Genomic DNA, 65,889 nt, shown 5'->3' on the forward strand with positions numbered 1-65,889 from the left:
TTGGTTTCAAAACAACCGACGTAGTGCCTGCTGAGAAAAAACAACTAAATGTTCATTGTAAATTTTGCTTCCCCACCCTGTACATACATACATACATACAAACATACATACATATATATCAGCCACTAAAGCGCAACGCATTAATTTTTTTGTCCGCCCCCCCAACATTTTCTTTGCCCTCCAGTTGCCCCCCCACTTTTAAAATCCTGGTGCCGCCACTGCACTTCAGATCAGAAAAACATGTGAAATGTGAACTTAAAGCTCCTGCAGGTGCAGTACTGACACCGTCCCACCAGATGGCGGTAGTGAGCACTAAGGCCATTCTGAGCTGGTAGAAAAAAAAAACACAAACAACCACAAGAAAACCACAAAACCAAGATGGCGGTGCAAGAGACAGCATCTCAACTGTCCATGGCTCTTAAAGTCCAAGAATATCCCACCCTGAAGGTAAACGAAAGTACAAACTAACATATAATGATAGTCTGTTGATCTGCGTGCTGTTGTAAGGCATGATGCATCCGAGGCTTTTAGAAAACGGGGAATATTTGTTCATCAGAAAGCGACATCAGCGAACTTTACAGGGAGGCTAACGTTAGCTCGACTAGCTTAGCTAGGTAGTTACGGTTTATTAACTGCGTGTCGTTTTAAAACCACAACAAAGATAGTCGAGTGGGTCGGTTAGCAGTGACTAGTGGATATTTTTCTGCCGGTTTAGGTCTTTCTGTGATCTTGTTATCGACGTTAGGCAGGGCTGAGGGCCTCCAGGCTGGCTGGTTGTTCTGCTAAAATGGGTTATTTATACAGGTGAAATGTGAGTTTACGTTTGGCGTTTGTGTTGTCTGAAGTTGGATGAAGATAACTGACAAGCTGGATGACAAAAGGTAGTGTGTTGATTAGAAAGAATTCAACGGCCACGATAATCTGATCAGCATCCGTGTGATAGTTGAATTCAGTTAAAGGCTCATGATAACGTGGTAATAAATAGGAGCATGGGCAGAACATTAACTAACGTGGTCGCTCATTGTTTCATCAAACAGGCGTCAATAAATGTCATGCAGACGCGATTAGCTTGTTAGCTAGCTGGGTCGCTTTGATAAGACCAGCATTAGCTATTCTCGGGCACGAAAAAGACTGAACACAACCGACCCGATACGCATAATCGAGCATGTAAAACGAATGTGGCTGTTTGATGGATGAGTAGAAAGCACAGGGTAGAGGCCCCCCAGTCCTTCGAGTTAACGCAGTGTCATCAGATTGCTGCTGCCTCTCTGCACTTCAAAATGGCCAGCGAGAGAAATCACAGCCCGTTGCCGCACACACGCACTGTTCCTCCATTCCACATAACGTTACTGCGACACCACTGTTAAAAGACGAGCTGAAACAAGTCCGGGCTGCTTCCTGTGTTCACAGAGAAAAGGCAGCGTCGTCATACAAAGCACGGCTGTGAGTAGCAATGGGATTGACAGCTTTTGTGTGCTAACTAATGCTGTGATGTTGTCATGGTGCATAACGTGGCATTTCGGGTTGCTGGCTTTTGTTAACGTGTCTGTATGCTCAGAAAGTCTGGCTGTGGTTTAGGGATGTGTCTGTCTTTGGTCTGATGCTGCAGTGAGGATCGTAGTACATGATGGGCACCATTTTAAGACAGGCCAGATGGTTATAATTACATGTTGGGAATGTAGACAGGATTTCTAATTACAGCTGAGGGGAAATAATGTATATTTAATCTGGTGTTATATTTGTCAAAATTGTTCTCTCTCTCAAAAAAAAAAAAAAAAAAAAAAGCCTGGTTCAGACACTGAGAAAGATGTTAATCTGCATTGGTAGCATGTATATTATGTGTTGGGTACGTTGTCCTTGAGGGCATTTACAACCAGCATGTACCCTTACATTATTATTCACTCACTGACATGTTGCTTGCATGATAAAAGAGCTCAGTCTTTCCATTGTCAGTGGGTGGCTTATATTATCACCATATGGCTGGAAATACTACATGAGAGAAAATAAATGCTGCTACTAATAATACAATTACATATTTAAATAATGAGCCTGTAGTCAAGACAAGTCAATATGTACTTTGAGAGTTGCTAAAATTACCTGAGCAAGTCATGCTGTCATCATTCTAATTATTCTTGTCATTCTTAATATACACTGTTTGTTGCAGGCCTCTTGATTTAGTCTGGTGTCTGCTTTTTAACACAGAGCCACCTCCCAACAAATAATGAAAGACAGTCTCTCACACAGTATCAGTGTCTGAAATGTGTTCTTAACATATCCGCTGTTACATAAGGTGGTATAAAACCTCTTAACTGTAATAGTTTTTACATTCAGTGAGTCATGGAAATCATTAGAGAAATTTAGGTTTTTTTCCAATTTGAAACAAGCAGATTTGGTAGTAATTACTTTAGATAATCGAGTTTTTAGCGTTTTGTAGGGGATATGAAACTTTGAATATTAATCTTTTGCATGTTATGGTTTTCTGTTGCCAATTTGATTATAGATGAGGACATCTGTTGCCTCTCTTTCTCCCGTTACAGTATTTTATTGTATGGACAAAAGGCTGAAATCATTTCAAACTAGGTACAGTAAATTAAGGATGCACCGTTATTATAATATTATTAGCCAGAGATCGGTATTAGCTGTTATCTGCGTCAGTGACCGTTATCCCGGTAATTTAATCCTTAATCCTGATAAGTTAATTATTAGCGAGTCTGATTCATAAATTCCTGTATTTGAATTTGTGTTCCTTCACATATGATTAGCTGAAGGGGTGGATTTTTCTCTCTGGCTCAAAACAGGGAATAAATAACAACAGAAATGAACAAAAAAGCATCAATAAAATCATTATTGTAAACATTGATATCAGCCAAGAAGTGTCCAAGGTTGCATCTACCATTATGACTTTAGCTATATTGTACAGATACAGATTTGGCTAATGCAGTGACGTACATACCTATATTTTCATTCCATAAGCAAATACAAGGAAAGATACTAAAAGAAATAGGAAGAATGATTGAAGCCAACAGTTTCCAGTCGACATAATGAGGTCTCGAGTGTCCAACCACACACCTTGACTGGGCGTGACTTAATTCTGTTCTTCTACATCTTGATATAATCATCGTGACGTCTCTGGCTGGTGAACCTGCACTTCTTTACCGATGAGTTGACCTGCAGCCAAGTGTGTCATCAGAAATCAATATTTGTTGGTCAGACACTGAGCCCTGGAATGTGTCTGTGGCGAATTCTAATCTGGATATAAATGTGAGGCAAGAACATGGACACTGATGTTATAGCCTTTTTCTATTCTTATCACATTCATATTTATGAAGACTTGCTGCTGCACATGACACCGGACACTGTTTTGATGTGGAATCAGATCTAATATGCAGCATCTCAAAATAGTAACTGCATTCTCCAACTTCCAACAAGTAACAATGTCCTCTGTTCTATCGTGTTTTTTTTTTTTTTTCATAGTTCTCATCTCCAGCTGCAGTTATGTTTTAGAAGAATGTGCTCTAACTGAAAAGAAAAGGAGGCTTCAGGATATTTTATTCAACATCTCAGAAACTGAATCATAATCACAAAAGGAATCATAAAGTTCCTAGTTATATGCAAAGTCATTATGTTAATGCTGTAGTTGAGAAGAAAAGGACCACAGTTTTTTAAATTTTGCATAGATAATAGCCTAGTCCTTATACTTGGTGAAGTCTTAGGATGTAGCCTAATATATTTCATGATCTGGGAGTCAGTAATGAGGCCCAAAATTAAATCGCAATTTAGACACATGACAAATAAAAGGGTGTCATTGACTATTGTGCTGAAGTTGAAAGTTTACTCTTGTATTGCACATATTGGAGTTTGTACTGCAGCGTTGTAAACACAGTACTGTGTGATGTTAAATGTAGCTACAACTGGGTGTTGTAGATAATGGCCAGAAGAAAGAAATTTTTGTCACACCGCCTGTTTCAACTCTGCTTCATAAAAAAAATCCAATTCAGAGTCATCTAAGGGTGAATTACATAAGTAAAACATCCTCTTCCCTCACAGGGTTTCACTCAAATGCCTGTTCTTTGTTAAACTTGAATGTCTGATGCACTGTGGGTAATGTCCTGTGGAATTGTCTCCTCAGGTCCCGTATGAGACTCTGAACAAACGTTTCAGAGCGGCTCAGAAAAACATCGACCGGGAGACAAGTCACGTGACCATGGTGGTTGCAGAGCTGGAGAAGACACTGAGCAGCTTCCCAGTGGTGGACTCTGTGGTGTCACTGCTGGACGGCGTGGTGGAGAAACTCAGTGCCCTGAAGAGGAAGGTAAGGACCAATATGCACTGTAGGTCTGGGTACGTTTTCACCTTCACATATCAAACCAGCACAATCCAGTTTACAGTCAGTTGTAGCTATAAATTATTAGCAGAGCCCTGGACATTTTTATTGCCATTTATGCATCTCCTCATATTATTATCAGTAATACAAACCAGCCATTTTGGAGAGATGCATCACAGTTTTATTTTATGAATCTTATTGAAAGCCTATACACCTACTAAATGCTTAATAAATGAGACCAATTCTATGAATTTAAGCAGAGTCAATAAAATAAGCGAGAATCTAAGCCAGTCACAATTAACAATATGAGTATTCAGTTCAAATGATGTTTTTGGGTTTTTTTTAATAAATAAAATCTCCTCAAAACTACCTTGGGGTCTGAACCTTTAGGACTTCATGAACAGGTGTTGTAGGTTTAAAAACTTTCAAAGTGTTTGCATGTATTAGACACAGTTTGTCGTATTCCACGAGCTACAATACTTGGTTACTAGCATAAAGAAAAGGGAGCACAGAATAATACAAATTTATATGATTTTATTTCCCTCAAACTGGCCGCTGTGTTTTCCACATATTAGATTCAGATTTTACATTGACCGTGCTCACACCAGTGTAGATTAATTTGAATGTGAATTTGTTTCCATGATCATTTGAAGCTTATCTGATACTAAGATGCAAAACCAAACCTGAAACCTATTTACATTGATGGAACATCATTCATCACTACTAGCACAGTTGTCGTTCAGTGTTCCAGTTTGAGTTATCCCTTTCTCTCATTACTGTTTTCAGAAAGATGTTGTGATATAAATAGTGATCACAGAGATCATCGGAGTTAACAGAACACTGGTATTACTTCGAACTACTGCTGTGAGTGTCAGGTTTGTCAAAGGAATAGTTGAGTCGATGTTTTCAAGGTCTTTTTTTTTTTACTTGGTTGATGCTGATAATCAAGGTCTGAACACGTTTCACAAAGACGGTACAATATGTCGGAAATCCTCAGTGTCACCTTCTCTTTAGCAGTGAAAAGTTAAAGGCGCGCTGATGTTTCCCAAAGGTACCTGTAGACGCCACCAGTAGCTTTTCATCTACAAACCAGATCTGCTTTGGTTGGAGCCAACTCTTAAAAGCCTCATTACTCACCTCTGTACAAAAGCACTGTACTGTGGCTGTGTTTTCTTTAATGGTAAAGCTGTGGCCTTGGTCAACTGTTGGAATGCTGCCTGGCTGGTTCTTGAATCAACCATGAGCTGAAACAGTAGAAAACAAATAGAGAGAAAAACACTTTATTTTAAAGGCCTGAAAATCATCCAGAGGTTGATGTAAAAAGGCTGTTAGTGTGTAGCGCATACTTGTTTTCAAGATTTTTAAGATTCAAGATCTTTATTTGTCCACCCCTGTGCAAACTGCATAGTTTTAGAAGATAAAATATAATATAAAATGTACATATGAATATACAGTGTAAATGGCGGTAATATGTGCAATATGTTACAAAATGTGCAATATGTGTGATTTGATTGTTTGTGTGTGTTTGGGGGGAGCTGAGTGTTATGTTGGGGGTTTGTAAGTGAAATAACTCACAATATATGATGATTATATGTGGATAAAGTGACTGTGTAGTTTTTGATACAGATACAGTCCATCATGCTGTCTTTACAACTGACTGACAAATACACCTAAAGAAACCAAAAGCAGGAACTCTGCATGTATTCACTGCACCGTGGTTTCAGTTTTACATCATTTAAAAACTCAGAATAATGTACAAAAAATGTGCATAGAGACTAAGCTTATTACCCCTTAAACACACACTTATAGTTTTCAATGCATTTACAGCATTTTCCCTTTGTTTATCAAAGGCTTAGATGCATAAATGGGGCAAGAAAATGTAAAGTATAGTTGAATAAAAAATTTGTGCAAAAAATGGAAAAGCAATGAGATATTAAAAATTCAGAATTTAGTCATTTCTGATTCTCCACATTGATTTCACATCCATTTGGGTTAGATGTTAGATGGGCGCTGCTAAGCCTTGTTGTGTGTGATATTTGGTCACAGTTTATCAGTAACATATTGCTGCAGGAAGTAATGTGAAATATTTCCATTGTGGAATTTTGTCTCTCCCTGTACGTTAATCATTGCTTGCTGTGATAGTAACATATTTCTGAAGTTGCGTGTAATCACTGACACAGGAAGAATATTTAGTCAGGAGATTTGCCAATATTTACAGTGTAATGCAGCCGTATTACTTATGCATATGAATCAAATACTCATTAAAGTCAGTGTTAAAGTTGTTTGATTATTTCCTCTGTGTGTCGCAAAGGCGGCCGAGTCCATCCAGGCGGAGGATGAGAGCGCCAAGCTGTGCAAGCGTCGCATCGAGCATTTGAAGGAGCACAGCAGCGACCAGCCGGCCTCCGTCAACCTGTGGAAGAAGAAACGCATGGACCGCATGATGGTGGAGCATCTGCTGCGCTGCGGATACTACAACACCGCCGTTAAACTGGCCAGACAGAGCGGTATAGAGGTAATCATCCGTTTGGGAAGCATCCGTGTTGTCTCAAGGTGGTTCAGAGGACTCAGGAGTTAGAGGTCATGTAAATAAATACACATGTGTAAAGAAACTCAACTGCACACAGTGTTTTCTATGTGAAAACACACATAAGGAAATAGTTTGTTGTTGTACTGGCCCGTTTTAACTTCTTTATTGTTGCTGTTGGGCGGAAATCTCGTAAGGTTTGTTTTTTGGGGGTTTCTTTTTGTCATAAAATGATTCTATTGGTCAGTCCTCATGTTGGCCTGACAGTCTTAGAACTATTTAACCAATGAAAGTGTTGAAATCGGCCTGTGACTGCATCTCTTAACTCCATTCATTTATTTAGAATATACATTATTTTTCCAGTTTAGTGAAAAATAACCTTTTTGGACATAAGTAGGTAAGTAAGTAAGTAAATTTTATTTATAGAGCACTTTTCACAGACAGTCACAAAGTGCTTTATCAATTCAAATCAGAATCAAATCAAGTTTACAGAGACCCAACAGAATCCTTCAGGAGCAAACACTTGTGATTGGTGACAGTGGCGAGGAAAAACTTCCCTTTAACAGCAGAAACCTCGAGCAGACCCAGACTCCTGAAGGATGGCCGTCTACCTTGACCAGTTGGGGTTAAAGAGAGAAAGGAGAAGAAAAGAGAGAGCGATAGAGATATAGAGAGACTGGGGGAGGGGGGGGGGACACATGGAGTACTTTATGATGAATTATGATGAATACATAAAGTGTAATCAGTTTGTGGTGGTCCTGGGTCAGGTGGGAGACTAAAAAGCCTTTTTGAACAGGAGGGTTTTGAGGTGTTTTTTAAAGCTCTCTACAGAGTCCATGGACCGTAGGTGTAGAGGCAGGTCATTCCATAGACGTGGTGCCACAGCTTTAAAAGACCTGTCACCGCGTGTGCTAAAACAGGTGCGTGGAACCATCAGCAGGTGCTGTCCTGAAGACCTCAAGCTATGAGTCGAGCTGTAGGGCTGGATCAGGGAAGCAATGTATGCAGGGGCCTGGCCATGTAGAGCCCAGAAAGTTAGCACCAGAATTTTGAAATGAAAACATAAGAGGTTTCCGCCCGACAACGACGAAATGTGCGTTTCAACAGTAGTGAGTGCATTTGACAGGTCTTTAAATTCCACACATCTGTCTGTTTCTTTAGGATCTGGTGAACATTGAGATGTTTCTCACAGCTAAAGAGGTGGAAGAATCTCTGGAGAGACAGGAGACGGCTACCTGCTTAGCCTGGTGCCACGACAATAAGTCCCGTCTGCGCAAGATGAAGGTCTTTATTCTTTTTTTTTTTTTTTTTTTTTTTTTTTCCATATGTCAAAAAAATTAATGCAAAAACACAAATATTTGTAATGTATTGACTGTTTTAAGCAGCCATGTCAAGCCACCAAGGGAGAGTACATGTATAAGTACCCACTGGTTTTGTATATCCCAGGTTTTCTGCAACAGGAAACTGCAATTTAACATTATTGCCCTTAAACAGACATGTCAAGATTTAATTATTCTTTCAGCGTGCTCTGGCAGTAGCTGCAAGTTAACGTCTTAATCCTCAGATTAACCTACTAAACCAGAAAGTGCTCAGGAGACTCCGGTCAAGATGCGTGTCATTCACATTCAACCTTTTACTGAGTAGAGACGGACAAAATACAAATATCTGATTAACAGTTACAGGACATTGTTCTGTTGAGAATGTTTGAAATTTTTTGATAATGTGGAATAAAAGGTTTTGTTTGGTCACAGCACATTAGGAAAGGCTTTCCAGATATTTTCAAGTTTAGGTGATAATTGTTCTTTCTGTAAATGCAACCTGCTACAGTCATAAGATTTTGTTTTTGTTTTATTTACACCATTTCCAATATGTATTCCAGGGTTTTCCTTTGGTTTGTAAAGGGCTTAGATTGCTGTTATGATTTCTTTATTGTTGAGTGAAAACTGTATTATTTATGCATGCATAATTTTAGATAAATGTCAAAATATTCTTTAGAAAATAGCAGAAATACTCAAAACACATCTGCTCACAGGTGAAGTTGCACAGTTGTAATTTAGCTAAAACTCGTAACTAGCATTATAAAGCCTATTTCCACAAAAATACCGTCTGTGCAGGAGAATGTAGTGTCCTTGCTTTCCAGGGAGGTATAGGTTGTGTTAGATGTGTTAATTTATTTCTTCGGGTGCATTTCTTATAATGATAGAAAAACTATTCATTACACGAGGCTTTAAACTCCATCAGCACTGCAGCAGTTTTATAAAACAGATTTGTTTCTTTCCTGCTCTGTCCCAGGTCAGTGAAGGGCGACATTGGAAGACAGTGTTTTTTGGGTGTTTTTTTGACACTTCAGCTGATTAAAGTGAATTACATCCTTTTTGTTTCTTTTTCCAGAGTTGTCTGGAGTTCAGTCTGAGAATCCAGGAGTTCATTGAGCTCATCAGACAAAACAAACGCATGGATGCAGTCAGGTACAACCACAGCACGCCGTTCGGTTCAGAAACACGAACAATACAGATAAACCTGTTAAAGCTTTAACTTTTATCATCACCTGACTCTGACTGAACCATTTCCACGGCTCTTATGTGAATGTGTCTCTGTGTGAATATCAGACATGCAAGAAAACACTTCAGCCAAGCAGAGGGAGGGCAGCTGGATGAGGTTCGGCAGGTGATGGGTATGCTGGCCTTCCCATCCGACACACACATCTCTCCATACAAGGTAACACACTCTGTTCCATTGTACATGTGTACGCCATCGTGTTTTATATGGTCAGACACCTGTTTATATACAAGTAGTAATAATAATAATATACAATTTTACTTTTTACATTTCACACATGAAAATTGAAGGATAAATGCAATTGAATTCATTGGTGTGATCTTAGACCACGAAATCTGCTCAAAACTGCACATTATGACTTTCATCACCAATTTTTCATCAAATCTGTAAAATATGAGTCATAGCCGAAGTGTCTCGAATCCGTAAGTCTTTCCGTGATTGTGCACCTGAATCTCTTCCCTCACAGTGAACAATTCCGATGTGTACTCCTCTATATACAGTCCATTTGTTTACAAACAGAGCTGGTAGGTCACTCAGGTATTTTCAGAAATTTGTCGCAACATGCATTGTGGGAAGCGGAGCTCCATGCAGCCGCATTATGGCCGCAGGGGCAACAAACACAAAAATGGCTTCATTGTCTCCTGCTACTGCTAAGATTACAAGCTCTAAAATTTCCAGATTTGATTCAGTTTAAAACAGCACAACTACTATTTAAAGCAAGACATAAAGTTACTTTCAAATAAAATACAGAAATTATTCTCAGAGAGAGAAGGGGGATCTAATCTAAATCTGAATTTGAAGATGCATTTTGTCAAAACAACTGTAGAAAGGATATGTGTTTCAATCATAGTCTATGGAACAGTCTAACAGATGAATTAAAGCAAAGCAAAAACATAAATCAGTTTAAAAGAAAATATAAAATACAATTTTTAAATAAATTTAAGTGTGAGGAAAAGCAGTTTAATCCAGGATGGTAAGAAAGAAATTTAGCTGTATTGTTTTGTGCTGTTCTGTTAATTTAAACAGATTAATTTGAGTTGTGGGTAATGGGAAGGGGGAAGGAACAGATAAGTTTAAACTTATACCTACCCCTTTTCAAATATGGCAAGAAAAGCAAATGTCAACGTGCCATGTAAGAACTGCAAATGTTTAACATGTTTGAAATAAAAAATCTGTCTAAAATCAAAGTATTGTAGATCAGCCTTATCACACTAATGTTCCTCTCAATAAATACACTCTGTAGTTAAATGAATCGTATATTTTAGAGGTGGCTAGTGTGAGGAACAACATGATTGAATCGTAGAAATGGTTACCTGCTCACTGGCTGAAATCCTTTCTAATATTTGATTCAAATACTCAGAAGAGTAATGTTAGACATGAATGACTTCATCGAGAAGCCCTGAGAAAATATCACAGCTGCAGACCTGCCACTAGATGGCGACTCTTGCCTCTTTACAGTGCATTCCCTCATGTCCTTTCCCAGTCCTCTCCTTATGTACCTGCTTTTAGTTGAGGTTTAGTCGCAGTGGATGAGAATTCACTTATGTGGCATCAGTGTCTTTCCAGAGCTGTAAAAATATGAGTCACAGTGGCTTTGACCTCCTGAGGGTTACACTTAAATAAGGAGGATCAAACTCCCAACTGTGACCTCAATTAGACAGTGCAGGTAATTTACACTTGATCTGTGCCTTTGAGAAACAGAAACAGGCCTATTTACACCTGCCGCTGTGTTTGGAAAGCAACGAGCTGTTAATCACAGTTTGGTGAAAACAAACGCGTCATTGGAAAGCAAGTTAATGTGCAAAAACAGATGCACCTAAGCAGAACTCTCAATACACAGACTGAAAACTGGGCTTGTGTCTGGATTTGTTGATAATCATCACTACCATCATGGCGGTGTTTCCATTTTCCACCACAGAAAAATGTGGATAAACTTCTTTAGGGCAACACACTGTTTCCGTGTAATGTAGTGAAGGTCGTCTCCCATGTCTTCACTACTGTTCACTGTATTTTATGCTGTCAAACATGTAAAAATAATACATTATAGAATATGTGTGTCTGTTTCTGTTTTTCTGAATGATTCTGTATCTAATATAGAATAATATATTTCATTTAGAAATTCTCAGTCTGTGCTGAAATAGATGTTGACGTCCCAGTCAGTTCTTTTCTTTTTTTTCTTTTTGTTAACTTCTTTTCTCTTTTCTTCTGTCCTTGTTCCATCAGGACCTTCTGGATCCAGCTCGCTGGAAGATGCTGATTCAGCAGTTCCGCTACGACAACTACAGACTGCACCAACTGGGAAACAACTCCGTGTTCACTATCACCTTACAGGCTGGATTGTCTGCCATTAAGACACCGTATCCTGACACTTATCAGCTTTCAGTAGTCCTTTATCTTCTCAGTTACACACCGCTTCAGTTTAGATCTATGGGATGAAAGTTTAGCTCGTATAAAGTTTACAGATGAAATAATGAGGCTGAGTTATTTTAGCTCATCATGTGTTTACCCTGAGGCTGCAAAGTGAAGTTTATTGAATGGGCTTTTTGCCTCTTCTGCAATTTTCAGTTCTTCTCTTTACTGTTTTTTTTACAGTTGAATTTGGGCATCATAGGTAAAAACAATGAAAGTGGTCTTTAGGGCTGTGTGATAGGATGATAGATATAAATGTAGCTCATTATCTTACTTTTTATGTCCACCTTTTACATCATATGGATGCTGCTTTAGGTTCTTTGACATAACACGTATTCAGCCAGTGTGTTGTGTTTTATATTTTCTATGTCTACACTGTCTTAGTTTGCCGCTATAGTTATAATTAAAATGTTATATACACTATTATGAAAAACATACGACTTCAGTACTGTGCAAACGTCTTAGGCCACATTCATCTTTGTTGCCTTTTCAGGGTTGAAATGATCATACGGATTTATTTCTTGTTCTTCTTTTCTGGTACATCTAAAGGTACATTTGTTTGGACAAATAACAGCAAAAATAGCTCATAGTAGTTTAATTTCAGAGCTGATATCTATCCATTTTCCATGTTTTCTTGATAATAACCAATATCACTTCAGTTCTTACATCAATATCTATGACATTGTACTGACAAAAACAGTGCTTTTAGGCATTCCATGTTTTCTTTTCTGTCTGTTTTAGTCACATGATACACACAGGAGTTAGGACTTGATTGCATAACCATTGTTTTTGATGACTTTTGATGGTTTAATATTTTTTTCCACGACCGTATATTAGACTGGATCTAAATACAGAGACAGATGTGTATGTGTGGTCATTAGCACTTTACTCAACCAACAAATCTAGAACTTTTGCACAGTACTGTAGATCATGACTTAAATATACTGTTTGGATATGAATTATTATTTGTCAGATATCAGATTTTGGTTAAATTGCACAGACATTTTATCTATTCCATTGATGCTTTCTGGTATGAGTTCAGTTTTAAAAAATGATCTTAAATGACAAATGAAAGAAATTTCCCCCTTAACTTGTTGCCACAGTCAGTGCTACAAGGAGGACGGTACCTCGAAGAACCCAGACTGCCCTGTGTGCAGTAAATCCTTAAACAAGTTGGCTCAACCTCTACCCATGGCTCACTGTGCCAACTCCAGACTAGTCTGTAAGATCTCTGGAGAGGTGATGAATGAAAACAACCCTCCGATGATGCTGCCGAATGGATACGTCTACGGCTACAATGTGAGTACCCTCCGCACCAAAACACAGACATAATACTGCGGTCTGTGCGTCTATGACTAAAGCTGGACACACACTTGACGACTGTGAGCTGGACCGAACCGTAACTGTTCTTGTGTGTTCATAGTCAACAGGTTAATTATACACAAACACAGGTGTTGAGTGTTTACAACAAGATTCTGACATTCTCAGAAGTTTGAAACATGTTTAATATGATTGAACCAGACGATGTCAGAGACTGAAAGTGCCTAAGAGAAATGACAAGTCAGAATCAGAATACCGTTACTGTCATTTTACCAAGTACAACGAAATTGAGGTAGAGCTTTCAGGTTCAGTACAGACAATTAAAAGACAAACAACAAATACCAGTAAAACACACAGTATAGTTCAGTAATTTACTTTTTTTTTTTTTTTTTTAAATTGCAAACTAAGAGTATTTGTAAAAAAAAAAAAAAAAAAAAAAAAAGAATAGAATTTAAATAGTGCAAATAACATGAGAAATAGTGCAACTGATGAGGAGATGAGTAGGCAAAGATAAATAGTGTGAAAATAAATAATTGCCTGTAGTACTGCCATATAGCAGCCAATAATGCAATAACAGCTAATAACATAATACCCTGCCATTAATATAATACATTGTTTGTTATTGCAACCATAATTAAGGAGAGAGTGCTGCATCGTACATATCCTTAATGAATAAATATGATAGCTGTGCCATCCACTGTACCTATTTTTGAGGAGCAAACTGCAAAATATCTTTTATTTGTTAGAAATGCAGATGTATTTATGTATTGTTACTTTATCAGCCGCAGTTATTACATTTTGAAAGGATTTTTTAAACGGCAGGTCAATAACTTATTAAGCTTTTGGTTGATGGATTTATCCTTTTTATCTATATTATGAAATTATACTTATGTTGCTTTATTGCACCCATTTTATGTACAGCCCTTTGTGATTTTTATCTGTGAGAAGCGCTTTATAAATAAACTTTACTTACTTATTACATTATTGTTAACTTATTACATTTAAAATGGCCTAAATCATTATGTTATCGTTTGCTATATGCCATAATATTGCAATAATTTGTATGGGAGTTAATCGTCCGATAAAATTCCATTATTGTGTCGGCACTAATAGTGGACTCCTGTGTTGAACGTTGACTTAAATCTGCTCCAGTCGGTTCAGTCTTTGTGTCCAGTCCCTCATCTTGTTGTTAAGTGTGTGTCCATCTTAAACACTGTACGGAAATGAGAAAAGTCAAACGTGATTCCCTTCTTAATTTATCGTTTTCTCCTCTTCGTCCCTTCTAGTCCCTTCTGTCTATTCGCCAAGACGACAAAGTGGTGTGTCCCAGAACCAAAGAAGTCTTCAACTTCTCTCAGGCTGAGAAGGTCTACATCATGTGATCGCACAGATGAGCGGTCTGAGTGACCACGTACGGCCCTTCGTCCATCACCTGTGACTTGGCCCACTCAGAGAGCCACCTGTGGAGCTGTGATCCAGTGCCCTTTCCCCCCCTCCCCCACTCAGAGACACACCGACCCCCCTCCTCTCCAAACCATGATTGTCTCCAGTCAGCCGATTCTACAACCCTTCTCTTCCCCGTCCCCTTCTATCCCACAGAAACTGGGCTCTTCTCCCTTCAGACTCTTAGATGTGGCTAGAAAACAGTTTGTTTGATCTGTTCAAGCACATGGACTATCAACATTGTCATTATATTACAGGCCTTCACTCTGACCAGTAGAGACTAGAGAAAAGGACTGAGGGTGGAAAATCCGCTAGGTAGATGTTTGATTTTACGACAACAAATAAAAACTTGTTGAGGTTACTTTGATGTTTATTTTCTTTCCCTAGTGGTGTTCTTTTGTAACTTGAATAACATGTTGCAGGACTTTATTAACTCCGTATCACAATACTTACAGATTATTAACACATGAGACTTCGAACATGACTGATCACGTGGCTGCATCGTATCCTGTGATGCATGCTGTGCTGTGTTTGTGGTGGATTTTCAGGGAGACATTGATAATATTGATGATGATGATAACTGTCTCTGTTGAACTGCCTACTTTTTGCATTTCATTCCCCCTCTCGACTGTGAAACTGGAGCCTGGTTTGGGCTCCTTTTCAAATGTAAATATTAGGTAGGGATTGAGAATCCTCATGTAAATTCAGGGGGTGTCGGGACAGGTAACAACAACAATCATTTACCTTCTAAGAAGATTGCTGTGTGAACAAAAAGATAAGTCTTATTTGTTGTAAACCTGGTATAACCCACTGTCCCCACATTGAGTGTAAACCTAGTGCTTCTTATGAACTTAGTTACATGCATTATGGTATATGTCCTGCCATAATGAAATTCACGCAATATCCAAACAGGGAGAACATTTTTGTTTTTTAATGAACATTGTCTTCCTTTGATGTGTGCGAGGTTTGGTCGTCTGGGTTCTCTACTTTATTTCAGCAAAAACAAAGACCTAATTTTAGTAAAATTTGGATTTGATCTGTAGATTTTTAAGTCAAGCAATTAATTGCCTACATCTTTTATTTTAATTTCACAAATATTTCTTTCAGCAATGAATCAAGAAGGACTATGGAGATACTCTTCACTCTTAAGATTCAGTTGTAAATTCTGCAGGGTTTATGTAGCATTGAAAATACACCAACCTCTTTAGTATCACATGGCTTCATGCACCATGTCTGCCTTTTTTGCCACATGCACTGAGGTAAATCTCAGCTAGGCTGCTGGTTTTAAATATCCTGCCTTTTCTTAGGAACTCAGAAGGAAAACCCGCCTTTGGTCATCAAAACAACATGCTTCATCCTCATCTTTTATGACTTAGGAAAACACTGTTGATGATAAATGGGCTGGGAATATGATCAGACCAAAGGTACAAATATGGATTAATAGGGAAAGAAAGTTGACTTACCTGAAAACAAATGCACAAATACCCCTGAAATTGTGAAAATACAACCTTCAACGCCCTTATGAAGCAGTCTGCTTCTTTATGTTGAACATGTTCAGTCTTGTGCTCAGTCATTTCTTCCATCTATTGTTTATTGGCAAACCCAAAGTTGCCTCATTTGTGACCATTACTGATTTTGGAACTGTAACTGTAAGGACACAGCCTGTCCTGTGTGTTTGTGTTGGTAGATTAGATCAAGGGATTGTTTCATGAGCAATATGTCTCATAAAGATTTCAAAGAAATTGGATTTCAGTGTTTCTTTCTTTTCAACGCCCGTTCTGCTCTTTATTCAGTCTGACCATTAACAAAGGCTCCAGTAGGTGTGAGGATGTTGATGGAAAAGGTTCACACCTCATCTGTTGACATGGAAATGAAACCATTGTGTCTTTCACCCAAAACTGCGACTTGAAGAAGATCAGCCACTGAGGGTCTGCGGGTGAAAAGCTTCCATGCAGATGCTAATATAGTGTTGATCACTCGCCTTCGGAGTTGCAAAATCATTTAAATGATGAAAGAATTGTAACCACAAATTTGTCAAGATCTGATCTTGCTTGGCTCTGTCCAAAAACAAACTAAAACTTGATTTGGTTTATTTACAAAGTCAACACCGAGGCTTTTATATGTGGTTTAATATGACAGTGGACGATTCTTTTCACCACTGAAGATGATTTTGTTGGAATTTTGTTTACACATTTATTCAATCTAGAAAATATTTGACTATAGTGTAAATACAAGTTTTCAGGGCCTATGGTAACAACTTCAGCTTCACTAGTTTTATTAAACATACAGCCAATAAACCACATACATAAAAAATCCAAAACTTGAGACAGTTCACCAGTTTCTGCTCAACAGTTTTTGATCAATTATGAAATTGTCAACAATCTGCTATTAAACATTCCAGCTATTGTATCAATTCAAGATTTTATTTTTAACAGTAAGAGATGTAAGTTGTTTTAAACAGGCTCTTCTTTAGATTTTTGTAAATATAATAACCATTTATATCATTTAAGATCAGGTTACTGAATAGTGTCCTTTTGTAAATCCGTACTGGGGATGGAGAGGTTACAATATAAAAACAGCAATAGCAAGTTTACTCCAGAAGTCACATTTTACTCCTTATGAGAGTAAATATAAATCATTTAAAGAAAAGAATTTGGGTGGCTATAACAAAAAAATATCCTATCATTAACCTATCAAACTGCGAGTTCCCACAAGTAGATGTGGGTTTCAGGCCTTAAATGGGACCACAAGAAAAGTTAGTAAATGCTGTGTCAAAACAAACACATTTGTCTCAGATTTTGTGATTTTAGTACCTACTTTGACAATTTTCTACATTTTCAGAGGCTTTCACCATATAAAATTAAAACAAGATCAATCTGAGACTATTCAACAAAGATGTTTTATGTTTAGAAGATTTGTGGTTTTGAACTCCTTCAGTCAAAACATGAACATTTCAGAAATCTAGATACAACAATGAAAACAGCTATAAAATCTTAAATTGTGAACATCAGACTTTGCTGAAGTAAGAGAATGTAAAAACACTGAAACAGTTTGTGTTTATTTAAGTGTGTTAGATAATGATGTGAGGATAATTATTTAGGAATTACATCATGATAATTATTATGTTATTACCCAGCTCTACCCACGATGGCCCTGTCTGCTTTAATGTAAAAAAAACAAAAACAAAAAAAAACCAGAAAAAAAAAAACGATTTTCTGATAAACACTGAAACAGTTTGTGTTTATTTAAGTGTGTTAGATAATGATGTGAGGATAATTATTTAGGAATTACATCATGATAATTATTATGTTATTACCCAGCTCTACCCACTATGGCCCTGTCTGCTTTAATGTAAAAAAAAAAAAAAAAAAAAAAAAAAAAAACGATTTTCTGAAAAACACTGAAACCGTTTGTGTTTATTTAAGTGTGTTAGATAATGATGTGAGGATAATTATTTAGGAATTACATCATGATAATTATTATGTTATTACCCAGCTCTACCCACGATGGCCCTGTCTGCTTTAATGTAAAAAAAAAAACAACAAAAAAAAAAACGATTTTCTGAAAAACACTGAAACCGTTTGTGTTTATTTAAGTGTGTTAGATAATGATGTGAGGATAATTGTTTAGGAATTACATCATGATAATTATTATTACCCAGCTCTACCCACTATGGCCCTGTCTGCTTTAATGTAAAAAAAAAACAAACAAAACGATTTTCTGTCAGATGTGTGATTGTTTATTTGTAATAACATTTATTTAATGGAGGAGACGCAGCTTTGAACCGGAAAAGGCGGGGCCTCTTAATAATTATACTGACGTCACGCTCACAATATAAAATCCGCTGCATCCCTACCCGGCCTCCATCTTGAGACCTCATCTTTGTTCCAGTCGTTCAATCTAAACCACCTCTCCCGTTCCAAGATGAGTGACCAGCTCTGCAAACTGTTCGTCGGCGGCTTGAACGTCGACACTGACGACGATGGCCTCCGTAAGCACTTCGAGCAGTACGGTAAGCTAACCGACTGCGTGGTGGTGGTGAACAAGCAAGTGCAGCGGTCCCGTTGTTTCGGCTTCGTGACCTACTCTAGCCCGGAGGAGGCCGACGCAGCAATGGCGGCTAGGCCCCACACCGTCGACGGCAACACGGTCGAGCTGAAGCGGGCCGTGGCCAGAGAGGACGCCAACAAGCCGGAGGCCCTCGCTAAGGTTAAGAAAATCTTCGTCGGAGGCCTGAAGGATGACATCGAGGAGGAACATCTGACCGATTATTTCTCCCAGTACGGGCAGATCGAGAAGGCCGAGGTAATCTCGGAGAAGGAGACCGGGAAGAAGAGAGGCTTCGGCTTTGTGTACTTCACCGACCACGACGCTGCCGATAAGGCGGTTGTGGTGAAATTCCACACCGTGAATGGACACAAAGTCGAGGTGAAGAAAGCCCTGACGAAGCAGGAGATGCAGGCGGCGAACAGGAACTCCATGGCGCCGAGAGGCCGACCGGGCCGTGGCATGAGGGGGAATCAAAATGGCTACGGTGGCAGAGACTACGGCGGAAACTACAACTACGGAAATGGCGGAGGCTACAACTGTGGCGGCTATGGAGGGTACGGAGGACCCTATGGGGGTGGCTACGGAGACCAGGGAAGTGGGTACGGCGGCGGAAACGGCTACAACGAGTTCGGCAGCGGCTATGGCCAGCATTCCTCTGGTTATGGCCCGATGAAAGGGCCGTCCTACAGCGGGCCCAGGAGCTCCGCACCCTACGCCAGAGGCGGCGGTGGAGGCTACCCGAGGGGGGGCTACGGCGGTGGCTATTAAGTGAGAGACAATGGAAAATCGACCACCCCACCCCCTACCATATGTTACCTCCAGTCAGGATTTGGACGTCAAAACTCAAATTCAGTAACGGGGCTTCTGCCGTGAAACCCACCCATGGCAGAAATGGACACAGAGCCCTAAACATAATGAAGACCTCAAACCAAACAGGTAGGAAGGTCACTTCCCAGAAAAACCTGATATAAACGAGCAGCCGTTGTTGCCGTCAACTAGGACACATTGACGTAAAGAATAAAACTTACTCTGATCCCTTTTTACTATGTACTCACGCTGTTCTGCGTGTAGGTGTCGTCTATAGTTCTTTTTTTTTTTTTTATTTGCGGTCACCAGTTGTTTTTGAAATTTCGATGTAGGATTGTTTTGCTGGCAAGTTCTTCATTATTTTAATATTTGCATTTTAAGCAAGTAGATTAGATTTTGTTTTCTGCAGTAAATTTTAGTGTGGTTTCAATGTATGAGGATGAGTCAAGCATGTTTTGTGAATTTCATTATCACACTGTCTGAATTACTTTATTTTCATTTAATGAAGAAAGCGGGAGCGTCATACTGCAGGATCCAGTTTCCTTGTTTCCTTCCCCACATACTGTGTTCTTTACCAAACTCTCCTCACGCATAGTAATAGTTTCAGTCAAAATATTGTTCATTTTCCATTTACCTGTAGCAATATCCAATGTATATTGTATACTTTATGTCTGAAGAACAAAACTTACTGTTAAAATCCTTTGGTATGCATATGTATGTTCATTTTAAATAAAACATTATACCACTTAGCTTAGTTATTTTACTTATTTAACCAGGCTTCCTTAAGTTGTTCCACAGGTTGTATAAGTGACTTCATCTTGTTGTTGTTAAATTATATGGCATCTTTTCCCACTTACATTCAGGTGGGTGAAATGGTGAACCAGTTGTAGTCTACCCACAGCCAATGCATGTAGGCTTTGTAGGGTTTTACGTTGTCTTTTTAAAATAATGTGGTTTAAACATTGCTAACTTTATTTTTCTTTCTACATATTTAATACATATCTTTATGTGAACTTGAGGGCTCTGATATTTACCTTTGATTATTCCTACATTTAGGTGTTCTTACTCGTATTCCAGTAGGCTATCCCAGCCAAAATAGCCGTAGCAGTTTGTTTGTAGGCTACATCAGGACCCTGTTGATTACCTGGGGTCGATTGTGATAGGAGTCTGAAATATCTCTTTAGGATATCCACATCCAGCAACCTAGGTATGTAAATCAACCTGTCTTCACTCTGTGTTGGTCAACCATGTATGGATTATCTTTGAGATGGTGCACAAGTGTGCCATTTTATTTTATCACATAAACAATTTAATCAGCTTTAATTGCGTCTCATATATAGCTAATCTTAAAATAGAAACAAAGGGGGGTGGGGGTTTATTTTATTTTCTCTTTAATGACCTGGGGTGGGCAGAAGGGGACCTAAACAAATTCCACCATTAAACTACATAATGGAACAAGTAAATTGGTGTCTCCTCCTGAAAATTTTAATCTGTTCAGTTTCTCACTACGTTTCTTTCCATCTCCTCCAGGTTGCTACGGTAACCTGGACACGAGGACATCACCCCGTCAATGATGGGGTGTGTGTCTCCATGCTGACGGGGGAACCGGAGAGTGGTTGTGCCTTCTCCCCCTCAGGTGAAGTCAGTTTTCACAAAGGATTCTACAGTGTGGCCAAATGCATCTTGGTTTTATTCTGGAAACGAGTTACTGACTTATTTTTATAACATGGTGCCTTGGCGCCACCATCTTTTCCCTAACAGCAGCATGAATTGTCTTATTTCAAAGCTTTTTTTTAAGCTGTTAAATGTTAACTTCTGAGTCTTAACAAATGGTCATTTTATTGTATTACTTCTAAACATGCTGATGAACTGGGAGAAGTTGCTGGCACTACAGGCACTTTTTTGGAAAAAATGTATTAAACACTTTTACTTATAATCTTTGTCTTCTATTATTGAGTACAAATAATGAATTATGTGAAAATTGAGAATTTACCTGTGCTTTAAGACTTATCACATGTACAGTTGAGTGAAGTATAAAAAAGGTAATGCAGGCGTCCAGGATGACGGTAATGAAAACTTATAGGGCTGTGAAAGGTTGATAATGTTACCACCTTGATCTTTTTAATTGATTGTGCTTTGCACCCCATATGCCACTCATTACTTCAGGTTATATTACATGTCATAAATAACATGAGATGATGTGGAAAGGTTATGCTTGAGCAATGAGTAAACGTTACCAGTTATACTTTTCCCTCTGACCCTCAGTGCATATGTTCAACTGCAGAGGTACACCCATATGACCAATGCTAAAATACTGTAGTTTCCAAATGAGATGTGGCTTTCACTTGCATCATCCCCCTCACTGAAGGAAAGGAAGACCAAACCTAGCTCTGAATTCTGATTATACTACTGTCTTAATCGCTTGGCCACATTTGTGTTTTTGTTCAGAAGGTGACGGCTGAATGTAGAAATAAAAACTCGACAGTTGAAACCATATGTAAAAAGTTCCCCCCCTCTATAGGGTTGACTTCAACGTTGCAGTAATTAGAATGGAAACCCAATACGCGTCTCCACACCTGCTCTAGATGCACAGTATCGTATATCGTTCTCCAGAGTATACGTTTCCCCACGTTACAACAAACATGAGCTCTAATGTGCAAGTAAGTGAGTAAACAAGTATCCACACGTCAAGGTCCTGAAGGAATAAAAGCATCAAAATGTCAAATGAACAGGAAGAACGAGTTTACTCCATGTTGTGTGATTACATTAGTAGAGGCCAGACAAGTGACAAGACAAATGTACTCGTCTGTGGCATATTTGGAATGTCTTTGTTTTTTGAGGTAAGGACAGTTGACTGAGTATTTTAAATACAAGATTTGCAGTTTGCACAGGAATTCAATCACCTTCAATAGTTGCAAAACTGCTAATTTTCCATGAGTTTCCATTAGGGTACTCTAGTCATTTTAAACCTATCAGGACTTCTTTGGTCATTTGAGGTTTTTTAGATCTGCTTTTTGGCCACAGCTCCACAAGTTGAATCTGGATGTTTCAGACTTAAAATGTCCATCTCAGGTTAAAATATTTGAATGTAGGTCTGAAACGAGCATTTAAGTCAAGCCAAATATTTTTAAGCATTTAGACACTACTGGTGAACAGTAAAAATTACTGTTTGGTTTTTCTCCATAACTCAAATACTTACATGTGCATCACATTTTTGTATTGTCACATATTTGGCCTCTTTTAAAGGAAACATAAGAAAAACTGCACAAAATATGAAGAAAAGTCCTCACATTGGTGCAATTTACTTCCAGTAACCTCAGTACTTCAGTAAATGTTAACCAATATCTGAACAATTTCTTGGTGAAATATGTTATATTTAATTCTCTTGGTGCTCAAGTGAGTATCTTTGACTGCCAAAAGAGGATTTCTTCAGTTCCGTTTAAAATAGATCAAGTTACTGGAACGTTTAAATCTTGATAGAGGCATAATTATACATTTGGATAACAAACTGGAAGAAAACTCTAAGGCACTCTCTTTAGACATTAAAATGATGTTATGACCATGGCATTGGCAGAGAGTTTTCTTCTAGTTTGGTATCTACTTTATGAATCCCTTTTTCCAAAGAGTACCTCAAACAAACTTTTTTTTGGTCTTAGAAGCATTCCTTCCCATGAATTTTTGTAATTCTACAGTCAGTGTGGCAAAATGATAGAAAGTGGCGATTGCAATGACAGAAATGGTTATTTTAATTGAAACTTACCATGACTAGACTGAAAAATAGTTTCTTCTGTTGAGTAAAGCTTAATTTGGGCATAAATTTGGAAGAACTTGAATCTTAATCGTGATGTTTAGGGAGGGAGACGTGATGTGTGGTTGAAACTGTACAAGTGACTTTTGATGATGGCAGTGTCCATTTTACCCTTTGTTTTTTTTTACTTTTTATAGGATAACGCTGATGTTTTCTGATCATGGAAAAGGAAACCCCAGCTTTGTTGGCCAAGCCTTTTTTTTATGTACCTGCAATAAATTTATATATTTTCATATACCAACGGACTTGTTTGTTACTTATTTACAGTGGTTGTAGTATGGTTGCGTGTTTCTGTTGCTGTGCGGTTGTGATATGTGTCTTAAAGAGACTGAAAAAGGTTGATTGATACTGATAATTTCTACATTTTCTGTGAGGTTAAAGTGAAGCTGTGGTTTTACATTGTCATCTTTATTATCCATGATACATCTTCAACTCAGTCTAAGGTTACTGTCTGGACTTGAATTGTATAACTGCACAAAAATCTTAATGTGTTTGTTGTAGGTTAACCCAAACGGATACTGTGGGTTTCCAAGTGATAAGTCTCTGTCAAGGCCAAATGATAAGTCAGAGCAATGTGCTTGGTTTTGTAAAAAAAAAAAAAATTAGAGGGAAAAATGCTTGTAGTCACTCACAACATGGCCGTGTTGTAACATGTGCTGGCAAGGACACTGAAGTCCTTCCGCACCCGAGGGGAAGCCAGCATACATAAGTTTCATTTTTTTTGAAATAGGGCAAAGTGCAAATAACCGAAACACATTAAACGCATAACGTTTCGATTTATTATTTTCAGTTTAAAGTAAGAAAAACAGCGGTAACCCTTTTAAAAGCAAAACCATTGTATCTCGATCAACACTATGGCGGTAACCGAGCAGATCTGTTTGTTCAGTTTTATTGCAGTGCAACCAGTTCGTCCTGTCTGTAACGATTAATGTATAGGAGATAACATCTGCTTAAAGCCACATTGAATTAATTCGACATTTTATTAAAACTATTCGGCCTGTGTAAGATGTACGGAGGTGATAATGGAGCTGATTTGACGTTCAAAGTCTGCAGTTATTAAGAGCTCCTTCCGGGCTGACGAAAAGATAGTCAATTATCGGGTCATTGATAAAGAATTAATTAATCGCTTTTTGTGTTATCACAGCCTAATGTTTACCTCTGCAGTCACTGTTTGCTGTTTATGCTTTCTATTGATATTGTTTAGTGAAACGCTTTGTGCTGTAATTCAACAGGGGCGATCACAAAGGCCGAAACCCACGCTTCCTTTTTTCTTCGCCGGTCGAAGCAAAGATTTCCCACATGTTCCTGAAGGCGGCATGGACGTGATCCTTTGTGAGCCAATGTAGGAGGTGCTTTTTTTCAAGCTGGCCAATCACAGAGGGATACGTCTTACGAAGGCGAGTGAGTCAAAACGGCCCGCCCTGACGCCGTTCATTGAAGAAGAAGGAGAGAGACTTTGTGTGTGCTCCGTTCTCGGAACAAATTCGATCATGACGGCCAAACTTTGTAAGCTTTTTGTTGGCGGTCTAAACGTGGAGACCACGGAAGATGGCCTTCGAAAGTATTTCGAGCAGTACGGGTCGCTCACGGACTGCGTTGTGGTCATGAACCCGCAGCTAGGCCGGTCCCGCTGTTTCGGCTTTATAACCTACTCGAAGCCGGAGGAGGCCGACACAGCAATGGCGTCTAAGCCACATGTCGTCGAAGGCAATAACGTGGAATTGAAACGGGCCATCGCTCGGGAGGATGCGAACAACCCAGACGTGCTGGCTAACGTCAAGAAAATCTTCGTGGGAGGCGTGAAAGACCACATCGAGGCCGACAACCTGACCGAGTACTTCTCCCAGTTCGGCGTGGTGGAGAAGGCCGAGATCATCTCAGACAAACAGACCGGCAGGAAGAGAGGCTTCGGCTTTGTCTACTTCGAGGACACCGACTCCGCCACCAAAGCGGTGCTCAACAAATTCCACACCATCGAGGGGAACAAGGTGGAGGTGAAGAAAGCCCAGACCAAGCAGGAGATGTCCGCCAGCGGCCGGGGAGGAAGAGGTCGAGGGAGAGGGATGCAGAGCTATGGCGGCGGAAGAGGGGGTGGCGGCTACGGAGGAGGCTACGGCGGTAATTACGGAGGCGGCTACGGCGGCGGCTACGGTGGCGGATACAACGGCGGCGGCGGTGGAGGCTACGGGGGATACGGCGGCTACGATGACTACGATAACCAGATGGGGGGTGGATACAGCAATGGTGACTTTGGGGACGGCTATGGACAGCAGCACTCCAACTATGGTGCAATGAAGGGGGGCAACTATTCCTACAGGAGCGGGGCTCCTTACAACAGAGGAGGCGGCGGCGGCGGCTACAGCCGGGGTGGGGGGTTCGGAGGGGGCTATTAGAGCCTTCATTTTGGGTTTGATATGTTATGGGGGGAAATTCTGATTACACGGACTTGACTTACACACATTACACAATCCCAGGTGGGAAGAGGGGTCTTGTAGTTCAGAGCCCATCACCCACGCGGAATGAATGAGACTATCTTCTGGATCCTGGCAGCCCCCACCGGGACCCCCTCCCCCCCATCTGTCCTATTCCACACATTATGGACTTTATTACTAAGATTTGTGTACCATTGAATTATACTTTGTTGTGTTAGGGAAAGACTTGTTTTGAACCATTTGTAAATCTGTGTCAGTCACTGCTTCTTGACTCGGTTGAGGTTGTCTCTGTTGCAAACCAGTCTGACTCGTCTGTTAATTTTGCATCGTGAACTCAGGGTTTTACGGGATGTTGGTGGCAGTGTCAGGCAGCATGGGACTCGAGTGCTTGAGTTTCTTGATCTGAAACACTTTCGTGACAAAGTATTTTTTTTTTTTTTTTTTTTTTTTTGGAAAATGTCTCGTCAAATAAATGTAAATTACTTTCCCACCTTTCCCGTCCCATTACAGGCTTTTGTTCAGATCCATGTGTTGAGTTCACACTGTTTTGTTCTGCTTTTATTAAAGTTTTTAATGTTTTGAAAATTAACATTTGTTGTAGTCTTAATTCACCTCCGGGTGTAGGTTAAATGTCAGCATGCGTTCAATTTAAAAATGAGAGTATTTCAGTTTCAGTGCATGAGGTTTTTAGAACCACGGTAGTTCATTCAACTACCACCAGGAGGCTCTGTTGCATTCGATATTAAAATTCACCGGCCATTTTATTCACACATTGATCCTTTTTATCCCATCTACATTCAACTAACATAACTATATGAAGACCTTACTGAATGCAAAAAAAATAAATAAATAGAATCTCAATTGGGGGAAAAAAAATTAGGCAATTTTTTAAATCAAACTAAATTTTTCAGATAATTTCTGGCATTAACATTACATTTGCATCTCTGAGTATAGCAGTACTGATGTATACACATAAGTGTTACTAAATGTATTTCTTTGTTAAACTACAAACTTTAGTTTAATGGATGAATGCTGCATCAAATCTGCATTCCTGTTTTCATCCCACTGTTTTCATTTAGTTTTTATTAAGTGTGTTTAAATGATGTCGGATAAATGTTAATGAGCAGTCTGGTTATAATTACTATTTTTGTCCAAAACAGATGACTGAGGGTTGAAGATTCTCAAAGCAGAGAGGGAATAAAAGCATAAGCTCTCACTCTGACACTTTTTATGCATGGTTTTCTTGTCCTTTTGTTTTTGAGTCAGTTTCATCTAAAAATCATGTGTCTGTAGTGTGACCGTTAGTACATAGTATGATAGTAATGCTTGGTAATTTGAAGATCCTTAAAGACTAGATATCTGCATTTCAAGGTTTTCTATTTAAAAAAAAAAAAAAAAAGGCAGGATTTTTCTCATATGCTTTGTAAAATTGCATGTTCTTATTGTTCTGATGAACACTGAATCCTTTCTGTGTAAATGCATTTATTTTATGTCAGCAGAATTATTTCTTAAGCATTTACAATCTGTACATTTTGAGTAACATGCATAAAATAAAGGTGTGATTTGTGACATGTACATCTCTGCAAAATGGCTGCTTGAGGGAAGTTATTTATGTACAAATGTATTAATGAATTACAGATAAATCTTGATTCCTTCATGATAATTTACCTTTTTTTTTTTTTTTTTAATCAATCAATCTTTATTTATATGGTTTATCCCTAGTAAAAGCTAGAAACATGAGAAAAAAGGCTCTGAATAAGCTGAATATCCTACCTGCATTCCTTGAATGCATTGTGTCTTTACATAAAATTCTTTCATTTTAATTTCACTTTATTTATTGCGCTTCTAGTTTTCAGTCAAGTATCTTATATAAAATCTCTAAACCATGGGTGTCAAACTAATTTTAATTCAGGGGCCACAAGTGAGCCAGACCTGTAAAATAATAACATAATAACATGTAAATAATCTCAAATCCAAACTGTTCACTATGCTTTAGAGTGACAGAAGTAAAATTACAATGTGGAAATGTTTATATCGACAAACTATCCATATCCCACAACCTGAAATTTCTCAAGAAACACAATTACAATTTTAAGTGCATTACAATTTACAGATCACAGTAGATCCACAAAGGCATTAAACATATGGCAACAGGCATATATGGTAATATTGGTAAAATTTGCACTTAAGGCATTTAATCTTCATATTTATTCAGTATATGTGAATTGATAGTTTGTACATGTAAACATTTGTATGTAATTTTACTTCTTTACACTAAAACAAAGGTAATGATTTGGAGTTGTCAGTATTTATAGGTCATAGTATGATAGTATTTTATTCATCAGACTGAATTGGCCTGTATGTAATAGCTTCAGTATAACACTGGTCAACAACAAATTTATTGTTTAAGTTTTTTAAGCTGATTTAGGATAATTTTGGTGTGCTGAATCCAAAAATCACATTAATTTTGCTCAATCAGGTCAGCTTTCTGAACTATGCTACATATTGGCTTTTTAACATTTTTGCTTACATTTATGGGCATTTTCACATCACATGATACAAAATTCTTTCATATTTCTTGCAATAAACGAGTTCTGAAGATTTTACTTTTGCCAATTTAGGATTAATGTTTTTTTTTAATATTACAGGTGAATGAAATGGCTTCGACTAGAAGATCTTGCAAAAATAAGCCTGACGTATTCTGCTACATGTGCGGTGAATACACCATTGTACCTAACAGGAATCAAGTGATCAAATGAATTTTTTTCTCTTAAAACCTATTTTGGGTGAGAACTATATAAAAAATCAACTGATAAAGTCACAAAAATGTAATCAATTTTGTGAGAAGATCAAATTTTTCAAAATCAAATTAGCAAAACAAAACCCTGACATGATTGAAAAAAACAGATGTCATTTTTGGATTTAGCGGTGCAAAATGGTCCTAATTCAGTTGAAAAAACCAAGACAACTTGCAAAAAACATTTTTTTTTTAACCCAGTGTTATTATTGCATTTCACATTTTCAACCCATGGGCCAGATTAGACCCTTTGACGGACCGGATTTGGTCGCGGGCCTTAGGTTTGACACACCTGGTCTAAACTATACATTTTTGTCGTATTTCTGTATTCATTTTTTTTTGTACATTTGAGAGTTATGGTCAATCCCATTTCATTATCTTTTTAACTGAACGCATGTGACGACTGAATAATCCGAGTGACACATCGTTTCAATATACGATCTCTGCGTAGATGTGCGGAGCTCATGCCCGCTGTGGGCTCTGACTCCGTGAGGATGGACGGTGCGTCGTTGGGGTGAGTTGGCTGAGCAGTGGGGATTACTTTGTTAAGCTGTGATTCAGACTGTTTCTACATGTGCTGGTTAACATTTTATCCGGTATCACCCGCGGACCGGGACTTCCTCCTCGGACTCACGGTGCTAACCATGGTCAATAGCTCCATAAGTTAGCTAGCACCATCCGTTGCTCAGCTGCGGTGTGTTGCTAATCAAACTCCGAGTTAACATTTGTCAACTGTCACTAACTCACCGCTTTTATACAGCGAAATGAGTCCGGAATTATTTATTTTGTCTCATGAATTTAATTACAGTGTGTTTTTCTTTAAATATATAATTGATAACCGCTATATTATGCTATATATGCTGCCGTTAGCGATGAAGTTAAATGATTAGCATTGCTAAGAGCTAGCTGACTTGACACAACAAACTCAAAACATTTTTTTTTTTTTTTATATAATCATTCTGATATTTCCCCACAAGAAGGTGATGTGTTTTTTTAGTTACTTGTCAAAGTCATGAATCCACACTGTGATTTACTACCTCTTTGACTTGTTTTGTTGTGTCCTGAATGGTTTTAAGTGTTGTATCATTAGCTATGCCGTTAAAATTCAGTTTACAAATGACTAAACTTTGGGATATTTATGGTATAAACTGTACGTATAAGATCCATGGATATGGTCTGACAACGTGAAACACGAAGCCAAACAAACATTCTTAATCCTCTATTCTGCTGTCAGGCTTTGTGTTTACTTTGTGCCACCTGCGTTCATCTCCATCTGTGAATAATGAAATAAAACACCTCGAATACACAGTGATCCTCATCATGAAAACAACACATTCTGTTGTCATTTAGGGCTGCTATTACTTTATAAAAGATGTATGTGGGGGTTGTGATTTAGGTGGAATCATGTCCATGACTGATATTGGGACCTCCTTACAAAAAATAACCAGGTAACAGACACAATCAGTTACCAATGTAATATTGAGTCTTTAAAGTAATGTAACCATAAATTAGTCGCTCAGATTAATTTGCAGCTTTTTCTTAATTGGCCTTTCCCAGCCAGAGGTGTTAACATGACATATCTGTCAATAATACTAGAAAAGTAGACTCTTGAATTAATTTCCAGGTTTTTTCCCACAGTAGTAGTACTCAAGACAGATTAATCTCCATTCAATATGAAACTAATGGAAACTAATACTTTTCTGAAGATGTAGTGAACTACTTTTGTAAATTATGTCTCTGCCATTTAGTACTTATGGTAATAATAACTTTCCAGCATTATGTGAAATTCAATATTTGTATTGAAACATTTAGGATTCCTAAAATACCCTCCTGTATGCCTAAGGCGCCCTATGAACTTAATGTCAATGCTGATGTGAATAATTTTGGAATATAAGTACAGCAGGTATTCGCAGCTTTCTTGGATAATGGTTGACGTTAAAAAAATATATAGGTAATATATATTAAACAACTTCCATTTAATAATTTCAAGCCTCCTGAAAACTAAAAGGAAAGGTTGTCTTGTATTGTTTGTCATATTTGTTAGTACAAGCATTAAACTCAGTCCAAAGTGTCATGGTGTTATGTTACACTCTGTCTACTCTGACTTCTGTTTGACTGATTTTCATCTTGAGTGAGCTCTGTAAAAATACACTTTTAGATTGATGTTTGATGCATGCATGGATGAAGTTCTTGCTGTGGAGTCCTGACTATGCAGCAGCATCCCAGTTCCATGACAACTGAAGCAGATTACCCTGAAAAACCTAGGATTATGAACGGAGGCAGGGACAGTGGCGTCATACGAGTGTTTAAATATAGAAAGACCTGGTAGACGGTGAGACAGACCTTCATTTCATTCCACTGAGGTGAAACTGTAACAGACACAGAGGGCGTTTACCTAAGGACACAACTGAACACAGTTAAAGAACCCCTTTTGCTTAATGCGGTTGTTAATTGGTTTTATCAGGATAGTCTCAAAGGCCTTAACCTAGAAGAAGCCTCTCTAACTTTAGGGTCTCCATCTACACTCATTAATCCATCACCTGTCGTGAGGATTCTGTTGGTGTCTGTGAATTGGCTCAGTAAGAGTCTGGTTTTAACCTGCTCTAAATGTAAAGTGTCATGAGATAACTTTTGTTATGATTTGGCGCTATGTAAATAAAATTTGGTTTGATTTGTTCCAGTGTGGAGGCCACACCGGCCTCACCACGTCCAAACTGTACCACGGACTCGGAGGAGGACACGATGAATGGAGGGATGCTCACCTTTAACCAGACGCACATGAGGAAAGCCTTCCAGCTGATGAATGACCTGAGAAGGTGTGTACGCATGAGTTAGTGACGATAACTGCCATGAGCTCAGTTGAATGAGGCAAATGTGCATCATGGGTTTGGGTGATATTAGTCTTTTTAGCAGGTAAATATAATGTTTGACATTAACAGTAATCCCTCATCCTAAAGATGGGGGTCAAGACGTCATTGCAGCCTCTCTGATTCAATACTGTGATGATGTAATGGAAAAAACCTCCAAAAAATGTATAGATACAGACCTACCCTTAGAAACCCTAGAAACTTGGTACTTTCTATAAGGAGTATTACAAGAAGACATTACTACTGAGAGGCTCCTTCTAATTGACGATAATAACACAATCCATTGTTACTCAATGGAGGGAAATGATTAAGGATGTTTTCTACATGGAAATTGATACCACATGGTTGCAAAATACAGAAAGCATGCAAATTTTTCTCTCTGCTTGGTTCTCTCATCCACATGCAAATTGTGTTTTAATCTCACTAAAACGGAGATTTCTTAAATAATATTCTGAAAGTGAAAACGTTTAAAGACTCCAGTTTGCGAAAGAGATTAGACAATTATGGCATCACACCCATCAATTATGCATGTCTACATATTGTCTCAAAGATTCCATCACACACTGGAGATGAATTCTGTAATTATCTGGAGTTAGAGAGAAGTTCAATATTTAATAGTGATACAGCCACCACATACACTCTAGAGGAATACTAAATTAAATCTTTTTATGGCCTTTGTGTCTCTCTCTTTCTTTGCACGTTAATTATCTACAACATCACTATCTCCGTTTGTATAAGCCTTTTAGTTCCTACTTTTAATCTTTTTTTTTTTTTTTTTTTTTTTTTTTTTTTTAGCATATCGTAATTGTGAGTATTATGCAGGTTAATTAAGTTGCATGTTTGTATTGCTAAATCTTCATTATGTATATGAAGTTATTTGGTACCTACATTAACATCAGGATCAATAAAATGTTCATCCATCTCAGTCACATGATTAAACATACCAAGTCCTTTCTCTGTTTTTGTGTTTCTTGTCATATTTCAGTAAAAAGTTGCTGTGTGACGTCCAGCTGGTGGCGGGCAGCGTTGAAGTGCCGGCTCACAGGGTCGTCCTGGCGTCGTGCAGTCCCTACTTCTGTGCCATGTTCACAGGTAAACATCGAACCAATACGTCGCCTGTGAACTGTGAGCTCAGTTGTGCAGAGTTTGACGATGAACCGTGTCTTTGTCAACAGGTGATATGAGCGAAAGCAAAGCTCATCAGGTGGAGATCAGAGAGGTGGACGGACAGACCCTCAAAAAACTCATCGACTACATCTACACCGCTGAGATTGAAGTCACGGAAGACAATGTCCAGGTGAGAGTCTGTGAGCAAGTAGGAGAATATGGTCCAGAATGGGCTGAATATGTGTATAAATCTGAAAACACTGGAGAGAGAAGGTTGAAAGGCTAACAAACACAAGTGAAAACAGAAACCAAAAGAATCTGTGCTCATATTCATCTCAAAATAAGCATCTGTTGTTGTGACAGGTCTGAAAAACCTCTCAATATCCAATCATTAAAGACATTTTCAGCCAACACTATGAGTTGAAAATGCTAAACTTTTGCTTTAGTACATTTTAATTCAAAGAATGATTGTAAAAGAGCAAAACATAGTCTGTTAAAGTAGACCTGTAGAACCATAGTAGTAAAACCATGTTGAAGGAAACACTAGTGTTAGACTGATACAGTAGTGCTAGTAGGACTTTTTAGAAAGTATCAGTATTGGGAAAAGTTGCTTCTAATAGTTAAAGACATGCTTCTGAAATGGAAATATGAACCTAACAGGAAAATAACAGGAGGGCAGGGACTATATCAGCATTTTTTTGCCTCAAGCTATTGTTCTCATATCGGCCTTTAGAAAACCAATTTCGACCTCTAGAAAAAACATAAGAAAACATTGAAAAAACAACATTTAGATGGTTTTATTTACCAGGATAGCAGTATGGAGATGAGACTAAGGAAAAGATGACATGGTATTAAACCTTTCTGATTTAATAATGTGTTCCTCATTTCATGTATTCGGTCTTTCCCTTAAATTTCAGAGTAGATCTCCTCGAGAAGCAGATGATTACCACAGTTGATGTTAAAGCTGGTAACGGCTGCGAGGCATGTTTTGCAGTGAAAACACCCCAGACTGGTTTGTTTCTGTGCCATTAACTCTTCGTATCTGCACGGCTTTTAGCCCAGGGATGGATAAACGCAGTAGAAACGAGCTGCAGGCGGGATGCTTCCTCTGATTATTAGCGCAGGAAATGTGCATGGAGAGACGCAGGAAATCCTCCCACTGTTAGCAGCGTGCCTGCCTGATTGGCTCCTGAACGCGAGTTTCGTGTTCAGTCAAACCCTCATTTTGTTATAAATCAGTTTTCTTCGTATGTCTGCGGCGTTGGTGCTGTCGTCAGTCCGATGCGTGTTCGTGTGACACAGCTGCTGTAAACCGACTTGGACTGGTCCTGATGTTCTCTTTTATTAGACATAAGGCTGGAGGGCAGATGTGCACACATGACACACTCACAATACACACTGAGACCGACAGGGAACGTCTCCCTGACCCAGTTAAGATAATGTGTCAAAGGCTAGCATTGTCTGTTAGCGACACACTTTATACACACACTGACAAACTGCCTGCTGCGTTAATACACTAACAGGATTAGACAGGACTGAACACTACAGATGGAGTAACATATTAACAAAATGGACAAAACAGGATCGTATTAATATAATGTGATGTAGTTAAAGAGGGATTGTCCTGCATAACTGCACATTTACATAAAACCTGCATGTGTGAATGTGACAACCTCCTCTGTTTGTGTTCAGTCTGATTATACACCTAAAATAAACATGTCAGTTTCTGTTTAGGCAGTGAAACATCTGCAGTGTACGATCACTTGACCGTGTGGACCACGAACAGGCTGAAAAAATAAACATCTGTGGGGCAGTGATATCTAGGATTCAGCGACACAGACCTAATCAAGACGGTGGACTCATGATCCCATTTGTTTATATAGAGATGAAGACACACCCCTTCCAGTTATTCCCATGGGAACCTATTTCGGAAAAAAACAGTCGATAGTGAGAGACAAGAATTTATGTGATCCTGTTTGAATTATTCCATCATTTACACTTATGATGTCTGTCGCTTGTCACTGTCTTTAATTGTACAGCTGTTTTATGTCCTTAATCTATTCTTTTATTTTATTCTTTTATTTTGTTTTTTCTCCTGTAAGTCACTTTGGAAAAAAGCGTCTGCTAAATTTGTAAATGTAAATGAATGTTTAAAAGATGATTTTACAAGTTAAAGTTTGAATAGAAGTAAATGTAAAAGAACAGTAGTCACTTTGCCATTGGACATCTGCACAAAACTTTACCAATATTTACTAAATGTTGAAAAAACAGAAGTGTATAATGTCAGTTTTTCCATTAAATCACAAATGCGATGTTTTGTTTAGTCATTATTGCAAGATGACATGAGAAGCCATTCCATAAACATGGCGGCGAACATAAATATCATGTTGATTTACAGATATATTCATTATTATTATATATTACCCCTCTATCCCGTACTAAGTTAAAAAATGATTGGGTTTCCTGGTGTGTCCACACATACTGCGCCATGTTTCTTTTAAAACTCTTCTTCTTTGCTTGTTGTGATGTCCGTCAACATCTGTTTTTTCAATTCATGTGACTCTCGTTGCGGAAAAAGGTCTTTCCATTGCAGTTTTGCGTGACATACTATTTGCGCTACACCCAAAAAAAAACCCCACCTCTTGCCAGCACAAAAACTAACGAAAAATGAGAGTTTTGGTGAAATTGATGTTTTTCCATTAGGTAAATTTTTATGCGTAAGTTATATTTGCACAGTTTGAGGGTCAGTGGAAAAGTGACTAATGATACTTGAAAGTTGTGGAAGTGACACAATTGTAACTTTCAGAGTCAGTGAAAATGTCTTTGCTTTTTTGTCGTTGATTTTCACCTTTTTTTAAAAAATATTCTTGAAGAGGAAAGTGAAATATTCCAAAGTAATGGTTGTTTTGGTACCAATGACATGTAACGTGTGAGGCAAGAGATGCAGTCCACTGAGCCGTTTCACATACAACCAGATGTTACGTGTAAGATGTTTAACACAATCTGACTTTCCTGGCTTGTTAAACTCGGTTGAAATGGACAAAAATCCTGTGTAATTGATAGCAATATTTGAATCGTCTCAAAAAATTGTCTCTTACCGTCGACTCTATATTTTTTCTGAAATAAGTTGCCATGGATTATTGTGGAAATATCAGGACTTCGCCAATACATAACCATCACACATCCCAGTATCGCCCACAAAAGTCAAATCACAGCATGAATTTTTCTCTGAATTGTGCCGCCGTAATGATATGTCTTAGCAGATACAATGTTAGTAATAGCATGGAACACATTATGCACCTATAAACATTAGTATCACCTTAATTGTACAATATCCTACTGTATATTTTCAATGTTTTCATCACTTTACTTAACTTAATCTAAGTCGAAGGCTCTGGCACAACATCACCTACTTCCAAGGTGCATGGCAAAGGAGAATAACCATCTACAGATCAAGATCTCCATCAGCATTTGTTATGTAGAAGAACTTGATTTATTTTTATTTTTACTTGTCTCGTCCAGCATCGTAACAGCAGGATGGTGGTCTGGCTGCCTTGTTGCACTGAACAAATTTGCTTTGCCAAGGGGAATAAAGTATAAAGTATATGAGGGTCCCCTTTATATTCCACTGTCTTTATTTTGGGTTTTGTTGAACCACATGTTGATGCCGGACCTGGCAGGAAGGAACGGGGGGAGGAGAAGAAAGGGGGAAGAGAGAAGGAGAGAGCGAAGGGGGGAGAAAAAAGAAAAAGAAGGTGGCAAAGACCCTCACAAGAAAATATCAACAATAGTAACAATAACAACCGTGGTGATGATTATAATGATAATAACTAGAAGAAGAACTGAGTAAACTGAGCATAAAAAATAACATATTACATGAAAAATAAAAGAAAGGAAAACATGAACAAAATGTCATAAACAGCAACAGCACAAATAACAGCAATTGTTCACATTAATCTCCCGCTACAACGTGACTGCATCAGAGTAAAGCAAAGATTTGACTGATTTTGTTTTTTAAATCTGGACGTCTAAATGAGTTGGTGAATGTTTAGAATAAAATGAAGTGCTGGAGTTGTCGACCTGTCACCTTATCCATGCTCTGATTCAGTCTGCACGCTCCTTTGTCACATACAGTCACACTTTCTCACATATCATGAGTGTTGCTAATCTACTGCTGCCTAGTGTTTGACTGCGGAGTTCTATTTAGTAATAATAATAATGGATTAGATTTCTATAGCTCTTTTCGAGGCACCCAAAGCGCTTTACATTGACTCATTATTCATTTAAACATGTTTGTGTGGACCATTCAAAATAACAGTCACACAGTAACACGAATAACCTGACCATAAGAGGCAGCTTCCGAAAAAGACTTAAAGAACCTGAAACTAACACACAGTTTAAATCAGTTTAATGCAAATATGTTGAGTGAATTCCATATTCGGTTTTTGAGATGTGTGCGTCCTCCTCGCAGGTTTTGCTGCCAGCAGCCAGCCTCCTCCAGCTGATGGACGTCCGGCAGGTTTGTTGTGAGTTCTTGCAATCACAGCTTCATCCCACCAACTGTCTGGGTATCAGAGCCTTCGCTGACCTGCATACATGCACACAACTTCTCAACCAGGCCCACGCATACGCTGGTAAGCATCGCGTGGTTCACACCATCCTGTGTTTGTGTAGGCGTGTGTTGTGCAGTAGCTGATGGTGCTTTTACGTAAGCGTTGTGTTTGCGTTTTGAAGAAGGTCAGGAATAAAAGGAAAGACAAGAAAACATGACAGATTCTGGAAAATGAGTTTCTTGATTGTGTTTTGGATTGTAAAATTATAATGTATTTTCCATGAAAGTGTTAAGTTTATGGAAATACAGCTCATTAGTCAAACTGTGATGTTTATGAGGTTTGTGTTTGCGTCTCTCAGAGCAGCATTTTGCTGAGGTGGTGCAGGGGGAGGAGTTTCTGGGTCTCTCTCTACAGCAGGTCTGCAGCCTCATCTCCAGTGACAAACTCACAGTCTCCACTGAAGAGAAGGTCAGACTTCAACACTCAAACACACTTCAGTCCTAATTTTAAAACTGATTTTACTGTGATTGGATTTGTAGCTCTGGAAATTAAATATCCTGTCAGAGCTGTATATACACAGTATTACCTGACTTTTACAAGACAGAATAAACTCTGCTGAGGTTGTCATGAAACTGAGGGAAAAGTAAAAATACTCGCATCACATTTACTCTATAAACAAAATACTTTGAGGAATATCAGCACCGTCAATATGCAGATGAAATAAGCTTGTATCTGATCAGGTGACGTCTGCAGCAGAGGATACAGGTCAAATGAATCTGTAGGAGAATCAGTATGTTTTTCTTTTGTCGGATTAAAATGAATCAAAACTGTCCCAATGCAGCTGTTTTAATAAAGAAATAAAGTCGACATCATTTACTTCTGAATCATCTGCAAAATAGTTTTTCTGAAATTTAGCTGGGTGATACAACCTAAGATGATATTGCTAATTATTATAATAAATGTCAAATCCTTGTTTCTTTGCATTTTTTTCCACGTTTAAAGGGCAGTGTTTAGTCCGTTGAGGAAAGAAACTAATTATGTATGGTTTTATTGGTAAAAGACAAGATGAAACTGACCTAAAGACATAACATTAGGATAGAAACATACATGTAGTCTCTAATTAATGAATCTAGTACGTATTTTCCTTGTTTTGATTTTCAAAATATTAAAATTGTTAAGGAAAAATTATACTTTCTAAAGTGAAAAACTATTGTAGTTTTTAATATATTAGAATATATTAAATTAGATTCAGAAAATGGTTAAGATACAAGATACTGAAACTGTTTTATTTGACAATTTAAATGAAATAAATCCCTACAAAATGTGTCTTTCAATAAGCATAGCTGCTGATCTAAGGTAAATTATCACAATATGTTTATATTGTCATATAAAGTACATAGAACCTTCACATATAAACTTTCACAGCATTGTCTGAGATATAAGAATATTCTGTCAGATATGTCTCTCACTACATAAAAAAGCACAGGTACATAAAAGTATCCACATATAAATATTTGTTTTAGCCTCATTTCATGTATAAATGTGATTGAATAAAAAATGTAGACAGATTAACAGTGGGGTCAATAATTTTTACATAACAGGTTTTCTCCCAAATTGTTAAATTTAAAGCTTTTTGTAAAAGAAAATTTAGTTTTTCTTTATGTTTGTTTGTTTATTTCTATATTTAGAATTTGCATTAAAACCAAACAACTAAAGGATTATATAAAAGAAAGTCCAACATTCGAAAAGGAGCAGGATGAAGTTTAATTTATAATCTCCTACCCCCTTACCCCATCCTTCAACCTACCATACATTCCGACACAAAACACAAAATTGCTGAACATATCAAGGATAGATTGTCCATTTTGCCGCAGCATTTCAAATTAAAGTAAACTCTGTCCATGTTATTAAAATAGTTTTGGTTTAACTTAAGTTGCTGATAACATTGTGAAGTTTCTGCGGAGTCATTGAGCTACCAGCCTCTTCCTCACCTCCCATTAATACTATTATTACTGCGTCTTTGTTCCTGACGAGGGCGGCGCTCTCCGTGGAGCTGCTCCACAGGCCGACAGGAGGCGATCGGGTGTGAAAGAGTTAAGAAACAATGCGGTTGAAGCAGAAGGTGAAGGACAGGGTGTGGTGTCCTTACTGAAACCTGCGTTGGATAGAAACACGTGGAAAGCAGAAGTCTGACACCTTTTTGTTGTGCTGATGTCCTGCTGGGATCGTGAAGACCAGTACTGATTAGTCTTTTAATGTAAATGGAGGCAGTATTGACTTGCTTCACACTGAGTTAAATCACTGCCATTGAGAGGTGTGATGTGTCTTCTCAGGGTGCTTCACATGGATTCTTTCTCAGATCATTCAACATGTAAAACCTTTCTTCACTCACTTTTCTGACATCAGCAGGGGGTTCTACCTTCAACGGCCTTCCAAAACCATCTCTTACAGTCCGGTCGATGTGCAGTTTTTAGGTCTTTTCAGAGTTATAATTCTTTGGTCATGAAAATGGAGTAGATTGTGAAGTTTACTCTCCTGTTTTTGCCAAGTTGGATCAAACTTTTAAAGAAAGCGAGATGCAACTTCAATATTTTGGGGCTGAACTGTAAGAAAACTATGAAACGAATCCATCATGGAACTAATAAGCACTAGTACAAACGGTAGCCAGTTATTATTTATTGGAACTCTCCCAAACACTACAGTCGTGGAAAAAAAATATTAGGCTACCCCTTGTTTTCTTCAATTTCTTGTTCATTTTAATGCCTGGTACAACTAAAGGTACATTTGTTTGGACAAATATAATGATAGCAACAAAAATAGCTCGTAAGAGTTTAATTTCAGAGCTGATATCTATCCATTTTCCATGTTTTTTTTTTGATAATAACCAAAATCACTTCAGTTCTTGCATCAATAGCTATGGCATTGCACTGACAAAAACAGTTTTACACTTTTAGGCATTCTGTGTTTTCTTTTCTGTCTGTTTTAGTCACATGATACACACAGGGGTTGGTACTTGATTGCATAACCATTGTTTTTGATGACTTTAGATGGTCTAATAATTTTTTCCGCAACTGTATGTTATGATATGGTATGTGGATTTTTATTTTTACTTACAAAATCACAACAACAAGAATCTACAAATCACCAGAAATAAAGAAGTCATTAGCAAAAACCCAAACAAACCAAAAAAAAATACAATAGCCATGAGGGAAAAACAACCAAAAAAAAAAAAAGGATAGATGGCAATAGACAAGAACCAAGACAACAGACCAAAATCCTGAGGGGAAAAAAAAATGTAAATGTCAACGATACTTATATGGTTAAGTTTAACAAGATCTGACATGAGAACTCTGGGATTCAGATTTTCATTTTTATCCTTGTTTTATGGACTTCTATTCCAACATAAGCATGAAGTGGGTACATTATGGTCCTAAATGGTCTTAGAAAGGTTTATTTATTGCCTAAATCCTGGCACGTTGCATAATATTAATGCTTTTGTGTGGGGGTGAAATGAATGAAATGAATGAAAATTCCTCAGGTTCAGCATTTTCGACCAAAAATTAAGCCTCAGAAACATTATATTACTATCAACAAGTCGCTTTAACTTCCTATCACACTGTTGCCTCCTCATTGTGTGACTGTGTTCCATTTCTCTTCAGGTGTTTGAGGCAATGGTATCTTGGATAAAGCACGATAAGCCGGCGCGTCTGGAGTACATGCCCAAACTCATGGAACATGTCAGACTTCCACTGTTGTCCAGGGATTATCTAGTACAGGTAAAAAAAACAAAACAAAACATCTGTCTTTTGCTGTCTCCTTTGTTGTTTTGCACCTCCCTTTGATTATATCTTAAGGGAGTAATTGTTCATACACAATGTAGAAGCCATTAAGGAGTCTAAAATCCAATAATCTGTCTAAGAGATGAATTTGACAGGTCTTAATAATAATTAGATTTAGCGTTTGGTTGAAGCCTGTTTGAGAATAATGACTTCAAAGGCAGGAAGAAGAAGCTCATATTAGGAACTGAGGGTATAAAAGCACAAGTGTTGCGTAAGATGTCTGAGAAAACCAACAGTAAAACCTGCAATCACTCCATATTGCCATTGAGAAAAATCCAAGCCCAGCACAATGAGATGAGAAAAAGACGTCAAATTAATTATATCCTATGCATCAGAATTGCATTTATTCACCTTAAAAATGTGTTAAAAGTATTGAGATGTAACATATTGATGCCTGCAGGAACTCTGTAAGTCAGACTTCAATGTACAGTCAATGTAGTTCCACGGACAAGTTAAAGGAAACAAACTGATAATGTACAGAAGAGCATTAAATGGATAAAACACAGAGGCAACCTGTTTAAAAAAAAAAAAAAAAACGGGTCATAAATGTAAATGTTGTCGTAGTGCACTATGTTTTGTGTGTTTTAGGCAGAAATTTAAAAGATACCATTCATTTTCCTACAAATCAAAAAGGCATCATCAATTCAGAAATTTAGGAAAGATCTTGGCAATAGAGATCCAAAAAAAGTGAAGTGAAATAGTTGCAAAAAATGTGTTCATATATTACTTAACAAAAGATAATCATGAATTAAAGCTGCAAGCAGCATTGGGCGGGACCTCGCACCGGGCGTTCCGCCTCCCCCGCGATCTGCGTCCCGGGAATGTCCACACCTCAGCTCCACTCACACCTCTCCGTCCCCATACCAGTTCCCACCCTTTAGTGTCTGTCCTCCTTACATCTGTACAGAACACCAGCGACCCTCTGCTGAAACCACCATCACCTTTAAAATGACACTTTTATTTTGGAAACCCTACTGTGTGTATGTGCATTTGTTTTGTATGTGAGAGAAAGAATCAGTTTGAAAAATGAATTGAAATTGTATAAATAATTGAGCATTAAAGTGATGATTTCTCACATTTAAGGCTTTTATTTTGAAAAAACCCTATTGTGTGAGCATGTGTGTCTGTGAGAAAGAGTACTTTTGAATGAAGAAACATTGCACAAACAGTTGAGTGTTTGGTCATAAAAATGAAAAGAAGTTATGTAATAGAAATTTTGTATTATTGGTAATTAGGGTTTTATTTAGAAAAAATGTACTCAGTGTACTTTTGAATGTGTGCAAAATTTCCAATATCCAAAATACAATCCAGTAAAACCTGTTTTAAAATGGAGAAAGAAGAAAAAAAAAAAAAAAAAAAAAAAATTGGATTGTCTGGGATTTGAACCTGGGTCCTCTTGTTTCATAGGCAGCTACATGAACCACTGCACTAAGGACAGACACATACATCTGTGCACCAGGAAGAGTTTTATAGGGACTTTGTCATTGTTAAAAGTGAAAGTAAACATAGTCTTCAAAAAATCGCCATTATTCCATAACCGTAGGTCGGATCTGAAAAATCCTTTCACTTTTGGATTCTGCAGACTTGTGGGAATTTAATGAGGTATAACTTTTTATTCAAAGGTCTGAAATGACTAAGCAGTAATTGCAGAAACGTATAGTAACTTTCAAAGGCAGATTGCCAACTTCCTGTTGGAGTTAGCTCATGAGTGTCAGTGTAGGATTTGTCGGGCTCAATCAGACCAACATTTTGGCATTTGTTTCATGTTTCTACAACATTCCTACTGGCCGCTAGGGCAGATTTTGAGAGTTTTTTAGTACATAGGTGGCGCTACAGAGTTCATTTTGGCACCCAAGGGGTTAATTTTGATATTGAATGAAAGGGTTCACCAGCCATGACATACATGGCAAATTTGGTGAGTTTTGGAGCATGTTAAGGGGGTCAAATGGCAGTCTAAAGCCGAAAAAGTATGAAAATAAACAAATTGTTATAAATCAATAACCATACATCCTATCTCAAAATGTTTTGCATGTGAGCATTGTGGTGAGTCCTGTGAACGTGTAGATATGTCACATGTGGGGAAAAACTGCAAAATGAAAAATGAGTTTCAAACATCGCAACTTTGCTGGCTTGTAAAAAAGAAACTAAGACAGTTATGGAAAAGGTGTGAAATCGTTGTATTAAGGAGGGTTCACTCTATCTTTTGGCGCTATTTAGAAGTCAATACCACAAACGGTGTCATCGGAGTTAGTTTTAGAAATTTTATTTTGAAAGGCATATTGCGAAGTTCCTGTTGCAGATAGGTCATGAGTGTCAGTGGATGATTTGTAGAGCATGATCCAACAAAAATTTTGGCACTGGTTTCATGTCTGTACGACATTCCTACTGGCCACTAGGGCAGTTGCCGTTTTTTTCACATAGGTGGCGCTAGAGAGCCCATTTTGGCACCTATGGGGTTAATTTTTTCATTTTATCAAATTTTTCGCCAGGCCTGACATGTGTGCCAAATTTGGTGAGTTTTCGTGCATGTTCAGGGGGTCAAAATCCAGGTCAAAGTGGTGTGTGAATAATAATAATAATATAAAAACGAACGAAAAACAATAGGGCCTTGCTTGCAGGCAAGGCCTCTCACTGCGTGAGAGGGCCTTACCTTTCGGCTCGGTCCCTAATAATATAAAAACGAACGAAAAACAATAGGGCCTTGCTTGCAGGCAAGGCCTCTCACTGCGTGAGAGGGCCTTACCTTTCGGCTCGGTCCCTAATAATATAAAAACGAACGAAAAACAATAGGGCCTTGCTTGCAGGCAAGGCCTCTCACGCAGTGAGAGGGCCTTACCTTTCGGCTCGGTCCCTAACAAGCATCAGCAGATGACCAGCAGAAGAATCAGCCAAAGAAAACAAGAACGAGAGAAACCACTCAGACTACGGGTCAAAACAGTGTAGTTCTGCTCCTCCATTTTAAAAAAAAAAAAAAAAAAAAAAGAACGGGAATAAAGCAGCAGACTTTTAAAACAAAATACACCAGAAGTCTATGTAAGTCAGCCACAAACTCAGACTGTAGCTGATAAGGTTTGGAAAAACAGAGTATAGCAGAGTAAAGTATATTAACTTCCAAATATCAGTTTATAAAATCCAGAGTTCAAAGTGAAACTAAAACTGTATGTAGGTCAAAATGTTCCTGTAAAATCTAACTGAAATGTGCTGTTTCCTTCAGATTGTTGAGGAAGAGGCTTTGATAAAGAACAACAACACCTGTAAAGATTTTCTCATCGAAGCAATGAAGTATCACCTGCTGCCCGCCGACCAGCGACACCTGATCAAGACGGACAGGACGCGACCACGGACCCCCATCAGCATCCCCAAGGTCCACACACACTGAGTTTTTCATTAAATTGTTAAGCTTATGGAAATACAGCTCATTAGTCAAACAGTGCGATGTTTATGAGGTTTGTGTTGTTTGCGCTGAAACGGTATGATAAACAATCCCATATGAAGCCCTGCGCAGAAGCTAAATGTGTTGCTAACCTCCCCTCGGTGTGTGTAGGTGATGATAGTGGTGGGTGGTCAGGCTCCAAAGGCCATTCGCAGTGTGGAGTGTTACGACTTCCAGGAGGACAGATGGTACCAAGTGGCCGACCTGCCTTCAAGACGCTGCCGGGCAGGTCAGTTTATGAGCCAATAAATCTGAGGAGAGTGGATAAAGTAACATCAGTAGAACCAGCTGAATTAACATGAAAAATAACTGCTTTACAACAACGAGCACAGTGATAATATACAGTATATGTCTGTTAATTCTCTGGGTGGTGCTGATGAAGGTCTGGAGTTGGTCCCAGGGCACTGTCAGTGGCAGCTCAATGCTCCTAATGTGTGCTATGGGCTAATGCTAATTGCTAATGCTAATGCCAGTTGCTGTGTGTATTGGGGAGGGTAAAATACAAAGACTGAATTTCCCTATGGAGACAATAAAATGGGGTAACCTTTAACCTTTGAACCTTTAAACTGTTACTCTAAAGGTTTACGGCACATGGGTGAAAAAGAGCAACATGAGAAATGAGGAAAAAATGCTTCGGCAATCAGTTTTTTCAGTTTAAATTTAATTGAAGTTTAAATGCCTTAAAGTGAATTTTTACAACAGCAGTAGTAAATATTGTGTTTGAAAACCCAGTATTCATTTTCACATTTTGTAAAGACTTAAAAGTAGTTATCTTGAAGATTAAATGTGCCTCAAATGAGGTGAATCAGATCATAGTTATATTTTTTCAATAGTTTTTTTAAAAACTTGTATACAATATATGCAGCTTCAGCATCATGAAAAACTCTATTATTTGACTAAAGCTGCAGTTCTAGCCAGTTAAATATTAATTCATGAAGATCCTTTAGCTGTGGAGCTCTGGTGTTGTTTAATGTTTGTGTGCAGCAGGCATGTTCTCTCTGAGCTCCTGAACCTTCAGACGCATGTTTACCGTATGTGTTCTGTTCTGGTTTTTGGGTTTTTTTGTACAATATATTTATTGACTTTTTACTTTTTTCACGTTATTCAAACACATCAGACATACATAAACATTTAAACACACATACTTAACTTGTACCACGATATATTAGTTATGTGTCCCCCATAACAGTGGCAACAGAAATACTGTTAATGATAGAATTACAAGTAAAGGAAAAAAATAATAAAATAAATTAAAATAATAACAAGAAAAGCACTCGGAGAGCGCAGACCTCCACCAAGACAGATCTGTGCCCCCCCCCCGCGATCATCACCAAAATTTAATCATTTCTTCCTTGTACCAGTATCAACATTTCCTGAAAATTTCATGAAAATCCATCTGTAACTTTTTGAGTTATCCTGCTAACAAACAAACAAACACGCTAACAAACACACAGAGCAAAGCGATCACAATACCTCCTGGCAGAGGTAATAACGGATTAGATTTCTATAGCATTTTTCAAGACACCCAAAACGCTTTACATTATTGATCCATTATTTATTCACCGGCTGGTGGTGGTAAACTACATTTGTAGCCACAGCTGCCCTGGGGCAGGCTGACAGAAGTATGGCCCAAGGACACAACAGCACATGAACCACCAACCCTTCAGTTATTGGACGACCTGCTCTACCACCTGAGCCACAGCTGTCCCAAATAATAATAATGATCCTCATCATCCTCAAAAATCAAATAGACTGCATGTTTCCATCAGTTATGATGTTCATATATTGTTCCCAGAGTTTTTGAAAGTCTTTCATTTTTCCTTTTGAGTTATATGTTAGTCCTTCCAGTCCAGTACAGACAGACAGTTCCTTCAACCACACTGTTAATGCAGGAGCGTCCATCTTCTTCCAACACAGCACAATAGCCCTCCTGGTCTGAACAAATCCAACAATACAGAATGTTTCTGTGTACATAGAGATTGTTTTGAGTATATTCCAAGAACAGACAATTTGCCAACAGTGGTGTTAAAAGTCTCTATTCTGCTGTTGTTCATGGTTTATTGTTAAAGTCAGGAAAATCTGTAATTTTATTCAACAAAATTGTGAGTTTCATCTGTTACCTCTTTAATGGCATCTCCTTCACTGAACATAACATTCAGGATTATTTGTAGATATTGAAATGACATAACATGATTATATGCCACTGATGTTGGGAATAAAACTTTATTATTTTACCTTGTCTGTAAGCAACAACAGCATCTCCCATCATCCCACACTGTGTCACAACATCGTCTACATCAGAGTGTTTTATTATTGTTTCAACTGACAGACACCAAAGCTGTAGAAATGACACGCACTACATTTAACCACTATTTCACTCTGATTATCTGCTACCTGTCTCCAGGTGTGGTGTCGATGGCCGGTCGGGTGTTTGCAGTCGGAGGGTTCAACAGTTCACTACGGGAACGAACGGTCGATGTCTACGATGGAGGACAAGACCAGTGGAGCGCCGTGGCGAGCATGCAGGAGAGACGCAGTACTCTGGGCGCTGCAGTGTTGGGGGATTTACTGTACGCCGTGGGGGGCTTCAATGGAAGTATAGGTACGTTATGATAAACACAAAAGAAGAGTCTGTGAAGAAGAAGTGGTTTTTAAGTCCTTTTAGCTTTAGGTGCTCGTTATAGAAAGAGCTTTACTGTCTGCATCTCAATCAAAGATCACAAATCTATGAAGCTGTTGGATTTCCTGTCATCATTTTGGTTAATTTTATTATTACCCCGCCCCCCAAAGGGGAGGCAAGGAGTATTGTTTTTGGTTCGGTTTGTTTGTTTGTTTTTTTAACGCTTTAGCAGCAAAACTATTGGTTGAATTCATACCAGATTGGATTTATAGATTGCCAGTAAGCCAGAATAGATGTCATTACATTTTGGGAAAAGTAGGTCAAAGTTCAAATTTTTATTGTTTTTTTTTTTTTTTTTTTTATCTTCCCATTTACTTATAATGGGTGAAATACATGTGGGGAGCAGGGTTTGTTGTGCCTGGCACCACTTGGTTGTTAATACTATAACACAGGGGTGCTGAACACACAGCCTGTGGGCCAAAACCGGCCCACCAAAGGGTCCAGTCTGGCCCGTGGGATGAATTAGTGAAATTCAAATATTACACTGAACATATTAACAATCAAAGATGTCCAGATTACTTTAGTTCAGGGTCCACATTCAGACCAATCCAATCTCAAGCAGGTTGGACCACTAAAATGCTATCATAATAACCTACAGATAATGACAACTTCAAAATTTTCTCTTTTTTTATTATAAACAAAAGGAAAATTACATGGAAATCTACAAAGTATTCTTTCACAAATAATGTGAGTAACCTGAACAAATATGAACAACCTGAAATGTCTTAAGAAAAATAAGTGCGATTGTATCAATATTCGGCCTGTTACTAAATGTTTTGTGTATTTTTAGATCCACGGTGATGTATACGTTTTAATTAACGTGTGTAATTGAAATCTGAGACTTGATATTGTTGAAATTACACATATTTTTCATGAGAAATTTCAGGTTGTTCATGATGTTCAGATTTTTTATAGGATACATAAACATTTTCATACTGTAATTTTACTTTTTTCACAATTATTTTACTGGTCCATCCCATTTTGAGATCATATTGGGCTGAATGTAGCCCCTGTACTAAAATGAGTTTGACATCCATGCTGTAACATATCCGTTCATACACAAGTCAGTTTATAAAAATAGATCTGTGTCAGTCAGGACTCTGAGGTCCATCCACAGAGAAACATCTGATTAAAAATGGACATATTCAGTCAAAAATCTGCAAGTGTGAGCAGCAAAACGAGCAAACAGATGAGACTTCCTGTGGATTAGTTTGAGAGAGAGCTGAGGGCTGATCTGGTGACTCTCCAGGGAACATTATCTGAATGTTTTCTCTCCTTTATCACCACCTGAGGGCGAGCAGATACAATTGCTTGAACTCGCACAACCCCCACAACTACAGTAATGTCAGTAAACATAGCAGCCATTTTCTTCATTTAACACATTACCAGGTGAATGTAAAACATTTAGCCTCCTGGACTGAAGCGAGCTACTCTAACACAAAAGTGTCAAACATGCGCCCATGGACCAAAACCGGCCCGCCAAAAGTTCAAATCCAGTGCAAAAATTACATTGAAGATATTTACAGTCAAGGATGTTGAACTCGTTTTAGTTCAAGGGTCACATACAAGTAAAATAATAGCATAAAAACCTATAAATAATGACAACTACAAAATATTTGTCTTTGTTTTCGTGCAAAAAAATAACATTAAATTATGAAAATCTTTACATTAACAATAAAATGTGAATAACCTGAACAAATATGAATAACCTGCAATGTCTAAAGAAAATTAAATGCAATTTTAACAATATTCTGCCTGTCACTAAATGTTTTGTGCCTTTTGCAGATCTGATCTGTAATGCACATGTATAAATGATAAGTAGAGGCATATTATTGTTAAAATTAATTTTCGTAAGAAATGTAAGTTTTGCAGGTTATTCAAATTTTTTTGTGTTTGGATAGTTTGTGAATGTAAATATTTTCATAATTTAATGTTTTCTTTGCACTAAAACAAAGACAAAAATTTGGAGTTGTCATTATTCATAAGTTATGATGTTATTATTTTACTGGGCTGAATGCGGCCCCTGAAAGAAAATGAGTTTGACATCCCGGTTCTAACCCATTAAAGCAGTTTTTTTTTTTTTTTTGCTAGAATATTTTTATTGAGGTTTACAGTCATGAAAGCACAGCATTCACTTCAATCACCCTTTACCCTCCTTTACATTTCATTAAAGCATCTACACCTGTTTACCAGCTTGTAACAAACTCTCCTCCTCCTTTTTCTCTCTGTCCTCAGGTTTGTCGACAGTTGAGGCCTACAACCATAAAAATAACAAGTGGCTTTATGTGTCCTCTATGAACACCCGACGCAGCAGTGTCGGCGTTGGAGTGGTTGATGGTAAGATTTGGTCAGATGCAGTTGTAGGTTTGTCTGTGTTTATGTATTTGTGTTTTAATGACCTCCTCTGTGTGTTTGTAGGTAAACTGTACGCAGTTGGAGGTTACGATGGTGCATCCCGGCAGTGTCTCAGTACAGTCGAAGAATACGACCCGGTCACGGACCAGTGGTGTTACGTAGCCGACATGAGCACACGGCGAAGTGGAGCAGGTAGTCAACTCAGCAACATATTCAACATGAGGAAACTGAAAAAAACAAACAAACAAAAAAAATAAAACAATAGTCAATCTACACAAACTGCTGATATTTAGATTTAATTACAATACAGCCACGTCTGCACTTTGTTCTAAGCACAGTAACCAGTAGAGATCATCTGAATATGTGTGATAAAGGTTATATAAATCATTGTTGTTTTATTATTTATTAATCTTGAAATTATTTTGACTCTTACTAATTAATTATAATAATATTTTGCATTTATAAAGCACTTTTCATTCAACAGAATCTCAAAGTGCTACAGAGAGAAACAAAGTGCAACATTAAACGTAATAAAATACTACATTAAAAATAAAATACACTGAACAAAAATATAAACGCACCACTTTTGTTTTTGCTCCCATTTTTCATGAGCTGAACTCAAGGATCTAAAACTTTTTTTGTGTACACACAAGGTTTATTTCTCTCAAATATTGTTCACAAATCTGTCTAAATTTGTGTTAGTGAACACTTCTTCTTTGCTGAGATAATCCATCCACCTCACAGGTGTGGCATATCAAGATGCTGATTAGACAGCATGATTTTTGCACAGGTGTGCCTTAGGCTGGCCACAATAAAAGGCCACTCCAAAATGTGCAGTTTTATCACACAGCACAATACCACAGATGTCACAAGTTTTGAGGGAATATGCAATGGTCATGCTGACTTCAGGAATCTCCACCAGAGCTTTTGCCTGTGAATTGAATGTTCATTTCTCTACCATAAGCCATCTCCAAAGCTGTTTCAGAGAATTCATGAAGAAGACTGTGCGAGGAAAATGGTGGTCACACCAAATACTGACTGGTTTTCTGACCCCCCTGGACCACCCAATACAGTAAAAGTGCACATTTTAGAGTGGCCTTTTATTGTGGCCAGCCTAAGTCACACCTGTGCAATAATCCTGCTGTCTAATCAGCATCTTGATATGCCACACCTGTGAGGTGGATGGATTATCTCAGCAAAGGACAAAGGAGAAGTGCTCACTAACACAGATTTAGACAAATTTATGAACAATATTTGAGAGAAATAAGCCTTTTGTGTACACAGAAAAAGTTTTAGATCTTTGAGTTCAGCTCATGAAAAATGGGAGCAAAAACAAAAGTGGTGCGTTTATATTTTTGTTCAGTGTACTAAATATATGTAATTGAGTAATAGTTTCTTTGGGAGAATGGAGACAAATGATGTAAATAACACTGGTCTCCAAGTAAAATGCCTCCAGAAAAAAAATAGCAAAGCTTTACCAAGTTTGAGTCACTAAACAAACATTAAGTCAAACATTCTGGTTGGCTGTGGTTTCTGAAATACTGGGTGTCCCATAAGTCTCCATACATAGGAGACATACTACATTCCATGGTTCTAACATGTATTCCTTTATATTACTTTATAGTTCTTCAGCAGTGGAGGACACGCATTGAAATGTGTTCCCGACAAAATGGCAGTCATATAGAGCATATTATATAAATAAAAATGGTTTATGTCAAGAAACGTTTATTTTTCCTATGTATGGAGACTGTACAGTCTTGGGTTAAAGTATGAAGTTTTGAGAATTATCGAGAGAATGGGTTTTACTCGAAAGGAAACTTCAATCTCTGAGGCAGATGATGTTTGAAAAATTGCAGATGAGTGTAATCAGTCTCCAGTGTGTTAAAATCACCTTTCTCTTTCATCCGCTAATGTAAGCCAGGATGTCCACAGATCATTACAAAGTTTTAAATGTGATTGTCCTCAATTAAGGCCTTAATTATCCTTGATAATTAATCCTTAAATCGGACACTCAAAGCTCTAAAAAATTCCACAGGCACAGAATTTAGACTGGCAACTGACTATTAATGAAACACGCACGATTAGAGGATTAATGATAAAATACATAAGAGTAGAAAAATAATTAGCCACATGCTTTGAAATGAATAAACCAGAAAAAGTGGATGAAGTTGGAAATTGTTGATGTAGATGGAATGGAATGTGTACGGTTTTAAAGGAAATTGAGTTTTAGAACCATGGATTTTTTTTTTTTTTTTAGGAGACAGAACATACACTGATGAGAAAAAGCACATTTCATTTGATTAAACCATAGGTGTCAAACATGTGGCCCGGCGACCAAAACTGGCCCGCCAAAGGGTCCATTCTAGCCCAAGGGATGAATTTGTGAAATGCAAAAATCACACTGAAGATATTGTTGGTCAATGTCCAAAATGTCCAAATCATTTTAATTCAAGTTCCGCATTTAGACCAGATTCAATCTCAAGTGGATCGGACAAGTCCAATAATAGCATAATTATACAGGGTGTCCCATAAGTCTCCATACGTAGGAGACATAATACATATGGTTCTAACATGTATTTCTTTATATTTCTTCTTTATAGTTCTTCAGCAGTGGAGGACACGCATTGAAATGTGTTCCTGACAAAATGGCAGTCATATAGAGCATATTACATAAAATAAAAATGGTTTATGTCAAGAAACATTTATTTTTCCTATGTATGGAGACTTATGGGACACCCTGTATATACACGATGACAACTCCAAATGTTTCTCTTTGTTTTAATGTGAAAAAGTAAAATTACCTGATGAAAATTTTTACAATTAGAAATGATCTCGTCAAAAAAATGTGAATAATCTAAACAACCTAAAAATAAGTGCAATTTTAACAATATTCTGCCTGTTACTAAATGTTTTGTGCCTTTGTAGTTCCACTGTGATCTGTAAGTTATAATGCTCTTGTAAATGAGAAGCTGAGGCGTAACATTAGTAAAACTGCACTTTTACTTTTTTAAAACAAAGAGAAACATTTTGAGTTTTTATTCATAGGTTATTACGTTATTTTACTGGTCCGGCCCACTTGCGATCAAATTTGGCTGTATGTGGGCCCTGAACTGAAATGAGTTTGACACCCCTACCGACTGAAACCTTAACCAACACATGGAGAAACAGCACCCCCCTGTGGATATATATGGTATTGTCTGCATTTTCCCTCCATTTGAAAGAAACCCAACAAAGAGGGTTTTCAGTTTTTAGTATTTATTTATTTATTTATTTAATCACAGGATGGTGTGTGCTGGCATTAGTTACAAAGAACAAGATGTGTCCACCAGATTTAGCAGAGAAGCTAATTTCCATCTGTTGTCCTGGACAAACAATCAACATAATAAAACATCACATGGATTACAAAGTATATTTACATTTATGCATTTGGCAGACGTTTTTTTTTTTTTTTTTTTCCAAAGTGACTTACAGGGGAAGATTAACAATTAAGCTCTTTCTCTCCACTTCTTTTGTAAAGCACCTTAAAACAACCACAGTGGACTAAAGTGCTGTACAGAAGAATAAGTAAAAACCAAAATAAAATAATGAAATACAAAAAGTCATAAAAACAGCTGTACAATTTAAAAACAGTATTGTACAGAAAAATAAAAAAAAAGCAAAATGACAGAATAAAATGAAAGAATAGATTAAAAAGACATAAAAACAGCTGTACAATTTATTAAAAAAACACCAAAAAAACAGCAAAATAAAAACACCAATACCAAAGTACTAATATACTGGAAGAAAACCAGTAAACAATGACAGATATAGGAAATATGTTCAGGCTGAACGGTTACAGCCAAGTACATAAAAAGCAGCTTACAATTACCTAATTAAACTTTATTTTACTTTATTACAAAGTAAAAATAAGCATGGGTCCTTAAAAGCCAGCATCAGTCCTAATGTTCCATCAGTCCTTGGAGTCTGTGGTTCACACTGTGTTTTTGATCCAGGTGTGGGAGTGCTGGGGGGCCAGCTGTACGCTGCCGGGGGACACGACGGCCCTCTGGTGAGGAAGAGCGTGGAGGTGTTTGACCCACAGACCAACACATGGAGACTGGTCTGTGACATGAACATGTGTCGACGAAACGCAGGTCAGACACACAGATACTGGTCTGTTATTTAACTACTCTTTAAGGGCTCATCGACAGCCAGAGACTTAAAATATTCAGTCAATTTAACGTAGTTTGATTCACTTACTGATATGAGGAGGGAGATTTTACGTCATTAAGCTATGTAATTAAATATTTACATTCTAGATGTTTTTAATGTAATGAAATATTCAGGTTCAGGTTACTTTATTTGTACCCTTTTTTTGTTTTTTGGGCCGATATATAGATCTTTTTTCAATATCAGCCTTAATTTTTTTTTTTTTTTTTGAAAGCTGATATTTGATCAGTAGTAAAAATGTTATAAGATATTTGATCAGGCACCTGTGTGGGCAGCACCTGAAGTTAAGTAAACGTTAAAAGAGTACTATGTGTATTAATAATTTCATTAATATTCCTGCATAAAAGTCATAATTATCTGAGTGTTTCAATTATATTTTACCGTCAATGTGCTTTAAAAAAAAAAAAATTTGGCCTCAAAAATTGGCTGTAGATATTGGCCATCAGCTGACCAAATTTTTAAAAAAATCGGCATCGACCTTAGAAAAACCCATTTTGATCGACCTCTAGTTTAAAACCCATTCGATACCTGCATAAATATAAGATAAATTAATAAATAATACATTTTCTATTAATATATTTATTGATTATATTCTTTGTTTCTCCAGGAGTCTGTGCCATCAACGGGTTGTTGTATGTGATTGGAGGAGACGACGGTTCCTGTAATCTGTCCTCAGTGGAGTTTTACAACCCCACCACAGATAAATGGAGCCTCATTCCCACAAACATGAGCAACGGACGCAGCTACGCAGGTGAGTCACACCTGAACAGGAAACGGATCAACGGGAACAGGTCTACACTGGGGTCACAGGTTACTATTTACCCTGTTACATTGGATCCTTTTTATTACTTTCTTATCAAATTGATCCGTAAACCTGAAAGGCCCTCAGTGACTGCAGTAAAGGTCAAAGTCCACCGTAACAGACTGTAGATGCTTGGATGTGACAGATTAGAGGTGATGCTAATTCAACAGAACAGAGTCTGTAAGATCTTACCCTGGATGGCGTTTCACTAAAATTTGCTTCCGTGGAACCTGTGACATCCATAAATCTGCCAAAAGGGCATGAAAAGGTGAGAAGATTAAGAGAAACACAATAAATTTGATATTCTACATAGAAGGTTTGCACTTAAAGGAATATACTCGCAACACTCTGATTATAAACTGTAATTTATTTATATGTTCATTTGTCACTGCAGTGGATTACATTCACATAGATTATTCTATTTAATTTTTGGCCGTTCAGTTAATTTATTTAACAGCAGAACATGTAAAGATTTGTATTGACATGTGTCCTGAGTGACATGATCTGGTGAACGGCCTAAAGTGTTTGTTCACACTGTTAGAATGAGTGAACACTGATAATATCAGATCTATATGTTTAATAGCTAAAGAAATAAGATAATCTATCACCCAAATATAATACAGCCTTGGTTTTTAAGTGTAACAGACTGGTTTTATAATGTTTCTTTGCAAATTTCATTAACTGTGGGACTGTTTTATGTTTTGTTGTCTGTTACTGCATGACGTGATGCTTTAAATCAATCCATTCACCTAAAATATTGATAACGTTCTCTATTCTATTATTGATGCTCTTGTATCACGTATACTTTACATCTTAAAGCTCATAACACATGCATTTCTACCAGATTATGTGAACTGTGAGTATTCTGTTTTTCAGATAACAGAGGATCAGAATGTAGTTCTGTTCTGTGTAGTTCACATTCAGCATTTCTGTTCTGACTGAGAGAATAGAATAGAATAGAATAGAATAGAATAGAATAGAATAGAATAGCCTTTATTGCCTTTGTGTACACAAGGAAATTAGGAGTGATACTCCAGTCAGTGCAACGTTATGAATAAAACACCAATACTTCAGAAAACAAGAATAGAGCGATTCTAAAATTACGAAAACTAAAAATAAGATAAGAAAATAGAATATAGAAGTTTACAAAATAAGAATAAAGCCAAGTAGAATAAAAAATAAAGAATAGACAATATTTACAATATTATCTATGAAAACAGCATGTACAGTATATCTATGAACTCAAGATATAAAATAGTACATTAATATTTTGATAAATTTTGCATTGTTAATACAAAACAGTTAATTATTGCATGACTTATTTCACAGAATTCACTTTTTGCAGAGTTATTGCACATTATTGGAAGTGATTGTACAGGAAGAAACTCCATAGTTCTTACTTTTACAGTTTATTGTGAGGACAGGTCTTGGGAAGAACCTGTCTCTGCTACTCTGTCTGTGAACATGTCCGTCCCATTGGACCTGAATGTGTCCTGAGGACGTTCACACTTTTTTATTTATTTTTTTTTAATTTAACCTTTATTTAACCAGAAAGTCCCTTGAGATGAAATCTCTTTTTTGAGGGAGACCTGACCAAGAGGCACATCAGTACAATACAAATGAAGTAACAGAGTATAAAGCTACATACAATTAAGACAACATAAAATGACTAAAAACATAAAAGCTAAAAACCAGTCACACACTTCTGTTAGACAGTTTGACAGAAGAGATTTGAATTCACCCAAGATAATGAAATGCTGAAGCTGAAGTGAGTTTTGCAAATTGCTCCATGAGCAAGGTCCATTGTAGGAAAAAGCTGTTTTACCAAGTTCAGAGTGAACTCTGGGGACTCTAAGGAGGAGCCGATGTGATGAGCGGGAGTTGTATCCACTGGTGGATGGAGACAGGAGGCGACAAAGATATGGGGGTAGTTTGCCCAATGCAGCCTTGTAGATAAATCCAAGCCGGTGCTGCTGCCTCCTGAGCCTTAGTGAAGGCCATGAGACCAGAGCATACAGCTCACAGTGATGGGTCCTGAATGCAGGATTGAATGCAGAATCACTTTGCTTTAGATTCAGTCACGTCTGAGCAGGAACGTTATCTGGCACCATCATATCTCCTTTTTCTCCTGTAGGAGTCGCAGTGATCGATAAACCTCTATGACCGAGGTTCTCCTCCATCGGCCCCACGTCAACATCCAGAGTCACTGAGACGCCGACGTCTGACGCTCTGCAGACAAACAGAGACTGAACGGACGAGACGCCGTCTGTCTCGGGCTGACGGAGTGGACCAGGACATGGACGTGGTTTCCACAGCTCCACTCTGCTGCTCTGATGTTCTCCAGCCTTTGTGGCTCCTGACCTTTAAGGGGAACGTCCCAGGAAAAGGCCTCGTCTCAGTGAAACCTTCTGAAATGCCAAGCACAAAACGAAACCGTTCCCTCAGAGGACGGATCTAACGGAATCAGACCGAACGGCCCAGAGGCGGCGCTCGGCTGCCTCGGACCAGACGGGAACATTTTTTTCATCAGCTGACTGGTTCCCAGAGCGGCCGCCGTCAGGATGTTCACAGTGTTGCTGCAATAACGGTGATTTTGCAACACTTGCCTGTGATTGGCTGTTTCTGTTTTCCAAATTCCTGGAAACCCAGCAGTGCCACGGGAGCCTTTTTTTTTTTTTTTTTTTAAATAATGAGACTTGCCACAGCTTCCAGAATAGAATCATCCTCTGGCATCTACGCAGCGGGTCGGAGCCAAGTCGTCTGAGTCTGAGGTGGCAGCTTCACAGAGGATCTATTCTCCATCTGGACCTGAAGAGGATTCACAGAATGTACAAAGCCTCTTCTATGCAAATGATTCTATTTAATGTTTGAGACGGTTCTGAAGAGGCTGCGCTCCACCGGCCCAGTGTCGGACCCAGGCCGGTGGACTCTGTTATGAACACACTACTGATGCACTGAACACTTGCACTGACTGATCCAGATGCAGACCCGGTCCCTGCTGGTCTCTGTCGGCCAGAAAAACCGGATCCCAGACCTGCTGTCAGACAGACGGCCCATCGGCTGTCGGTCCTACTGATCACACCCACGGCTGCGTTTACATGCACAGAATTATCCGACTTTTACACTTAATCTGAAAAAGACAGTATTCAAATGGAAATGAATATTCTACTGATTCCTGTTTGGAGGATTCTCATGAATATTGTACAAGATAAAGCAAAAAAACACATCAATTCTATCCAATTTCACTCTTAAATTCTCATCATTGTGCACATTTTTAAAGTATTTTCATACATAATTACACATATAGGATGAAAATAAATGGATTTATGGCACATTTTTAATTAGAAATGTGCAAAACAACTCAAATATTTTTGATAATGATAGTGTCACCATAACATTTTAATGTAGATATTGATCTAATCTTCAAAGCATTAAATTGTTAAAACGCAGGAAGCTGCAGATTACGATTCCATTTTCCTCATATTGTTGGATAACATGTACAATTTCACTAAATGATACAGTTTTAAACCAATCGACATCATTTTCATAGAATAAACTGAGGATTCATTTTGCCAAATTGACTTTGAGATTATTTTTTTCCCTGCAGATTCTTTATTGTTATGAATTAGTAGAAATACTATTTACTGTGCCACATCATGGACTCATATACTGATTGAAAATGTTACTGCTAGTCTCTTTTCCATTGGACATCTGCGCAAAACTTTACCGATATTTACTAAATGTCGAAAAAACAGAAGTGCATAATGTCAGTTTTTCCATTAAATCACAAATGCGATGATTTGTTTATTTATTATTGCAAGATGACACGAGAAGTCATTCCATTAACGTGGTGACGAACGTAAATATCATGTTGATTTACAGATATATTCACTATTATTATATATTACCCCTCTATCTTGTACTAAATTTAAAAAATGATTCAGTTTCCTGGTGTGTCCACAAATACCGCACCATGTTTCTGTTAAAACTCTTCTTCTTCGCTTGTTGTAACGTCCGTCAGCATCCGTTTTTTTTTTTTTTTATTCATGTGACTGTAGTTGCAGAAAAAGGTCTTTTCATTGCAGTTTTGTATGATATACTATTTGCACTACACCCAAAAAAACACCTCTTGCCAGCACAAAGACTATTAATCGAAAAACGAGAGTTTTGGCAAAATTGCCATTTTTCCATTTGGTAAATTATGTTTATATTCGTGCAGTTTGAGGGTCAATAGAAAAGCGACTACTGGTGTTGCATGTTTGACCATGTAAACATCATTCTTTCAACCATGGTCTTTACGAGGTCAATGTTCATCGCAATATTTACTCAAACACTTAAAACAGTTAATGCGCGACTTTGGGAATAATCATTAAACAAAGGGACAAAGAAGGGAAAAGTCAACAAGTCATAAAAGCGTTAGGGTCTGGAAACATGGAATAAAAACCTGGGAAAAGAAATAATGATACTTAAAAAAAAAAAAGTGTAAACGCTAAAGCTGCAATAATGAATCGATTAGTCGTCAAACACTAAATTAACCCATAAAGACCCAAACAGCCAGTGGAAACCTGTTTAATACCTGTTCATCCACTAATCCTATCAATCCATGTAAATAATTGGTGTAAAATACAGTTTGTCGTCTTTTCATGGTCATCAGATATGACCCATTTGGATGTTCAGAGGCTCCATAGTTACCGTGGAAACACCGTCATCTTCTACAACATTGATTCACCAGTAAAACCCATGGAGTTGGATCAATGACAGTGGATGGAGACACTTATTTTCTATTCAGTTAATTATAGATTTTATGGAGAAAAGACACTTTCCTCAGTTTTCTCTCTTTTTGATATAATAACCCGCAACTTTAATCGGAGCTTTATGAACATCTACATGATCAGTAAATTAATACAGTATATCTAATTTTTACTGAAAAAGCACAAAATCATGATAAATAAATAAATAAATAATTAAAGAAATGTTCAATATAGAGAAAAATTCATTTAGGAACTGCCCTTAAAAGTAGCACTGGATCTTTATGGGTTAATTATCAGCTACTCTTAATAATGGTTAGAATAAAGAATTAAAAAGTCCAAATTCTCAGATTTCAGCTTCATAATTGTAGGTTTTAAACTCAATTTATTTGAATTTTTGGCCCAAACAAGGGAAATTAACATGTGGTTTATGGAGACACTGACATTTTAAAGACAAAAAAACGTTAACAAGCGGTGCCAGTCACAACAAACCCCGCCCCTCGCACATATTGTAGCTTATTTTGGTATCGGTCCAGCTGATGTCATCATGTCTGTGTGTGCTGATGTCAGCATATCAACTGCCTCTATATATGTGCCAAGTTTGAAGTAAATGGAAACAAAATTGATGTTTTATAGACATGTGAAATTTTGCCCATTTTAAGTGAATGGAGGGGGGGGGTTTAAAAATTCCTAAAAAGATTGAAATTTTGACCTACTTTTCCCAAAATGTAATCACATCTATTCTGCATCACTGGCAATCTATAAACGTAAATTAGTATGAATTCAACCAATAGTTTTGCTGTTACAGACATTTGAAATTTTGCCCATTATAAGTAAATGGGAGAAAATTTTTTTTTGTAAAATTCATAAAAAATTTGAATTTTAACCTACTTTTCCCAAAATGTAATGAGAACTATTCTGGGATACTGGCAAACTATAAACCAAATTTGGTATGAATTCAACCAGTAGTTTTATTGCTACAGACATTTGAAATTTTGCCCATTATAAGTATATGGGGAAAAATTTTTTTTTTAGAAATTCATAAAAAATTTGAATTTGACCTACTTTCCCCAAAATGTAATCACATCTATTCCGGGTCACTTGCAAGCTATAAACAAAATTTGGTATGAATTCAACCAATAGTTTTGCTGTTACAGTCATTTTAAATTTCACCCATTATAAGTAAATGGGAGAAATTTTTTTTTGTAAAATTCATAAAAAATTTGAATTTTAACCCACTTTTCCCAAAATGTAATGAGATCTATTCTGGGATACTGGCAAACTATAAACCAAATTTGGTATGAATTCAACCAGTAGTTTTACTGCTACAGGCATTTGAAATTTTGCCCATTATAACTAAATGGAGAAAAAACAGATTTGAAAAATTCATTAAAAATTGAAACTTTGACCTACTTTTCCCAAAATATAATGAGATCTCTTTTGTGTCACTGGCAGTCTTTAAACCCAATTTGGTATGAATTCAACCAATAGTTTTGCTGCTAGAGCGTTAACAATCAAACAAACCGAACCAAAAACTACACCCCTACCTTCCCTTTGGGGGGTGGGGGGTAATAATTGTTATCCTGATGCCTGAAAGACGACAAAAACTCACAACAGATGCTGAAAAACAACTGAGAACCAATAGATTTTCCAAGAACAGAACATGAAAAGGTCACATTGAATGGCTGCTGATATTTAGGTGTTGGGGTGTTTTCTCCTTCTGACCTGAGGTCTGGGTTTGGCATTTGGCTTCTGTCTGAATCACAGGACGTTCGATCACATTTTCTCCTAAAACCACAATAATATCAACCCCTCCCATCACTGCTGAGTTCAGAAAAAGATGTCATTCAGAATCAGAATCTCCACCATCTTCTCGTGCATGTAAACGTAGTGTCTGTATCGTCTAAACTCACCACGTCTGAGGCCAATTATTTTATCAGAAATTGTAAAAATGTGCCAGTTTCGACCGTCAATATCAGAACAATGCTGGATTCTCATAGTTTGTTTTTTTTGAATCTCGCAGTAACAAGCGATGGATTATGAGTTTTTTGTCCAGGACTGTGTCAAAAGGCACTGTAGAAAGATTTGAGAGTTTTGTATTTATTATTTCTGGTCGTTGCATTTATCGTCATCGCAGACAGGCGGATGTTTATCATGTTCTGCTTTGTTTCCTTCTATTGGTCGACATGAATGAAGACTGTTGCCATAGCTTTGGTTTTATGAAGGTGCTGCTTTATGTTAAAAAAAAAAAAAAATACTCAAACAACCTTTAATTTCTGAAAATGATGGAGTAACTGGACATGAGTCTGCTTCCATTTCACATTCTGACAGAGAAATATACCAATACTTTACACAACATGAGTCTGGCTTTTATTTTCTTAAAAAAAAAAAAAAAAAAGGTATAATTTTATTTGAACTTAATAGAAATGATCCTGAATTGACTCTTTTACACTGATATTTGTTACTTTGCAGAGACGTGAGTCTGTAGCTGATCATACATGACATACATTTTTAAATGCATGATTCATGGGTTTGATTCCAACACCAGTCGATGGGGGTGGGATGTTTCTGTGTGGAGTTTGCATGTTCTTGTTTGTTTGTTTATTGTTTATTTCGAGCATTCACAGAATACATGCAAATTCAAAAAAAAAAAAATCATTCATTCATACTCGAAAAGGAATGGGAAGAAGAAAAACTTATTTAATCCCACCCCCATTCTCATTTTCAAATAACTTAACATAATAACTTTTAACCCCTTTAGCGTGCCGAAAAAATTATATTAATATTCATCTACTATAAAAAGATAATAAATCAGGACAATGGATGTTTTTTTCAACTTTTGCTCACAGTTTAGACCCTAATGTTAATAAAAGCACATCAAAAGTGTATTTTAGTGCAAACTTCAATGTTCAAACATGATTTTTAATCTCTGTGGGGTGAAATATACACTATTAAAAATCTCCGACACGAACAATTAATTTATGCATATCGTTGTCAATCCAGCCGAAAAAAAAAAAAACAGGCGAGGATAAAAAAATTCTAATTTCTCTTTTAGTTTGTTACAGTTTACTCAGGCATAGTAATAGATACAATATTTTAGACAATGGGAATAGATTCTGTGAGGTCTGTAAATGTCCACAGACACCAAGAACATCCATATGAACCTTATTATTGTGAAGTAATTCTGCATTTACTTTGGGTATGTCTGTTAAGGCGCTTTTCCCCTGAAAATGTGGTCAGGGTTAAACAGGTTAAATACTCACTCCTGTCCTTTGACTGCGAGCCAGAACAATGAACAAAATAGAACAAAATAGGCCTATACCAAATTAGGATAAACTCATCTGACAGTATTTACATTGCATAACCAAAATGTGTGTAAAAAAGAAAAAAAAATAGAAACAAAGTATATTCCTGGTGATGTTGCCACAGGTAACAGTTAACTGTCAACTTACATGATAATAACTAATACCAACGATGGTAAAAGCAAAAAACTGTTCTCATGTTCATGTCTCTCTGTGTCTGCATGGGTTCTCTCCGGGTACTCTGGCTCCTCCCACCATCCAAACACATGCACTGATAGGTTAACTGGTTAATCTAAATTGCCCATAGTTGTGAATATGAGTGATTGTTTGCCTCGATTCCATGACAAATGCCCACAACCTTAATGAAAAAAGAGACAAATGCCCACAATTTGTAGTATGGCATTATTCCAATGGGGGAACTATACGAAGCATGCAAACATTGCAGATATTTTAAGTCCATATGTACTACAGATATCTACATGTGTAAGCTGTATACCAAGTTTGAAGTCAATCGGAGTGGTAGTTTCGGGGAAGACGATTGAAATTTTTGTAACGGACGACGACGACGGACGCCGCGTGACGACAATAGAAAAGTAAAAAGTCAGACTGATCTCACGAAATTGCTTTGTATGTCACGGCAGTTCTTATGGCATTTGGCGTGCTCTATGTACGCATTTTCATCCCCTCACGTGTTATTCAACGGGATTTGATCGCGTGTCAATTTACTCCAACATCTCCGGTTCACATATCCATAACCCCTGACCCAAACCCTGACTTTAGCCCTGTTCTAGTTTTCAGTCATCGTTAAGATTCTTGAAATAATCCCACAACACAGATATGATATGTTCAGGATGTGGAGAAACATATCTGGGGTTTATAAAGTAAAAGAAATTATTACACTGGTCAACAACAAATTTATTGTTTCAGTTTTTTGAGCTGATTTAGGATCATTTTGGTGTGCTGAATCCAAAAATCACATTAATTTTGCTCAATCAGGTCAACTTTCTGAACTATGCTACATATTGGCTTTTTAACATTTTTGCTTACATTAATGGGCATTTTCACATCATATGATACAAAATTCTTTCCTATTTCTTGCAATAAACGAGTTCTGAAGATTTGACTTTTGCCAATTTATGATTAATGTTTTTATTTAATATTACAGGTGAATGAAATGGCTTCGACTAGAAGATCTTGCAAAAATAAACCTGACGTATTCTGCTACATCTGCGGTGAATACACCATTGTACCTAACAGGAATCCTGTTAGAAAATGATTTTGTTTCACTTAAAACCTATTTTGGGTGAGAACTAGAAGCACTCGGAGAGCCTAGACCTCCGCCAAGGCTGATCAGTGCCCCCCCCGTGGGCCCCCCCACCCCCGATCACCACCAAAATGTAATCATTTCTTCCTTATCCCATTTCCAACAAACCCTGAAAATTTCATCCAAATCTGTCCATAACTTTTTGAGTTATGTTGCACACTAACGGACAGACAAACAAACAAACAGACAGACAAACAAACAAACAAACCCTGGCAAAAACATAACCTCCTTGGCGGAGGTAAAAATCAACTGATAAAGTCACAAAAAATGTAATCAATTTTGTGAGAAGATCAAATTTTTCAAAATCAAATTAGCAAAAAAAACCTGACCTGATTGAGGAAAAACAGCTGTCATTTTCGGATTTAGCGGTGCAAAATGGTCCTAATTCAGCTGAAAAAACCTAGACAACTTGCCAAAAACATATTTTTTGTAACCCAGTGTTATTGACATGAACAAGAGTTTCAAATCTAGATATTTCCAGCACAAAAATGACAAAATCCTGCCTAAAAGTTCATCAGATATTCAAATAAAACCTCAGATATAAATGTAGACCTTACTCTGAGAAGATTACATTTTGTCTTATAAATTGTCACTAGTTTCCAGAATCTCTCTTGTAAAACTTTGGCTTTACTTTCTTATTACCTCTTCCTACGCCATTTTTTTATATTACCTACAAAAGACACTATTTTTTAAATTACAATTTTTTTTAATTTACGTCTTTAAATGTACAAAACTCTCGATGGGAGACATACAAATTCTGTTGTACACACATGGAACAATGCAGAAAAAAAAGGAAAAAAGGAACTAGCTAGGCTTCTTTACTAATTTAATATGTTCTAGTGCACTGATCCACAGGTTCTAGACGTGGTACTTTTTCTGCTGTTGTGTATTTGTACATGCAGTACCGCATTTGTCCAGCTGTCACCGCCAAAGCGTTCTGGGTTCAGCAACGTCAACGTAAGACTATTACATTCCAAAATTACTAATATGTCCCATAATACTGGTCCTATCAACTTCCTGTTTACACTAGTCTGTTCACTGACCAGGGTTAAGGTCAGAAGGACGTCCAATCAGCATCCAGATCCTGGTTACGGCAGGAACTTACCTTTAAAGGTACGACCTTTGTCTTGTTTGTGTAATTTTGTCTTTTCTTGTTTCTGTGATTTCCTTTTGTGTGTGTGTGTTTTCTTTTTTGTGTGATTTCCTTTTTTGTGTGTGTGTGTGTGTGTGTGTTTTCTTTTTTGTGTGATTTTCTTTTTTTGTGTGTGTTTTCTTTTTTGTGTGATTTTCTTTTTCTTGTGTGTGTGTTTTTCTTGATTGTGTGATTTTCATTTTTAGTTGTGTGTTTTTTCTTGTTTGTGTGATTTTCTTTTTTGTGTGTGCGTATATTTTCTTTTTTGTGTTTTTCTTTTTTGTGTGTTTTTTCTTTTTTGTGTGTTTTCTTTTTTTGTGTGATTTTCTTTTTTTTGTGTGTTTTTTCTTTTTTGTGTGATTTTCTTTTTTGTGTGTGTGTGTTTTGTCTTTTTGTGTGATTTTCTTTTGTGTGTGTGTGCGTATTTTTTTCTTTTTTGTGTGATTTTCTTTTTGTGTGTGTGTTTTTTCTTTTTTGTGTGATTTTCTTTTTCTTGTGTTTTTTTTCTTGTGTGTTTTTCTTTTTTGTGTGATTTTCTTTTTTGTGTGTGTGTGTTTTCTTTCTTGTGCCATTTTCTTTTTCTTGTGTGTTTTTTTCTTGTTTGTGTGATTTTCTTTTTCTTGTGTGTGTTTTTTCTTTTTTGTGTGATTGTCTTTTTCTTGTGTGTGTGTTTTTTCTTGTTTGTGTGATTATCTTTGATTTATCGTTGTGGTTTGCCCTTCAGGACCACCGTAGTTTATCGTAAACCTTAGTCGATGCATGGCTGAATGTCGATCCTGGGACGCAGCGCCCTCTGTTGGCCTGGTTGAACAATTACAGCCTCATCCAGCTGAAGGGAAGTGCCATCTGCTGGTCAGGAGGAATAACTACAACCTCGTGACGAAGGTTTCTGAAGGCATGTACATTTTTATTATATTACTGATTCTGTTATTAGACATATTTACTACACATGCACTGACCCGTTGAACGGGAGTTTTACACATTTTTACATATTATTCTCCTCCGATGCCGTGACTTTTAAAGGTGTGTTTCCATCAAACCACTGCAGTGTCCCTTTCAGAT

The 65,889-nt window shown here is 37.5% G+C and overlaps 4 protein-coding genes across 6 annotated transcripts; all 4 read left to right on the forward strand.

Moving 5' to 3' along the window:
- The first annotated feature begins 343 nt into the window (after positions 1-343).
- Positions 344-16,329, forward strand: maea (macrophage erythroblast attacher, E3 ubiquitin ligase). Its single transcript, XM_030145562.1, has 9 exons — positions 344-447; positions 4,130-4,312; positions 6,636-6,839; positions 8,013-8,135; positions 9,243-9,319; positions 9,461-9,569; positions 11,634-11,767; positions 12,923-13,118; positions 14,426-16,329. Exons 1-9 carry the CDS (start codon positions 379-381, stop codon positions 14,519-14,521), a joined length of 1,191 nt encoding a protein of 396 aa, XP_030001422.1. The 5' UTR covers positions 344-378; the 3' UTR covers positions 14,522-16,329.
- Positions 16,330-18,430: 2,101 nt separating this feature from the next.
- Positions 18,431-23,488, forward strand: LOC115427142 (heterogeneous nuclear ribonucleoprotein A0-like). Of its 2 annotated transcripts, XM_030145565.1 has the most exons (3): positions 18,431-19,568; positions 20,970-21,075; positions 23,385-23,488. In XM_030145565.1, exon 1 carries the CDS (start codon positions 18,507-18,509, stop codon positions 19,398-19,400), a length of 894 nt encoding a protein of 297 aa, XP_030001425.1. In that variant the 5' UTR covers positions 18,431-18,506; the 3' UTR covers positions 19,401-19,568; positions 20,970-21,075; positions 23,385-23,488. The 2 variants fall into 2 exon arrangements, with proteins under 2 accessions (XP_030001425.1, XP_030001424.1); XM_030145564.1 differs by having other exon boundaries at positions 18,431-21,075; positions 23,385-23,484.
- Positions 20,970-27,058, forward strand: LOC115427141 (heterogeneous nuclear ribonucleoprotein A0-like). The gene is made up of 2 exons (XM_030145563.1): positions 20,970-21,075; positions 24,480-27,058. Exon 2 carries the CDS (start codon positions 24,738-24,740, stop codon positions 25,638-25,640), a length of 903 nt encoding a protein of 300 aa, XP_030001423.1. The 5' UTR covers positions 20,970-21,075; positions 24,480-24,737; the 3' UTR covers positions 25,641-27,058.
- A 1,840-nt stretch (positions 27,059-28,898) lies between these two features.
- On the forward strand, positions 28,899-57,990 carry klhl3 (kelch-like family member 3). Of its 2 annotated transcripts, none has more exons than XM_030146104.1 (15): positions 28,899-28,990; positions 31,158-31,292; positions 32,329-32,435; positions 32,519-32,640; positions 36,922-37,084; positions 37,362-37,471; positions 40,663-40,779; positions 44,057-44,206; positions 44,387-44,504; positions 46,680-46,877; positions 49,191-49,292; positions 49,374-49,502; positions 53,303-53,443; positions 54,127-54,270; positions 56,456-57,990. In XM_030146104.1, exons 1-15 carry the CDS (start codon positions 28,941-28,943, stop codon positions 56,482-56,484), a joined length of 1,815 nt encoding a protein of 604 aa, XP_030001964.1. In that variant the 5' UTR covers positions 28,899-28,940; the 3' UTR covers positions 56,485-57,990. The 2 variants fall into 2 exon arrangements, with proteins under 2 accessions (XP_030001964.1, XP_030001965.1); XM_030146105.1 differs by lacking the exon at positions 28,899-28,990 and adding an exon at positions 29,097-29,240.
- The last annotated feature ends 7,899 nt before the right edge of the window (positions 57,991-65,889 follow it).

This window comes from Sphaeramia orbicularis, chromosome 10 (assembly GCF_902148855.1).
Source record: "Sphaeramia orbicularis chromosome 10, fSphaOr1.1, whole genome shotgun sequence".
Classification (NCBI taxonomy): domain Eukaryota; kingdom Metazoa; phylum Chordata; class Actinopteri; order Kurtiformes; family Apogonidae; genus Sphaeramia; species Sphaeramia orbicularis.

Bases quoted from the DNA above. Each gene is read 5' to 3' on its own strand.
- maea (XM_030145562.1), top strand. From the start codon at position 379: ATGGCGGTGCAAGAGACAGCATCTCAACTGTCCATGGCTCTTAAAGTC. The intron at 6,840-8,012 runs GTAATCATCCGT...CTGTTTCTTTAG, and splicing joins CCAGACAGAGCGGTATAGAG to GATCTGGTGAACATTGAGAT. The intron at 9,570-11,633 runs GTAACACACTCT...TTGTTCCATCAG, and splicing joins CACACATCTCTCCATACAAG to GACCTTCTGGATCCAGCTCG.
- LOC115427142 (XM_030145565.1), top strand. From the start codon at position 18,507: ATGAGTGACCAGCTCTGCAAACTGTTCGTCGGCGGCTTGAACGTCGAC.
- LOC115427141 (XM_030145563.1), top strand. From the start codon at position 24,738: ATGACGGCCAAACTTTGTAAGCTTTTTGTTGGCGGTCTAAACGTGGAG.
- klhl3 (XM_030146104.1), top strand. From the start codon at position 28,941: ATGCCCGCTGTGGGCTCTGACTCCGTGAGGATGGACGGTGCGTCGTTG. The intron at 44,207-44,386 runs GTCCACACACAC...CGGTGTGTGTAG, and splicing joins CCCCCATCAGCATCCCCAAG to GTGATGATAGTGGTGGGTGG. The intron at 49,293-49,373 runs GTAAGATTTGGT...GTGTGTTTGTAG, and splicing joins CGGCGTTGGAGTGGTTGATG to GTAAACTGTACGCAGTTGGA.